The sequence below is a fragment of the Molothrus ater genome, chromosome Z (assembly GCF_012460135.2).
Source record: "Molothrus ater isolate BHLD 08-10-18 breed brown headed cowbird chromosome Z, BPBGC_Mater_1.1, whole genome shotgun sequence".
Taxonomy (NCBI): Eukaryota; Metazoa; Chordata; class Aves; order Passeriformes; family Icteridae; genus Molothrus; species Molothrus ater.
This window is the reverse complement of record NC_050511.2, coordinates 17,556,133-17,628,221: the sequence shown is the minus strand read 5'-3', so window position 1 is coordinate 17,628,221 and position 72,089 is coordinate 17,556,133. Positions and strand designations below refer to the sequence as shown.

Genomic DNA, 72,089 nt, shown 5'->3' with positions numbered 1-72,089 from the left:
ATGGAACTAGCTCACGGCAGTCAGAATTTGCAACTCTCAGTACTAGTTGCACAGACCAGAAATGTTGTCTGTCCAGCATTGAGGAGACTGAGGGGAGACTTCATTGCAGTTACAACTTCCTCTCGAGGGGAAGCAGAGGGGCAGGCACTGATCTCTTCTCTGAGTGCCCAGTGACAGGACCTGAAGGAATGCCCTCAAGTTGTCAGAGGAGGTTTAGGTTGGATATTTGGAAAATGTTCTCCACCCAAAGGGCCCCAGTTGAGCCCTGGAACAGGCTCCCCAGGGCAGTGGTCACAGCACCAAGCCTGACAGAGCTCAAGAAGTATTTAGACAATGCTCTCAGGCACAGTGTATGACGCTTGGAGTTGCTGCCATACCCTGTGCAGGAGGGAGTTGGTGCTCCTGTGCAGGGCCAGGAGCTGGACTCAGTGATTGCTGTAGGTCCCTTCCAACTCAGCTTATTCTGTAATTCTGTGAAAAAGAACCAACTAATAATAGTGCATTCTCTACACCTTAAAGCTCTATTCTGTGGCTAAACCTGCCCAGACAGAGGAAAAGTAATACATTGAGGTTATTTTTCTGAATTAAATCAATATTTATCGAGACAATAAAGAAGTAAAGTGTTGTTGTTGTTGTTGTTGTTGTTGTTGTTGTTATCATTACTACTACAACTACTACTACTACTACTACTACCACTACTGCTACTGTCATTACTGTTATTGTTATTTTAGGGCCAGCACAATGCTTGTACTCACAAAGCCTCCAGAAGAAAAAGAGCATAGAATAAGCCAACATCCACAGCACTGTCCTGCAGCATTAGGCAGCATGATCAGCACTGTATGAATCTGGCCTTCTCCACCCAACATTCCCCAGTCCTTAGCTTAGCTTCACAGCTACACCTCAGTTTCATACCAGTGATGCTGCTGGTACTTTGCAAAACAGTGATCTATTTATTTCAGATGCTGAGAAATTAAAGTGAAAAAACCACACAATAATAGTCCTGTAGGCAAGAACTGCAGGGGCACAGAGGACACCGGGGAGAAAATGGTGCAGCACAAACATGACTAGCTGGGGACCTGGTTTAGAGCACCTCCGAGCTCTGGCTTATTCACAAGCACAGACACAGACTGACAGAGGACACACGAAACAGGCCAGATAGGTCACTGACACCAACTCCAGGCAAGTGTTGGGGAAGTTATTCATGGATGACAAAGGATATCAGGCACAAACTGGGAAGGCTTACAATGATGGTCTCAATGACAAAGATGATACAATGTGACAGTGACAGAAAAAAAATTATAGGCCAGTATCTCCAGTATTTTCTTTACATTTAATCTATTGTTGTTAACAAAAAGTGAAAATGAGACAAGTGACTGATTGGGAACTATAATTTTTTAATTTATTTGTCTGTTTACTATGCTGCTTTCCAGCTATGTCAAATGGAGAGTATAGACCCATCAGTGCAAAAGTCACAGACTTTTTGTTTTTCTTATCCCTGACATGCTGTGTCTTTATCAGAAGAACTATTTAGATAGTGAACCCATATAAAATGGAACCTTAGCTAAAATATGTCCTCTGTCTTATGTCAAAGTTGGCTGATTTAATGTTTTTGATCTCTCAGCTAGGACATCAAGGCCAGCATTTTTAATAACTCTCACTAGGCATTTGTTTCTAAACAAACAGGGAGTTATACCAGCTCTTTAATCTGAGGACAATAGATCCTGAGATGGAATGAAGCACCTAAGTGCCAGCCAAGTTCAGTGAAAAGTGAATAGACTGTATGTCATAATTTATTGTGATGTTATTTTGTGATCTACAAGAAGGCATTCATTGTGTTGGAAGTTCTTGAGAGAGACAGCTATTTGTGATCAATTGGTGTATTTGCTATATGCTCTTCCCTTTTGAAAGACTGACTCTTTTTTCGCTGTCCATAAGGGTTTTTTGATCTATTCAGTTATTTCGTTATCCTTCCAGAAACTTCAGCAAATGGGCAAATCACTAGAGTACTTTAGGTTACTAACTGGAGCACACATACCATCAGCCTGTATTTATGAATGCAAATGTGCAAGCTGTAATGCCTTAATCAGTGAATTCAGAATTTACCGTGGTTGAGAAGAATATCTTAAGATGAAGACTGAAAAGTGCAGTTTTACAGACTTGGGGAGCATTTCAGGATTTGCCCAACCATGATTAGATAAACTAAATATTCTCTTTCATGGTGATATTCATGGAATTCTTTGAAGACAGTAAATGAGCAACAACTCATGATAATCAAAAGAGGATTAGAGAAAGGTATGTCAGCAAAATACAGTAACATATTGTTTAAAAGTTGAGGAATTACATATATGTAATTCCAATGCTTTGTTACCAACATTACAGTAAGATGAAAAAATATTGCAACAGAACCACTCATAAAGAAATTGCAATAGAACCACTCATAAAGAAATTTTTAAAAACCAAACCAGCAAGAAGTCTTATACCAAAGGAGAATGAAAATGTTTGGTGTTTTGGTACTGTGTTAGACCAAAGGCATGTTCACACCAGGTGGTGTGTCATTCACCAAGGCCAATGGTGAAATAAAGCATGACATCTAGATCAGAGTGCTTTTCGACATTCTGCAAAGCAGCATGCTTCATATCTCAGTTGCAAAAACAAGACACAGTAGACTCTTTAAAACAAAATAAAAGCAGATTTCAAAGGACATAATCATGAGACATTCCAATTTATTAAAGCCTTGGCAAAAAAAAAAAAAAAAAAGCACACAAAGAACTGAAGAACTGATGTCACCTTCAGACCCAGAATATCTAATGAACTAAGGGCATCATTTCAACTTAGTCTTATTGACCCTCCAGAGCTGATGACTGCAGCTTCATTTTTGCAAGTTTCTACATCTTTACTTTCTGAAAAGCAAAACCACAGATGAAATTGGTTTAGATCAAGCTGGTATGCTTTATTTTGTAAGTGCTCCAAACATACTGAAAGACAGTTAATTTATCAATCCAGTGAGTACTGAAAATTTATTGGGTGAACTTATAGATATTGCTTGTTCCATCACCCCTCCCCCTAAAATCAGGGAATGACAGAAATCACAAATAATGATGTACAGATCTTGGAGGGAAAACAGCAATACAAACATTATTATATGGATACACTGAAGTTGTCAGTGGTATCTAGCAAAATCCAGCCGAATAAAAGTTTTAATTAAATAGGCTGCTAGCATAACACACAGAAGAATTAAGTATTTTCTGCATGATAAGGGTACATCATATTTTCTATGATAAGGGTACATTACAATGAGCTTACCAACAGACCTATCAGTAATGCAGAAGTAAGCAAATTTGTTTTGGCATGTCCTCAGCTGGAAAAAAAGTGTATTAAAGGAGAATTGAAATATCTGAAGTCATTGTTGGGTGAAAAACATAATACTGTAATTTAAAACACAATACTTGTTATAAATGCTAAAACATGTGATAAATGCCAAAAATGTGATAAAATTAAACAACTGAACAAACTTAAAAAGAACTTCCCATATATCTACTGGCATAGGCCAAGTTTAGCTTCTGCATGACAACATTGTGGACATTGTCTTCAGATACTGAGATACTTGAACTTAGTGAAATCATGACAAAAGAAAAAGGTGAAGTATATATAGTATTGTGAAAAGAAATACCTCCTGAGAGATAGGGTTATCTTGGCTTGGATTGCAAGCTAAATGTAAGGTAAATTTTATCAAGCTGTTCAGAAATTTAAAAAGATTTTCGAGGAAGTGCTTGCATTTCACATGTGACTTCAGTGATTATAGAGAGCATGTCATCAAGTGTTGCTCTCTCCATTAATGTTAATCTTGCTCAACTGATTCAACCTGATTGAAAGGCAAACCTGTATTTTCCACCAGAGTGGATTTTTTTTTCGCAGAAACTGGAATAGCACATGAGTGAAACATGTCTAAGATAAAGTCTGCATAAATGGAGGATATTATTTTGTTTTAGTGGCTCTGGGTAATGTTCCTATAAATTGACAGCAGCTTTGAAAACATTAAAAAATCTAACATTACACCAATGTCATTTCTTAACAATGGGAATTTCCATGGAAGTTCGTAGGAACCATATCATAGTGCAAGAGTTTGTGAAGACACCAGTTCCATGACCCAGGGGTCCTGGAGGACCATTGAGTACTTTTTTAGTGTTCTGTTGACTATTCAGAACAGCCTGATTTCATTTCAATTTGAAATCCTGCAAAAGAAGCACATGAAGCATTTCTCCAAGTGTAATTCTATTTCTTGTATTTCTCATGTGTCCTACATATTAAGAATACCATTCATCTGACATGCTTTTCACATTTGCTCCAGGATGAGATTAGTTATGTGCTAGCAGCATCTGTTTTTCTCTTGGCACTAAGGGACTCCAGAGTGACTAGCTCAGAACCTGGTATCTTCAATGCAAAGAAATATCCACAGCATAGTTTAGTGAGATAGATGGCATCTATGTCATTCTAAGTACAATATGCTTTATTTACTAGTACACACTTATTCTGAAAGAAAAGGATTACCAACTATGTAATGCAATCTCTTCCTTCTAGGATCTCAGTCCAAAACCAATTCCCATTTACAGGAGGGAAACTCTACCTTCAGAATTTACCCTGGTCAGCAAAGATAACAAAAAACTACCAAACTTGTCCAGCTATCTTTTACAGGAAAGTAAACAACTTCTATTGCAGCAGTAGCTAGATGCTTTCTTGCATCACAATAAATTTTAGGAGTGTTATTTTCCCTGACAAAAATTTCAGAGACACAGTAAATTAGCTGAGCTCTATATTTGTTTGTCTGCACAGTGTTAAGCACCATCAGCACTCACCAAGCAGTAACCTTTAGTAAATCCAACATCTCTGACTTAAAACAGCATGTTACAGTCATTTTTTAGGTATATATGATAGGAAATTCGAAAAAATGCAACCTGACAATCTTTTCATTACTTTTCTGTACATATTCAGATATACTGGATATCGCTTAACAGTCTGGTCTGTTTAGAATATTTTATCTAGAGCTATAATGTATGGAGGGAAAATATTTTTCCCCAGAATGGATTTGTAAAAATGATCAAAAATAACAAGCTCCTTGGACTAAAGAGGCTTACATTCAGCAGACCTTGAAAGTTGTTATTTTAATGTTTCTTGATACTAAAGTTTTACCCTGGCTATGTAAAATATGCTACCATTTCACACACCATCTCATATACTGGGAATCTTCAAACTAGACAATGAATGTTTTTTGATAAAACTGAGGTTTTCATGCCAAATTTCTTCTAAACACACATCTTAATTTATTGATTAAAACTTGTTTGAGCTGTCCCCAGAAAGCAGATACTTGGATCAGGTAGCAAGGAATCAGACAACGTATATTAAAAATTTAGCAGATGCCTTCCAAGCATGTCACACTCTCCTGACTCGTCACCCACTATTTTTTTTTTCTCATTCTACTTATTAACGTGGATTTGTTTCCAGCATTGCTCCCCTTTTGCTGGTAGGCACAGGAAACAATCAGAACTGCCTGCAGAGAGCATGCTCCTTTTCAGACTGCTTTAGGTCCTGAGATTAAGGATATATTTCACTCACAAACTCCTGTGTGCCAAACATAGGGTGCCTAGGGCTAGCCCAACTTTTCTTTTTGGGTAAAATGGTGTCAGTGATGCTAGGCCGGCTTTCAGCATCTGAGGACCTGCCCTGCTCTGCTGCTGCTGTTTGATCAGGAGGACTGATAAATGTATATCCTCTTGAAATAAAATCAATCTGGTGATTAACCAGGTCTGTCAGGAGAACCAGAGTGACATTTTGCCATTTAGTAGTTCCAGACATAGATCTATATTTGCCCTATGGGAGCTACTGTTGTGAGAGCATGATTCAATGGAACACTTTAATTACAACCCAAGTCCAGTCCACTAAGCTGATCTTCCATTCTGTGACTGCATCAGAGAGAAGCTGATCTATTACTCCAGTCTCCCTCTGTGAGACACAGTAGTATTAGGCATGCCCTCAGCATCTATTGGAAAATACTCACTCATCCAGGAAGAGCCTTCAAGTAGGTTTCATATGTTTTAAGAGAGGGCTTTACAGATAAGGTATTTTTATTAACATAAATAAGGGGTTGTTTCATAATACAGTTTTGGCAGTCTTTCAGGAATGGTGGTTTGCAATGTCTTCAATATCTGAAGTCATGGAGGGAGAAGGGAAAACTTCCTTGAAAAGTCTTTCCATTTGGAAGAGCCACAGTAGCCAGACAAAGTATATTGCTGAGATGTGAGTGCTCAGCTCTCCTAGAGGAGCACACAAGAGAGAGGACCCAGGGGACAGAGCTACTATTGCCTATGGCTCACTGTGCTGAAATTGATGTGTGAGTGAAGCACCAAGCAAATACCACCTCCTTGCATCACCTTGTACTGGACAGTCTTCCTCCCTCCTCCCTTCTCTCCCTCCCTCATTCCTTCGCTTGCCTCTCCATGTTCCACTGAGAGAACTGCAAAAAGGTATATATAAAAGCTGTGGCAGAGATAACAAGAAGTGAAGGAGTCATAGCAGGTGTTGAGCATTAGAGTACCATCTGGGGCTGTCTAATACCAGCTAAAACAGTCTCCTCCACAACCACTTAGAAGGGTGGAATGCCACAGTTACTCGAGGTCAAGCAGGCAGAAAGAAAGGGAAGCAGAAACTCTGGCTCAAGCTTGAAGATGTTTACAGGAGCCAGCAAGATTGACCTATGCTATTAATTACTAGGCAGTATTCACACAAATGCCAGCTCACATTCTTTCTCTAATTACTTTCACCGATGTATCTTGAAAGTATTGGACATCTTGAAATCGCCCTTGACTGTGAGCCAGATTCCAGAAATGTAGTCCAAACCACATTAGCAAATACAGGAAAAGTATAGACCCTCCCTATCAAGATTAAATTAAACTGAAATATTTCTCATCCTCCTCAGACAAAAGCAGAACAGATCTGAGGCCACCAGCACATACTGAAACTCAAGAACCTCTCAAAGCCTGGAACGTGAGCCTCAGCAGGTTATTATCAACATTTGAAAGGTGAACCAATGTAACGCAGTCCAGGCTTCACATCTGCTGTTTTGTTTGTCAAATGTCCCCCAAGTCTGGCATTCTGTATTCTCTATCAGCTCTATCAGTCTGTATTCTCTATCAGCTACAGCTCCTGGGGGAACTTAGTGATTCTCTGCTCCAAAACATGGTCACTGCTAAATGTTTCTGCAGTAATGATCAGCTGAAATGCACACATTTTGGGTCTGGATATACTGCAACAATCAACTAGGAAAACACTTGTAAATTCCTTTAATATAAGAATGCATTTGACTCTGGATCTACTTTTTTATTGGGAAATTAACATGGAATTTTTAATTATAATTCATAACATTTAAGGTATCTCACATGGTCAAACTAAAATATGGTGAAGATCTACAAAATCAGACTTTAGATAACTGGAAGATGACGAAGCTCTCTCTTTTCTGCTCTAGTTTTTTTAGGTTTTTTTTTAGTAACTTATTTGTATAGTTCTTGTTAGATAAGATTTCATTAGATGCTCTAGAGAAATGCTAGCGAGCTACACTGCACTTGTAGTTCACGAAGTTTAAAAAAAAAAAGTGTTATGATTCCAAATGAACTATCCAGATGACGAATGGCTAGTCTGATTCAGAAAGCAACCTGTGATTTTATGCCATTGCATTGTACAGCCGAGGATCTATCCAGAAGTGATGGTGCGTGCCATGACCCACTGGAGATGCCATGCCTGGCAACAATGCTGGTCATTCATACTGTCTCCTCAAAGGTCCAGACCTCATATTTCAGAGTTAGAAAAAAAAAAACAAAACACAAAAAACCCAAAACCAAAACAAAACAAGCAAACCAAAAAAACCCCAGAGGGCCATAAATGAGATTTTAGAAAGCATATTCTATAACTGCCTTTTAAATATATGTACAGCTCATAATGCTATCAGCAGGAGAAGAGAGATCTTGAAATTCAATTGGCCAGAATTGCATTTAAGTTTCCCAGATTTCTATTTCATATCAGGTAGATGATTCTGAAGAGCTGAAGCCAACAAACTGATTCATGGAATGATTAAAGTTGAAAATGTCCCCTGAGATTTCAGAGTCCAGCTGTTAATCCAGCACCACCATGTGTCCAGGTGTCACAGCCACACACCTTTTGAACACTTCCAGGACTGGTGAGTCCACCACTTCCCTTGGCAGCCTGCTGCAGTACAAGAGGCATTGGCAAGGACTTGGGTGGACTTTGAGCTTACTCAGCTGGCTGAACACAGGCTAAATACTTTGTAAGTTCCACCTTATCACTGTGTCATCTTGTTCTACTGAATATACATGGACTTCATGATCTCTTTTACCTGCTGAGGTTATGTTTAATCATCATTTCTTCTTTGTCATTCTTCAAATGACAGAATCAATTAGTTAGGTAAGACACATATTCTTCAATTATATTCTCCTCATACATGCTGATTTTTATTTTAAAAAAGGATCAATGTGAAGGAAATTGATGCAGTTACATGCAATATGTATATATTACATATACCTTTTGTGTTTGTTATTGCCACATTTGTAATGCTGAGAGGAAAACAATGCTGTAATATTATGAGCACAAAAGCTATAAGGCTCTTACATATTTTCATATATGTTTCATATTCAAGGCCAGCAGCTACCAGTATGATCACAACAATCTCACAGGAGTTAGAAGCCATATCTTTCACTGTAAGCTCTTGGTTGATTTTTATGACGCTAGGAAAAAAGTGAATGTGCTGTCTTGTAATGTGGAAAGGATAAAACCCAAGAGCTATAATTTTTTTTTTCCTATATATTTCAAAACCACACCATGCTTTGTAAAATCTGCATGTAGTTTTGTTCAGAGGTTTTGGATTCAGTTACTGGTATCACAAAGCCAATATGCTGTTATTTCTAACCATTAGGATTTTTCTTACTGTAGTGCATGGGAGTCAACTGCAGATGGAGCCCTGGAAGGAAATCTTCTGTGCAGATCTGCCCTCCTAGGCAGCCCCTGCTTTTTTAAGCAATCTGTTGATGCAACACAGTAACATCTCAGTTTGTTTTGCATTATGTCTTAGAGTCTTGAAAAGGTTGGTCTTGACATATACTTCTTTAAACTAAATCCAAATGTCAGTGCTAAGCTTATAACTGCTGGCCTCTCTTCAGAAAAGAATGCTTTATCACAGATTATAGGCATATAAATGATGGAAAAGACCTCTGGTATCATCTTGTCTCTCCCCCTGAGCATGGGGTTGTTCTCCACAATATATGTCAGGCAGCTTTGATCTTTCTAGTTTAAATGAATCTCAGGCTTTCATGAGACTCTTTTACAGTCTAATTTATCTTACTATCATGACATCTATCCAGATGTTCAGCCTACATTTTACTATACTGTGTTTCATCCAACACTTTTGAATTGTTGTCCTTCATTCTAAGCAAAGAATTGGGATTTGTGTTCTGTTTTCTTTGTAAGTGCAAAGAATCTGGACTTAAGTAGAAAATGTAAGGGGGTCTCAAGTGCATACAACTGAAACTCTCTCAAACAGTAAAGGTGGTCACCATAATACAAACATCTCCACCTCAGAACTATTCAGAGCAAGAAATAAGTTAGCTCTTTTCTAATAGTTTTTTCCAAAATTAACTTTCTCATTGCAATTTTCTGGTTTGGTTTGGTTTGGTTTGGTTTGGTTTGGTTTGAACTGCAGTCTGCACACATCTTCTATTCAAATACAATAGGTACATTTGAATAGTAGTTGAATAGACATAGTTACTTCTACAAAAGTGTGTCTAATGTGGAGTTTTCCTAATAATGTCTTTTTAATTGGCTGTTTTAAAAGCACATCTGTGCTAACACTCATGTTTGCACTGTCATATCCTCTGCAGCATCCTAACACTGATCTTGGTTTCACAGTCACTTGTTCGCCAAAGCATTCTGCTTCATACATCCACATGCCCTTCAAAAAAATCTAGTAGGCACCCACCCTAATTAACAAGAAATGTTATCTAACTAATCTCCTTAGAGAGCATAATCCTGATTAAAATGTCCAGGTGACCAGTATTTAATGGGATGAGTAAAAACATGGATCTGAAGAAAATCCATGGTTTTAATTGGTTTCTATAAAATACTGGGTTCTTCTGAAGGCTGTTTACAAATAGCATTAACTAAAGAGTTCACAATAGTTTTCAGTTAACTGCACGTTCAGTACCTTTTCAAATAAGTACATTATGTATCACAACCGACGTATATATTAGGCAGGTCACTATATATGTGTGTGTAAATGTGTATGGGAATGCTGTTTACAGATATTTGTACACACAGATGTGTTGACTGGCTGTTGTGTTGTTGTGTTTATGGGATTCTTAGCACCCAAAAGAGGGATGTGCAGCAGGAACACCAAATTAGTTGCATCTTTTGTACAAAGAGAAACAACCAACACTTAAGGAGTGCTGTGCCTCATGAAACAACAGCTATACTTATCCCTACCTATACGTATTGCTCCTCTTGTCACTCTGCCTTTACTTGGTTTGGCATTGTGCATACTTTCTACTACAAAGTGTGTGGCCCGGTCACTCCTGGAGTGGTATGTGCTCCAGCTCTGATGACAGCTCTTTGAAATACAGTCCTCCCTGCTCAAAGTAAAATGTTGCAGCAGATTGCAATAGAAATGGCCTTATTCTAAGCTAGAGTTTGCTAGTATTTGCTAAGCAATTTAAAGCATGCTAAGCTTTCTAGCCTCTTTACAGTCTAAGTAAGAACTTTATTGTCTCTCCTCTCTTGAGCACCCTCCTACCAGAAGAAAAGCAAACCTAAGACACTTCATAGCCTTTCTGGCATCATGAAAAATACTACTGGCAGGTATTTTGTACCATAACCTCTGCCTGCTGTATTTAATTTGCTTTAGTAATTATAGGTCTAAATTCATCACTGCCAAAAATCCACGGATTCAGCAGAAGACCCCCTAGAGCAACCTCTCCCCTAGTTTTAAGTGTCTGCTGTACATACTCAGGCTCAGCTCTATATTGATAATGAGGTCCTTAGAAAATGCTCATTGAAATAGCTCCATCCCATTAGCTCTGCTACGTAAATACTTATTTCAGGAAAGTTTTTCATTATTTCATTCAGTTGATTTCACAGTACTTAGTTGCAAAGATCTGACAGAGAAAATGCATTCATTTCTACTGGAAGAAATCACCACTCTTCTTTCTTCACTGTGGCAGATATTCACCAAACTCAAAACATCTGCACTAGCTACTGGTTTCAGTAACATCTACATAGAAGGAGCCAGAGACAGAATGTCAGAGGAATGTAGGTCCCTGAGCACCACTGACAGAGTTCCTACATTTGAAAGCACCTGCTGCTCATAGTTGCTGGAGAAGACGCTATGGTAGATTCCTATTTGTCCCATAAATATTGGAAATTCTGTAGTATTTTTGAAGATAAATGTCCCCAGTGCCTCTGTCATCATGTAGCCCTGTTGTAGAATTTTGATGAAGTGATTTCATGTGGCCCCACGTGGGCTGAGTTATAAATTTGCCATGAATTATGCAGAGATCAGTACAGCCATGAAGTGGATTGAGGAGGCTGCACAGCTGCTCTCCTTGCATGTGACATGAAGCATGTGCCACTCAGGAGAAAGAGGGACAGTCTCCTGCCCCCCTCCCCACCATCCACCAGCAAATCCTCTCCTGGATTAAGCAAGTTCACTTAAAGGTTGTCTGTTATCTGGCTTTATTTCATACAGATTTCCCCTTTTTTTTCTGCGTCTGAGCCCTCTGCAATGTCTTTTTGCTGAACTTTTATAATCTGTCTTGGCTTCCCATTAAAGATTGGTAAAGGCCCTACAGTGAGTTTGTGTGAAAATACAATGTGTTTGTCTGTGTCTGCATGTGTGTCAGTTTGCAAATCCCAGTAGGCAAATGACTGTAAACTATTTATTGTTCGTCTTGTTTGAATGATCATCTACAGGCATTATGTGTAATAAAATTGACATACTAAAATGCTTTCTAGACATTGTAAAGCTCCAGCCTTGTTTGCATAAACTTAAATCCCTACACAGTCAGAATTGCCAGAAAAGATTTATGCACATTTATCTCTTCTGGGTGGAAAAGAAACCAGAAAAAAAATCTCAAAAAGGAGATAAAAATGGATATAATTTTATAACAACAGAATAATAAAGACCAGCTAAAATTTCTCACTCATCCATAGAGACTCGTGACATTTTCATGGTTTGCAGACACAACAATTTCATAATCATGCAGCTGCCAAGACTGTTGTGGATTATAACCAACCCCACAACTCATAGTAAACCAGCTGTGAAACAGAAAAAATAATTTGCGAAGGATTTCTTTCGTGTTAAGCCAACTTGAATGTTAGCACAAACAAATCAAGCATGCTTTTTCACATACTTAAAAATATCTTGGTTGATTCCATAACTCACTTTTTCTAAAAATGAAAGTGCTTGTTATACTTACTTCTATGCAGGCCTATCCACCCCTGGTAACGTTGCAATGAATAGCTTAGGACTTAGAGACTGCCAAAGTCACTCCAGTTACTTTAGCAAAGAAAGAAGCTATATAACAGACGAAAGTGCTATAACTTAAAATAATTCAAGAACAGAAACATGCTCAAGGAACTTCCAAATGCTCTGTCTTCAATCTGCCACACAGAAAATCACAAAACCACTTTTAGAATTTTGAGTGTTTTTCTCAAGGCTGTTCAGGTTGCTTAGTTAAGTGCCCAGAAGGGCTGAAGGGATGGGTCTGCAGGTTGTTAATTTTAAAGACTGAGGTTAGTGAAAAGTCAGCCATCACCACCTCTGAGCGCTTCCCACTACATTTGCCTTCCTGCTGCAGGGAGGCTGGCAGGGTGAGACCTGGCTGCACCTGGCAGCTGCTCCCAGCAGTGAGGGCAGAGCACGGTGCAGAGACCCTGGACAGGATGGGGACATCCTCTCATCCCTGTATCCCAACCACCAGCCAGCAGGAAGCACTGCCAGCAGTCACAGGAGTGAGAGAGAGCCCAAATCAAAAGGCACACAGTCTGATAGGAAGAACAGAGTTAATAATGGCATGGGCAGTACTTGTTTTCCTGTATATTCTCTCTTGCTGCCCTGAGCTTGCTGTAGTCATCTTGTCTAGGTAAAGAGCTTGGGCAGGCATACAAACACAGGTGATTCCATAGCTCCTTCATACAAAAATAACATTTCAGCACAACCCCAGGCTGACACTCAGGATGAGGGTAGGCCCAGAGGCATGGAAATTTGCAGGGAGTTGGTGGGAGCTTGCTGGGAGCCCTGGTCAGCTGAGGAGCCATGCTGGCCTCAAGGTGCTGCACAGAAATGCAGCTGCTGCAGGCACAGACCCCCCTGACACCAGACAGCTGCTGTGGCCACCATGTACCCCAGCCAGGCTGGACATGCAATGTCCTTGCCACTGCTGACAGCTTCTGCCATGAAAGCTGTCTTGTCAACCAGCTGAGACAAAGCAACATAATTTTCCCACAAGGTATGTCTCCAAAGAAGCTGTGCATGTTTCCTTAGCCTGCATAACCAGACTGAAAAACATCTCCCTCTTTCTGAAAAACAACTGAAGTGGAGCAATTTTGCCAGGAAAGCCTGTACTTGTCCAACCACTTGTGCCACAGAAAGCCTGGCATGCATCACAGCATTGTGCTGCCCCCAGGCCATGCGGGACAGCGTCCTGCATGGGGGCTGCATCCCTTTCAGCGGCAGCACCTCCTCTTGTCCACTCTCATGCTCCTGTTCCTGCATCACATCTATGTGTGCCATCCATTCATTACTTCTAACCAATGTATATCGAGGTTTTTGTTACATTTGTAGCAAAAAAAGTTCCTCTTTGCAATTATTTTTTCCATGCATATATGTTGTATATATGGACAGACACACCAAGCTGAGAAATGTGAGATTGAATCAAGCCTAGATTACAATGCTAGGCTTGAGCTAAAAAATCTGTCTTATCTTTGTGTCAGAGCACAAATCAAGGGAATTTGTGCCTGTCCATCATATGTAGAATAAACACACACAAAGTATTCAAGTAGTCCCAAAGAGCTTTCAGTTTCTTTTGCCAGGCCATGCTTTGACCCACTTAGATGGTTGTGCAATCTCTGCAAAGGTCCCCTATAGTTCAAAATTATTTTCTATAAAAGCCACTTGTCAGCACCAAAATATATTTTCTAAATTTCTGTTACACACTCATTCTAGATAGCACAGTGAGAAATGAGCACACTTTACAACAGCCCTCCTTCAAACACCCACTGAAGTATTTAAAAGTACATCAGTTCTGTATACAAACCTTTTTCTATTAATAACCAATGAAAATTATTACAGTATTATTATTTCCAGTAAACTGGAACAGCAAAGCCTGTGCAAGCAGACTGCAGCAAAAGAGAGCAGTCTCCCAATTTAGTATTTAACAGTTTTAGTAAGGCCACTTTGCTCCCACAGCCAGGATATCAAGTGACTGAGCATTGACCCATCATGGCTATTTGGAAGCCCTTTGCTAGTCCCAGAACTGCTAGCCAGGTGTGTGACCCTGCTATGGTCTTCCAAGTGACCTCTATATTGTAGTTGACCTTGGCCACTTTTCCTAACCTTTGTATGTTCTTCTCTAGATAGACTGGAAAATCTTGGGAGCTCAAGAGTTTCAGGCTGGGTTTCAGTCCTGTATGACACCATGGGAGCACAAGGCCTGCTTGGCCTTCTCAGTGCCACCATAATTTCACCATAACTCCAGAAGTAATTGTGCAGGTGAAGGGGGTGTTCATAAAGAGGTCTTGTAAGTCTGAGAACTATCACAGCTGCATCAAAGCAATAATTAATTCTGCTGCAATCTAGAGTCGGGATGAGTTGCAAATCTGATGCCCCTTGGGATGTGGTCATAGTGTGAGTCTTCTAAAGGATCAGGTTGTTTAGCCCAGTGTTTTTGGACTTCTCCTGAACCTGCCTTTGCCTGCTGAGCTGCTTAACTTCAACTTCTGAAGGTGAGTGCACTACATATAGTGAGATACCACTTAAATGTTTGCATTTTTGTTTGAGTTTCATTGGGACATGTTTAAATTGCCACTTCTGGGGAAGTACAACAATGCCAAACCACAGACTTGCATGTTCCATTACTGCTAATGCACTTGTCACCTTACAAACCTGAAGTAAAGCTCATAATCCTGGGTAAGATATTGACAGGAGTCCCAGGTATGCCGGGAATGCAGGACTAAATCCTTTGTGTCATAATTTACAGTTTGCATGTTGCAGACACCTTTTTTTCTGTTTGTTTCTCATATCTGGGGCTATGGCATGCTTTGGCAGTGAAATGTAAAATATAGCAAATCAAATGGACATGTACCTTTAACTATCCCAAACACAAGGAAGTAAAAACACGTTAAGCTTTTCTAGTATTTTACTAGTGCAAATCTACTATCACAAATGTTTTCAGCAAGGCTCTCAAAGCTTACCATTCATAGATGATTAGTCAAGCTCTATACTGTTCTTTGATATCTGGAATGGGACTTCATTAATTTGCAGGCATTCTTAATGCACTGCATAAGGTCAGAGATTACTGGTTTCCCACAAATGAACTTTTCTTCCTCCATTTAGAAGGATTTAATGGAAAGTAATATAAATGTTTCTACTTAAGAACTGCTCCTGCTTGTTCACGGAGCCAAGCGCTGATCCCAGACCACCACCTTCTGGAACGCTGCAGAATCACAGGACCGTCTTGGAGACTCCTCTCTGCAGGAGTCTGAAAAGGACTGGAGACCAGGGGAGTGGTGAGAGGAAACGTCATTCACTGCACACTTGTCCTGCAGATTGCCAGACAGCTGCTAGTGAGTGCCATTCAAACACTCGTTACCTGGCTAGGAGAACCTTTGATCTAACCTGGAACAGACACTTTTTTTCCCCCCTTTATGTTATCTTGTAGAATAAACAATAACAGAATTTCTTAAAGATAAATATAAAAGTGAAGATTTTGCACAGAAATTTCTCTTTACCAGTGTAACACCATGAAAGTGTCATGCCCCATCTCCAGCTCCCTGGTGCCACAGACAGGACAGACAGAGACCCGTGTACCCAGGACAGACACACCAGACACACCGTGACTTCCCTGACTCAGCAGGTCTCCACACCCACGCCCTCTGCTCCTCCATAGGCATATCAGGCTCAAGCACTCTGCCAGGCTCATCAAACCAGCCTTACACCATGCCAGAGGCCCTGAATGCAGCTTTACACCTGGAATATCATGAGGAAGTTTTTGGAGGGTAACAAGAGAAAGCTAGAAGATGGTTAGGGTAATAAGCTCAGTGAGACACTCCCCACTCATTCTGAAATGGGCACAACAATCAGTCTTAGAAAAAAGATTTAATTTGGTTTACTTAATTGTAATCAGATTATCCTTTGGTTAAACAATACCTATAAACCAGTAACTGTTTAAGAGTCCATAGAGAGGACTTTCAGGAGTATTGGCTCGTTAATGAATTTGTTTCACAGGGTGCTGCTGATATCCCAATAAGTCACACCATAAGAGATCCCCTGATCCCATCAAAGTCAAGGGCAAAAAGTCACATTGACTGAGCAGAGGACGTACTTGGCCTCCAAAAACAGGGAGCAAAGTAGAGTAGGTCCTCACTCTGTGAGCACCTCTAAGATACAGGTGTGACTTTATTCTCCTTTCTCTAGTTATTATCTGCTAATATTTCAAGGGAGGTTTTGTTCACTTAGAGCATCCTAGATCAGTTCCCACCAGCGAGCACAGCTCACTCCCTCTGCCTGTTGAGTGGTCTGACTTCTCCACACATCTGAGCTTGGTGCTAATCTTCCAGACAGAAGCAGATGGGGCTCAAAATCGTATGAGGAGTTAGTATTGTACTTTAAATAGTACACAGCGTTGTATTTTAAAAGCTTAACAACCAAATTATTACTAGTGGATTTCAAATAGAAACTGGAAATGAAGATTGATGGTATCCCTCTGTCAATTTTGGCTTCCATTCCCTGGATTCCATGTTTACCAAGCAATACTGAGGGTGTGAACATTCAGGCTTGTGACACACCCATGAAGAAAGCAGGGAAGCACAATGTACTGCCGGAGCTGCTTCCTCTGCAGTGCTGGCTGCTGGCAGAGCGCCTTACAGACGGGGGCACTGCTGCTCCAGGCGCTTTGCAAGGCGAGAGGCTCATCCTTCCTCCAAAGCATTGGCTGTGTCATTTCGTCAAATGGATGCAAAACCCTTGCTCACTTGCCAGTGTCCTCCGCAGGGGCAAGAGAAGAGAAGATCTCCAAGCTGAGTCTCTCTCATGAAGGCAATGTGGCACAGAGCAGGAGCTGGCAGCTGTAAGCACCCATTAGCTCTCAGCCTCTGCACTGTCAGTTTTCAGCCCTGCTCTGCACCCCAGTAAATAACATTTACACAGCACTTTAATATATGTTTTGACCACTGTGGTTTCACCACAGCTTTTGCATTCAGCTAATGAACAACAATTAGAAGGAGGAGAATCTGTTAATTCTACCCTACATACAGCAAAGTGCTAATGCAAATGTGGGCAAACAAACATGCAAAAAGAATGCCTGTGTTTCTGATACTCCCTCTTCATCAGTTTTCTGGACCACTAAAAACTTTCCAAAAAACCAAACTACTTCTGACAGAATAAAAAGTCAGAAATACTTTGCTTAAATTAAAGAATAGTGTAAATTAACAATATCAAAAGTACAATCTTTATCTGCTGCCTATGCTAGCCTCTAAGTCCTTTGTGACTTTGTTATCCCTAGCCAGAGCTGCTTTCATAGGCACTGCACGCAGGAGGCCATAAGGAATTTTGACACTTATTTCTTCTAAAGAAGAAATACGGAAAGTCAGTGACTCAAGCCTCCCAAACCTCAGCTTTTTTGGCAGCATCTAAGCTGTGATATATCTACCATAGTTGAGGAACAGAACTGTGTTCACCTGGTGGTCAGATCTACATGGGGAAAGGTGTTTTGCTATAGCACTGGCCTCACTTCCCTTCTGATGGATGTAGAGGGGAGAAGATGCCAGCTCTCAAACACACAAGACACCATGGTTTTCAGTGCATGACACCATGGCAGCTGTGGACACCAGTCTCAGAGGAGACGCCAGGCTTTCATGTAGCTGTGAAGGCAAGCTAAGCCCCAGGCAAATGTGCACAGTGCTATAGGGAATATTGTGCCACACATGGGACACAGAAGGAATTAGCTGAAAGTGTCTCTCCCCCAGATTCCCTGGCTGCATACCTGAGTGTGCCTCATTCCCAGGCTAATGTACCGCAAGAGTGAGACTGAACCAGTAATCCCCAAAGCTACAGCCTTCATCTCAGGAGCAGAATGAAGGGGCAGGGACTCAGTAACAGCAAATGGGCAGGTAAAACTATGAATGTGTCATTGACTGAACTGGGTAGAGGAGGGCGGGGGATCCAGCAGCAGTGCCCAGGGTCAGAAATCCTGTGTACACAGAGGCCAAAGGGCCTCTTCTCACGTGCAGAAAGCAAAGGTCACTTTTGTGGTCTTTCAATATCACTAGGGGTGACAATTTGCAGGTCAAAATTCCTGACCAGAGAAATGTCTCTGTGCCTCCTCAATGAAGTCAGCAGCTGTGGCAGCTGATTGAACAGAGTCAATGTATTAGACTAGCCTAGACTGGACTTCACCTGCTGGTGCCACCCCTGGAGCCACCTTCCCACCAAGGAGATGCCAGTTAGGAGCTGACCATTTGCCCATGCAAATGGCAATATCCTGCTCCCAGATTGCATAGACAGCACTTGCCATACAGTGGGTCCCTCCTCAGTATAACAAGGTTGGCCTGAGACAAGGCAAACCACAGAACAATCAGCAGTAGAGAAAATAGAAACAGCCTGTCTCTGGATTCTCTGTCTTACCACATGCCTCTTCACATTTATCAGATCAGCAGATCACACTGCCACATTCTGGAGAGTTTCAACTCTGGTGTTTAATTTCAAGCTGTTGAGTTTGTGTTGCTTCCTGGAACATGCAATCCTTTCCCAAACACATAGTTTGAATTTATGTTCAGAAGGAGGTGCTCAGGATGAGCTCCAGACACAACTCATGTTGTATCCACATGTAGGATATGTCTCTAGGATATGCTGTAATAATAGGAATTGGTCAAAACCCTAATCAATGCTTGTAATCTAGTGTTCAAGGTAAATTTATTGCTCCTTCTTTCACAGAAATAATGTAGCACAAAGCAAAGCTCATGAGGGTCCCCTCCCCTTAAAGTACAAGGTCTGAGTTCTCAACTTAGGAAGACAGAGGCTTGATCAAAAACAAAGTGCGAAGACAGTTTGGCAGATACTGGGTTTGAAGTCATGGACCCTGGGTCTGACATCCCCTGTTACCACAGTTTAATCTAAGCCAGCCCCATGCAGCCCACAGTGGGATGCAGGAGAGAATTGAAGGAGTAAAAGTGAATTGACTCATGGGTTGAGTTAGAGACAGTTTAATAAAGAAAGCAAAAGCTACATTCACAAGCAAAGCAAATCAAGGGATTTATTCATCCCTTTCCATTGGCAAACAGGTGTGTTCAGCCATCCCCAGAACAAGAGGGCTCTAACAGACACAACTGTGACTTGGGAAAACAAATGCCATCATTCTGAATGTCCCCTCCTTTCTCCTTCCTCCTTTCTCCTGCACCTTTATACACTGAGCATGCCACCATATGGAATGGGATAGTCATTTGTGTCACTGGTGGGCAGCTGCCCTGGCTGTGTCCCCTCCCGACTCCCTGTGACCCCTCCCAGGTTCCTCGCTGGTGGAACATAGTGAGGAGCAGAAAAGGCCTTGACGCTGGGTGAGCACTGCTGAAGGAAAGGTAAAACATCGCTGTGTTACCAACACCGTTCCCAGCAAATCCGCACCTCAGCCCCATACCACTGCTCTGAAGAAAGTGAATTCTACCCCAACCCAAACCAGCACAGCTGTGCGCCGTGGATCTGCTGCACTGTGCTAACACACAGCGTCGTAGCTAACGCCCTCTGCTTCAGCCACAGCAGTTTGCCGTCAGTTGTTGTCCCTTCACTGTCCCTTAACTGACTGTAACTCAGTGGTACCAAACTGAGGGAGGACGGCCCTGCGAGCTGTGCTCTCCGCGCGGGTGCTCACTCAGGGGGTGCCTGAAGGCACCATGGGCCTGCCCGCGCTCAGGCACAGGAGGGGCGGGCAGCGCGCCTCAGGGCCCCGGTGAGCCCCGGCGGGCCCCGGTGAGCCCCGGCGGGCCCCGGTGAGCCCCGGCGGGCCCCGGTGAGCCCCGGCGGGCCCCGGTGAGTCCCGGGGAGCCGCGACCCCCGCCGGGGACGGGCGAGCGGCGGGCCCGGGCTAGGTCTGCACATGCTCCGTGTGCCAGCCCGGGCCGCTCGCACTGCCCTCGCTGGGCTGCGAGAGCTGCGGCACCGCCGAGCTGCTCGCCGGCTCTTGCACTCGCTGAAGACATGGCATTTTTCAGGATCTCAGATGGGCTTCCAGGAGCATCTTTTTAAGACAGTCCATAACAGAATATAATGTTTCCATCAGGCTCTTGTCTTGGCAACAACCTGCAGCCGTAAAGCGTGTTTAATTCTCTGAGAGGAAGACTGGTGACAGCTATCGTTTCACTGTGTACTGTGAGATTCTATGAGATTCTACCCTGAGAGCCCTGGAGGTTGCATTTGTCTGGTCTGGTTGTAAATAATGAGATAGATCACAATGGATTTCAGTTCCTCATCCGTGTTTGACCAGCACAAAGGTAAGTCACGTGCTACTAATTTCAAAATCCTCTGGTCCTCCAATGCGTCCCATGCAAATGTACTAATATTACTTGACAGAATAAATAACATTAATTTTTGGGAAATATTAGGTTTATTTTGGTTTCACGTAAAGGAATTTCTTCCATCAGTTTTAGACTGGATTGATATTTCAGTCTATTGCTACCGTGATTTCAAAAAATTTTCAGCAGAATAGCAACAGCGTCTGGCTACTCTTATGGTTAGCACTGAGAGATGTATATATGTTTATCTTTATATTGTATTGGTCTTTTATGGTTATAGATATTAAAAACAGTTGCAGTACTAGCAAACAGAGCAGTTTTAAATGGAGTAAAAAATTTAAGAACAGCTTCTTTTTGTAAGTCTACACTAAAAGGACTAGAAGCTGACAAGTGAAACACTTTGCATTAGGAAATTTGTCTGTATAGGTGAGTATTGCCATAACTGCAAATTTAAGATATCACTAAAACTCCCAATGTAAAGATTTTCTACATTGTAGGGTTGCTATGGAAATACAAATGTCTCTTTCTTGTCTACTTTGAAGTTAAAATGTTACATTTCATGTCTTTATTTGTCAATACAAGCTTTTATGTCCTACGGCTTAATCCACTACAAGTGTAGCAACATTCCTTTTATGTTCCCAAAGCCAGACACTGTCATTGCTTGATTATGCGTGTTGCAACAAATTTCTCTTCTAAGTTGGGTTACCAAACAATATGTGTGCAGTGGCCACAGTTTAAAGTGCAGACCTGCAAAATATCCGAGCTGAGGTGGCCACACAGTCCCCACAACAAAGGGGCTGACAGTGAAACAAAAATGAAAGCAGGAGGAAGACAAGGCACTGACTTTTGGGAAGCTGAGTGCTACAGGTTGTACTTCTGTGCTTGCCTATACTTCTTCAGTGAACCCAAAGTGAATACAGCCCATAAAGTGGTGGGTTTATGGCTGCCCTTCAGCCACAGTAGCACTCAAAGCCTGAGCAGTCTTGGGAGGACTGGTCTACATCAGCCCAGCTGGGGACCCTGTATAATGGGGGATGAGTGGGAAGTAAAACTGAGTGACAAGAGAGAAAAATCTATTACCAAAAAGTATAAAGGAGAAAGGGAAGTGCAGTGGTAAAAGGGTGATCTGTACTACAGGAAAAGAGACAGGTATTCCTAATCATGTGTGGATGACCTAAAGAGCATTTTTCCCAACAGGACAGAGGTGTGGGGCTGACTGAGCTTCTGCAGCTCCAAACAGCCATTCCAGCCTCTGCTTCTGGAGCACTATGAGTGTCCTCTGTGCCACATGCCAGTCCAGCAGGGCTCAGAGTGGGGAGGCAGAGGTAAAATCCTGCATGCTCAGTGCCATCGGGATGGCTGCCAGGGAGCCAGTGGAAATGGTACCAGGAATGAGGCTGGGATATCACCAAGGCTGGAGAAGGCAAAGCCAAATCTCCAGATGGTTTAGGGGGCAGAAGGCAGTGCAGGAGACCTCGGACCCAAACTAGTTTATTCAGGTAGAAGGGATAGTGTTGGGAGACAACATCTACCTATACCTCCCCTTGCTCCTAATCTGCCCCCCCTTCTGCTGCCAGGCCACTCTGCACACTGATCCCATCCTAATTTCTGTCCAGCATCACCTGCAGCCTGTGTCATTCTCCACCTCCATCAGCTCCCCTGCCAGAAGGTCCCTTCACTATCCATTCATTACCTCTGCTGTGCCGTGCTGCAGGAATGCTTGCTCATTAGGTGCTTAGTGATTTACTGCGTGCCTTCCCGGGTAGCTGTGTGGGAGGTGGATGGGAAGCAGGAGCACAAAACATGCAGTAATGGGATACTGAGCTCATTGGTTACTATGCAAAGTATACTCTGTTTAAAACTTACTGTGTAGAGTGGATTGTGTCTAAATACCATCTTATTGTGTTGGTACATTATTGATTTAAGCAGGTATCATTTTTTTTAGCAAAGAGAAGGGAAATGTCTTTCATTGCAGCAATTTATAACAATGGAAGAATACAATCTATCTTTCAAACACACTAAATTTCTCTCTCTTGGTCCAAAAAAAAAATCAACTCTCCACACAAACCCTTTTTTCTCCATCCCACACATCAGAAGATTCTCCCAACTATAAATAAAAATAAATCCCCAGCATTCCAAGTCAGAAAATGATACTGTCTCTTTGCAATTCTTTTGCTCAATAATATCTCATAACACTTACAATAGTAACAGGAATGTGGGACTTACAGAAGGCAAACAGCACCAGAAACCCCTTCCCTCCTAATATTGCTTGGTGCCATTTAAATAAATGTCTGCTGTTCCTGATTTCAAATATTTACCAAATAAACAGAGAAGCCAGACAAAGGCCAGTACTGGTGCATGCACTGCCAGGCACCCACAGGGATTATTACTTTGTTGAGTGTTCAATAAAAATGCAGTAGTAGAGAGTAAGTTACACTTTTCAAAAACTGCCCCTCCCAATGCCCCTGGATGCTGATGTGCTGAAAACCAATAAACTACACAGTATTGTGTCCTGACAGCCAGGTGTAGGAAGTCATATATGGCCTTTGGCTAGTGGTGGAGACAAAAGGGATTCTGAGAGAGAGGGTAATAAATTACACGCGTAAAGGGTTCTTTTTCACAATGAACGTGAATTATCCTATTATTCTGTCTTCAGTTTTTAATATCTTGTGTTTAGCAAGTCCAAAATCAATCATTGTCATGTACGTGTACATGAGCATGTACACCAAGCTCCAGCAAATTTATATAAAACTTAAAAATCCAATGTGCTAGAAAGCATGCACTTACGCACCTCTAATGTGCACTTTGTAGAACAACAAATCAGCCAACCTCACAAATCATGTAAAACATGCACTCTTCATGGTACATCAGAGGAGAATTAAGAAGGAGAATTAAGGTAATGAAAAGCACAATTTCACTGCTCTGAATCCTGTAATAATTCTCTTTTTATATACTCTCTTTTTTGATCAAAAGAAAACTACTTTGCCTTGAAGAAATTATACAGTCTTAAAACACTGCAGGTTATTTCGGATAGATTGGTGTTTAACTTTGATTGTTTCTGAGGATTTTAGCACCACCCTCTGTCGTTTAATCTTTTCTTCCAGACCTTTCTACACCACTACTGTCAGCCTGCAGTTTCTCCCCTGCCTTTCTCTATACACAAGCACTGAAATGGATCTTCTGCCTTTCTGAACGTGACTGACAGCTTCCTTTCACCAGTATCACAGCAATTCTCTAAAATGTAAAATGTACTTGAAATCGGACCGTACTTAGTGGCATTTCTTGAACTGCAGAATAGGAATGGAGTAACTGTAACACATTAGAAGGTGAAGACTCAGGCATTTGGTTGTTCACAATCCCTTTCTGCCACATGGTGCTTGTGACCCAGCCACAGCAAAGCCCGCTGCAGGGTAAGCTCACAGAGGGTGGGACACAAGCACTCAGTACTTCACTGTTGCCTTCTGCAAAATGCCCATTCTCTGAACCATTCCTCTTCTGCCCAGGAAAATGTCTTCAAAAGTAAATGTCCCACTGGCTTTAAGCTGGAGGAAGATGAAATGGTCATGTTGTTCACCTGGAGCCAAGTGTGTCCAGCACAAATGGCATCCAAGCTCTCCCAGCATTTTCTGCTCTCTGTCATGTGAAGCATCAGAGGACCATTTATCTGTCTTCCTTCTCACTCCCCCTCCACAATCACACAGGTCAAGACATGCCACTTGAAATTGTGTCACCCTACAGAAATGGAATTCATGTCAGTCATCTTTATTCAGATCCCAACAGGAACACTCATCCATTCCTCCTGGCCCAGGCTCCCAGGCAGGGTGACAGCCTGCTCCACCTGTCTCTCCTTGCTCTGGCAGATCGGACTTGTGGGTGGGGAAGTGTAAATCTTTATGGTTTCATGCCACCATCCTTTAACAGGAATGGAGCCTGTGTTCTGCAAGAAGAGGCAGGGGCAAAACTTCATTCCATTCATTTTTCCATCCATCCATCCATCCATCCATCCATCCATCCATCCATCCATCCATCCATCCATCCATCCATCCATCCGTCCACAGTTTTACTTCCCCTCCTTATGCAAAAGGATAATAAGCTCTGGGGAAAGCAGACTGAGCCCAGCAGAAGCAAAGGGGAAGTGTCTTGGTTTTACCTGGAGGAGAAAGGGCAGAGATGTTCAGAGATGCACATGAAGGAGTGCACCTTTGTCCTCATCTTCCTGCCACAGCACCCTCCAGGTAAGCAACTGCTCTGCTCAGGAGATGGAGATTTCCCTTTGGTGGCTAGATTTCTCTGCTCCTGACTCTCAACAGGAATACTTAACAGTACCTACAAGGCAAAAAAAATAGTACAAAATTTACATGTGCCATGTAAATTTACATTACAGGAGGTGAGGCCCCCTTTGATTCACTACCTGCCTCACTACATCTCACAGTTTCTTTCCCAGTTCCTGCAGCATCTTCTCTGTACCACACCCACACAGCACCTGCACAGCTGTACATGACAGCAGCCGTGAGAGGAGCCATGCTCAGGGCTGGCACCACCCTCTCTGGGTGTACCTCCAGAGACTGGAGGACAAGAGGAGCAACACAAGCTACCAACCACTCAGACCTGAGCTTGTCATTAACATGTTTTTGCTGAGTGTACCGATTGTGGGAGGCATCTTCAGGTCTGACATAATAAGGAAATATTACTAACTGAACCAGTGGTGAAGTCACTTCTTCACGTACTGATGGTGACTCTCCAGCAGCAATGACTCCTCATCTCTCTGGATTTCCCAGGCCCACAGGACAAACCTCCTGAGCCAAACGAACAGTTGCCTCAGCAGCAGACCCCTCAACAGAATAAAAATCAAGTTAACATTTTTATTCACAAACTTTAAGAAGTATGTAATTTAAAATACCAGTTAAGAAAGAAAATAAATTAGATTCTCTTTAACTGAGGAGAAATAGAGAGAGAATCTGTGGCAAAGGCAGATTAACATCAGCTTTTTAATTTTCCCAGAGTTCCAGTTTTGACAGACTAACCCATTCCAGGGTGAGAGCAGATTGTGTTTCCATAGCAGCCAAATTTTGAAGTCCAGAGTACTGATTGCGCCCAGTGAGAGAAGATCACGAGCAGAATTAGGCTAGGCTGTGTAGTCCAGCATAGAGCTCATGTAAGTTCATCTGATACAACATCTGATCACAACATGAGTAGTGTGTCTAATACTTTACAACATTATTTATACATCTTTTATCACTTAAAAAATATAAGTAGTCATACTATCTGCAGAAGTTTGACAAGACAGATAAATCACCAGTCACTTAATCTGTCATCAGATTATCTTTGATCAACTCTCTAGTGTGACTTAGGCATTTTCTCCAGCTATCAAGCTAGTGGAGTGGCTCAACAAGTGTTAGGTTTTATAGCTCTGACCCTGTCCTGGTTTAGCCTGGAATACAGTTGGTTTTCTTCTTAGCAGCCAATACAGTGCTGTATTTTGCATTTAGTATGAGGCTAATGTTGAAAACACAGTGCTGTTTTAGTTGTTCGTAGTTAGTGCTCACACTAAATCCAGGACATTTCAGTGTCCTGTGCTCTGCATTGCTCAGGTGCCCCACAGGCTGGGGGAGCATGGCCAGGAGACCTGACTCGACCTGGCCAAAGGAATGTGCCATACACAGACCAGCATGGCCAGGATGTGAGCTGGGGGAGCTGCAGCATGACAGGCTGGGCACCAGTGAGCAGCTGGCGAGCAACTGTGTTGCGCATCACTTGCCTTTCTTGGGTTTTATTCATCTGTTTCTCTCCTTTTATTACAATTATTAATGATGTTGTTGTGGAGGTCGTGGTGATGATAATGATGATGATGTGTTATTTCAATTATTGAACTGTTCTTACTTTAACCCAATAACTTTACCATTTTCTGATTCTCCTTCCCACCCGACAGGGGTCAGGGCAGTGACTGAACATTGGGGGCATCTGAGGTTAAACCCCAACAGACCCTCAGCCATTGTGAACAGTACAGCTTGCTGCAGCTGTACTTATTTTTGAGTTAATAGGGATAAGAAACATGAGACTGTTTCTGACCAACAATAAATATCTAGGCATTTTACCATTACATCAGATTTGACCCTGCACCCAAAAATCTACTCTTTTGACTCCTTGAGTTAAGAGGTTAATAATCCACTTGAAGCCAAAGGAGGTGCATGCATGTAGAGCATGACATGACAAGTCTGAAAGGAAGTGAAAAGGAAAGAAGCAAAGAGAATCTTATTTCTTTAGAAAGAAAAGTCTGAGGAATGTTCCAGAACAGGTCCTGCAAGGCATCTGCTTTAAATAATAACTCACACTGTAGCTGCCAAACAAAATAAACCTCTCCTGGGTTCCAAGAAATAGTCCACTTTTCCTTTTTGCAGGAATTATCAACACAAACCATTGCTGCCAGAAGTTTACTCTCCTGAGAAGAGAATTCCCTTGGATATTACAGGGAAGTGAAAAGCCTTAGTCTTCTGACTGGTACAAGGATAACACTGAAATTGAAAACACCTGAGTCCTGATTTCATCCTATCTCATAAAAGTTCAGCCAGAAATATTACGAGCTAGTTCAGTTATTACATTTTTTTTCAAGTCATGTTACGTTAGTATGATTTCTTACAAGAAGTGGAAACTTTCCAGAGTTTTTCTTAAGTACTTTCAGTGTCTATGTTTGAAAGTTTTTGGAAGAAGTTATGATGAAAACCAATTTTCAGATGACTAACGAAAACCACAGTGCTGTTTAGATACACTTTGTTCCACCCCAAGTTACACCATCATTTAAACTCAGTGAGACAAGTGTCATTATTTTTCCTGTTTATCATTTGTGCTTGCTCTCTGTTTGCTCATGGATGTGCTCCTTGTCTGCAGGTGATGCAGCAGAAGAGATGGACCTGGCTGTGGTTTACCAAGCGGCAGCTAACGGCGATGTGAACACCCTGACTGCAGTGATCCGAGAGGATCCTTCCATCCTGGAGTCTTGTGACAGAGAGGGTAAATGAAGGCCCAGCTTGTTCTCAGGAGATCTGTGGCTTCAGCTTGCAAATTAAACTTTCCATTTTTTTATTCTGATTTTTTAGTTCAGAAAATTATATTTAGTAGCAGAATATGGGAAATTTGAGTTATTCCTTGGAACATCCACTGGGAATACACAGTTTGGATAATTCCTTCCCCCTGTAATTGTAAGATATTTTTATATGATTACAAATAAGCTGTTTTGCTATGATTAGACAGTCCTTTACCATTTATTTAATTTATCTTATTTAGGGGTATGCTGAGAAACTGCTGACATTTCAGGGGAAGAATATTCTTACCAATGCCAAGTGACATATATTCTGGACATCTCTAAAGCAGAGGTTATAGTATGTGTACAATTTGAATGGTTTGGTCAAGTAATTTTTTTGCCAAAGGATACAATGTGCAATTATCTAAATTATCTGTTTTATCTGTCAGGCTGTGCTCAGTGTGTTATTTCAATTATTGAACTGTTCTTACTTTAACCCAATAACTTTACCATTTTCTGATTCTCCTTCCCACCCCACAGGGGTCAGGGCAGTGACTGAACACTGTGTTCCAGTTACTATTTAATGTTACTACAAATTATTGTACATTGGCTGGGTTTTATATGCATCTATTCCCAAAGTGAGTAAGAACCACAGATCTCTGGAAGCTGTTCTCAAGAACAACTTTTTTTGTCAGAAGTATTTTTTTAATTGCAGTTTCTTATAAGGGGTCCATATGAACACTGTCTTTTCTAATCTTTAACAGCTTTCACCAAGCTACCAATTTTTCATATACTTTAAACCAGGCATTCTAACTGATATCTTTAAAACCTCTACTGGTTAGTCGAGAAAATTTACTCAAGACAAAATGGTCCCTGTCCACTCGTTAATGGGAGGAAGACTAGGTGTGAATGGTGGGTGGAGTAGGAGGAGATGGACTGGCCAGGAGTACTTCAGCTCTGGAACTAACTTGTCTCCTAGGTTGTCCATGCAAATGTAACTAAAGAACAGTATTCCAGCACAAAACATACAGCTCATATCCTGCACGTTTTTTAGGCTCTGCATGACCTCAGGTTGAGTAGCACATTTCCTCAGCAATTTCATTGAGTTCAGTAAGAATAATTATTCTTCAACTATAGATGAAGTTTCTAGTAGTCTTATAGTTTCTAATACTCATGTGTATTCCCAGCCTAGTAATTTTAAAATGCTTTGTCAGATTCTGCAGGAAAGTCTCCTGCTGTTTTTCAACAGTTAACAGAATGGAAGGAAGAGGGAGCAATTAAATTGTACAATACTTCATGAAGAAATTAGAATATTAGGTTTAAAAGGAGATTTCAGGAGTTTTTCAAAATGGAAAATTTTTGCAGAATATTTAAAAGTTCTTATAAAAACAGGAAATAAAATATCCTAGAGCAAATCCAGACTTCAAATTAAGTTGTTCTCTGCACAAAGGGCCAACTTTTATACCTATGCAAGGGAAACAGCTTGATTTTGTAAGTCTTTTGAATATACAGACATAATGAAGCTGGGGTTTGAGAAAATTAGACAAGCACCATCTGGTTACTAGTCATTCTGAAGGATATCAGCCTCCAAAATGGTGTAAAAAGCCAAAAGTTAATTTTGGGAACTTATCAACAGAAAAGCACTTTTCCCTCCAGAAGCAGAGTTAATGAGGCAAAGCTTTTGCTAATATAGTCATGCTCTTTTTAAAACCAGCAGTCAGCGACTGTCATAGAAATTGCTTCCTGACTAAAAAAGGCTGAGTACAACTATTGGACAGTTGTCAGAGAAAGGATTTGTTAGCTTGCCAGTGTTAAGATTAGAAAATAAGAGACTATATCTTATAGACATGACACAACAAATGGTAAAATAAATTTGGCTTTCTTCCCCAGGTTGCACACCTTTGATGCATGCTGTGTCAGGACGCCAGGTTGACACAGTGAAGCTTCTGTTGAAGATGGGAGCTAATATTAATACTCAAGATGCTTGTGGACGTACCAGTTTATCTCTGGCAACTTATTTGGTACCAAGACTTGGGGAACAAGGATGGAGTGAAGGGAGTAAATGTGCAGACCAAATAAGATTTCTGCTTATACTACAGGAAGAAAAAAAAAGCACAAAACATTTGGTTCTAGACAACAGTGGAATTGGTTTTGAAACTTAACTACAATGCAAAGCTGAGCAGTGATTATTACAAGAGGATCAGGACTCCTGTCAGACACTCCTGTCAGAGTGTCCTTTCTCTTTTGGCTTATAAAATTGGTGCATGATATGAGGATCTCACAAGAAAATTGCTTTTTTTTTTTGTACACTAAAAGTCCCCTCTTGTTGTTATTAGGCAGATTGACTTCTCCCTCTTGCATAGCCAGCATTAGATATTTATGCTCTAGTGAGGGCTTTCCTGTCTCAAACTCTGGTGATCAGCAGGCAAGTGTTACTGCACACTGTATGAACCAGGCCATTGCTTCTTTTCACTGTGGTGCTGGACTTGTGATGGCCAGGTTGAGGACTGAAGTTCTAGATGTTGCTGGTGCACTTGCTCAAATCATAAACAATCCAGCCCCTGATGTTCAGTCTACCTGCAAATTGCAGGAGGGGGCAGACATCCCACTGAGACATTTGGGAAAGAATTGTACTTAAGAATCTGTCTGAACTGAAGAAACAATAGTTTTTTTCTCCTTAGTCTTCTACTCCTTGCAGGAGGTAATTCAGGTTTCGGAGAGAAAGTGGGGACCAAGTTAGCCGAGCAGACTGGGTTTCCATTATTAATTGGACAGAAAGGAGGAAGGAGTGTGCAGCCATGGCTGCACAGTATGAGTTAAGCTGGATGACTGCCAGCTCATTTAAACAGACACTGTGGCAGCCTAATTAAATGACAACCCTTGCCCATAGTTTCTTCCTGAAAATTTAGGACAAAAACAATGTTCCTGCTTAGCTATGCAATATTCAGCCAGAAAATAAGTGTCGAAAATAACAAAACAGTCAGTCTCATCCAGTGCAAGGAGCATGCCCCACTTACTTGACAACAAACATTTCCTCTGCAAGATATTTTAAAAAAATCCCATAATAAGTGTCACGCTTCTTTTTTCCTTCCTCTTTTCCCGGAGGGGAAAAAATATTCTTTGGAAAAAAAGAAATTACTGGAAAAGATTTAAACCACCCAGGCTTCTAAGTTTCCATTTCTGTTTCTGTGAGGGATATAACGAGAGGTCCAGAGAGACTTCTGCTGTGATGTCTGTCCAGACAAATGGATTCAGGAGCATTGCACAGTCAAGACTGTGTGTGGCATTTGGAGGTCTTGTACTTCCACCAAGAGCTCCAACAGGGGTGTTCTGATCCTACCATTCCACACATTTTCCCCAGAAATGCTCGTAATGCCAATCCAAAACAGCTCATACAAGAGGGAATGGTCTTTGTCAATTGTCTGCTGAAGTTTTAACAAAGCACTTAAACTCATGCTTGGTTTTCTTCAGACTTAAGTATATGCTGAAAGATTTATGCAGTCACAACCAGAGTGTTTACTTGCTTTTATGTTGAGGTGATCAATAGAAGGTTTTAGTCCAAGAACTGATTCATCCCATCTGTTTTGGTGCTATTTTCAGTCTAACACTGCCACTAGTACAAACTTCTGCAACAACATTTTATAAGGCCACACTCTAAGGCTTTTTACCATTGATTTGCCATCTTTGCCAAAATCTCACAAACAAAATCTCACTGAGATTGAGTGCTCATGTTCTTGGTTTAATCCAGCATGATTGAATTCACATACAAGAATATGTGCAGCATCTGCTAGTGATAGAGGAATTAGCAGGTTTTTAATCACTGTTAGTGCTTGCCACAGATGCAGGGGGAAAAGAAACAAATCAAAAAACAAAGAAACAAAAAATACAGTGTAAAGGAAACACCTCATCAGAGAAATGAATAACTGAGGTAGTTTGAGACCCAGACTCCAAAGGAGAACTACTCTCAGTTCTGAGAAACCTCTACTGAGGAAAAAAATTCCAGTTTCTCTGTTAACAGAAATGGCTACAGTCACATGTGAACCCCAGCACCAACAAGAAAAGATCTGGCCTTATACTTTTCACTTTCCTCTTTGATATGCTCCAATTTCTTTTTTAGGGCTGGCTGGAAGGCTGTGTCAGCCTGCTCAGGAATGGTGCTAAGCAGAACATACCTGACAAGAACGGGAGGTTGCCACTACATGCTGCCACTGCAGAGCCTGATGTGAGGTATGTGCCTGGCTCCCCAAGAAGAGCCCACAGCAGGAATAATAGTTGTGACAGCTACACTTGTGACCTGTGTCTTTGTTTAGTGGTTACCGTGAAGGGGGTAGAGAGGAGGAAAAACATTGTGCAATACTTGTGTACCAGAGATTGATGGCCAGGTAAAGAGAGAAGCATGTTTTAATATCGCAATAGCTGGAGGAGGGAAAATAATTAGAAGAGAGATTGAAACCCTACGTTTCCCCTGCCCAACTACCTTTCTGTCCTACCACATGAAATAGTACAAGACTCCTTCTCTGGACTTCTCTTCTGAGTAGCATGGCAAATCTGAGAAAAGTTTTCCACAAGACAACCTCTCTGAAAATCCCCAACCCTAAAGGGGAAGTTAAGGACTGGTGGTCTGGCTCATTTTTAACTACTTTTACTGAAGGCAGAGTAACAGCTACAGAGTGGGTTCACAGAACTATTAAGAAAGATTCTCTTTTTCTGATTCCAGACTGTGACAATAGGACAGTTTAATAAATTTTGATTTGTATATCTGAATAAATTCACTCAAAAAAGTCCCCTAAGTAAGTCATGCCTGAAGGTGTAGACAGACATTAGAAACAGGTAAAACATTCAGTACATGCAATATGTTCATGTGACTTCATCACTGAGTCCATAATTTTGTTGCTGTAGCCATATCAGACCGGGCCAGACATCTGGCCACTTCTGCTGGTCTTGTTCTCCAGCCTTTTTTAACAGCTTTATTCATTTTCCACGTTGTCTTTGCTTTTCATGCATCACTTGGAGAAAATAATTTGAGGTTTCTGCAGAAGAAAGGTCCCTATCATTAAACAAAACCCACACAAGAAAGAAGACAATGTCTGTATAACACCACACATGTTGCTACTTGAAAGGGAACACTAATCTCCTCTACCAGGAGCACACTAGGTCCCCTGAATGTTTTTCACATTCTCCAAGGATACAGACAGACCCTTCTTTGCTCTGCACAGTTTTCTTTTTCCTCTGTCTTCCCACTGGGTTTGCTCCATGCCCAGACACAGGCCTGGAACACTGAGCAGAGGTTTTTCCATCATGGTCATTTTCAGTGCCTTGTCATCCTATGTCATTGCCAAAAGAGAATATGCAATGGCCAGTTATGAAATGCTTTTGCAGCTAAATCTGAAAGCTAGCAGTCTGCTGCTACAACCTCACATGCTGAAGGCAGCATGGAATGACAAGAGACAGTTAATATATTGATTTGATAATTGATTTTTGTGCTCGAGTGCATTCCACAGAGCCTAACAGGCAAGGTGGAAAGAGAATTCATTCCTGATCTATGCCTTTAAGAGTAGATAGCAGAGAAACCTCAGCTGCTTGGTTGGATATCTACGTATTTAAATGTAGCACTTATGTTGCCATAGTGCTCTAATGGTGTAACTGAGTCTAAGTTTGTTCATGATAAACACTCTAGTCAAATAATTAGATTTCTTTCACATACAGTGGTGTCATTGATCATATCAGGAGTTGAACCACAGAGTCCTGTATCAGATTATGAAACTGTGTGATAAATGGTTTTACAAGCATACTATGGTTATCTCACTTTGGTTTTCCTCTCTAGCTGGTATTTACCAAGACATGTTTTCAGACACGGAATTTCTGAGATTCTGAGTCATTTTGCTAAATGACAACATAATCTTTCTTAACTTTTACAAACTCCTACCCAACCACTCACAACAATCATAGTGTCGTCCTTTTCAGATTTCCTGCAATATGACTCCATTTAGAAACGGAGATGTGACACCTCTTTTCTACAAGAATTTGTATCCATATGCAAATGGATTTGAAGTCAAAGCAAAATCCCTATGCTGGGATCTGCCCAATCATCACCCTTTAGGGACTCTACTTTAAAAAAATCCTAAATTTCAACTTTCAACACCTGAGGATGATATTACCTATAGATAAGATTTCCACTTGCAGAATTGTCAAAATCATCCCTAAGCAACTGTAAATATCTTCTTTTGAATATTTCATGTAGCTAGTTCTTTATTACCAGCAGAGAAGAACAAAGTTGACATGAAACGTTAATCTGATGCACACACATGAGCACAGTTCAATCCAGAAGATACACTAGAAGTGGTTGAAGATAAAAAGTAGCAAAATATTTTTATTCAGTCTCCTCTGCATAGAAATAAATTCAGGGTTTTATACATTTTTTCCTGTGTTATCTTTACATTTATCAAATTTCCTGCCTTTATACTTCATTATTTTTTACTTTTCTTGCTAAACAGTATGTCTTCTTCATGTCCATGTTCTGAAGGTTTCTACCAAATTCACACTTTCAGATGAGCCACAACTTTGCACACTGATCCACTGAGGATATATCCTTCATTTTGCTATAATCCTAAGAACTGCACATTCATATTAGGATTGGCTTTGCTGCAGCATGTGAATGGAAGGAGTTTTTAATTTTCATGGTCCAGCCACGTACATGATCCAAACAATTAGCGTCCTGCTATAGAACACAGCCAGCTTTGCCAAACCTGTAGTTATTTCAGAACATCTTCACAAGATAGCAAAAGGAAAAGAAGGTGTTAAAATATTATGGTACTTGAATAATATTTCCAATAACTACTTTAGTTTTCCCTCCACCAGACAGGATTGCTTGTAGTCCAATATTCTATAAAATGTGAACCTATGCATTGCTATATTTTATGCCATAATAATGGCCCTTTTCCAGCAGACATTCTGTATGGCCTTGTAAAATATTAGGGTTTGTGTGTGTAAACATTCAGCAAGCATGCATCTACTCACATATGCACACAAATGTGTACACTGCATCACATTATTCCGAGAGTCAAATAGAGTGAAAAATCCTTACAGAAGCTGGCATCTCTGTTACTTAGGACATTATAAAATATGCTGGCCGCAAATTTCTAAGCTACCAAAACCTGCACACATGTACAGTATTTTACATTCTGGTTCTAGCCCAGCAGTCAGCATAAGAGTTACTCTGAGTGGATCTTCTTTTAATTCCAAGCTCTAAACTTTTTTTGTTACCATAAGCCATAAAGTCCAATTTGTTTTGCTCATATGACAAAGCTCAAAGCTAAGATTCTCACCTGTGCCAATCGCTAATACTGATTTTTCATGAAATTGCACGTTTTGTTTTTAAAAAACTGTCAGTTTTTCAAGTTTAGTCAGGAGTACAGCACACTGATTATATCATTGCTTCCACAGGCTTCTGAGCTTGCTCCTGCAGCAGTCAAATCTTAGTGAAATTAATCACCAGGACAATGAGGTGAGTGAGCTTGTGCTACAAATCGCAGTCCTTGGTACTGGAAGCATAGAACCGTTAAATTTTACAATAAGGCTAAGTCAAAAATTTCTATAATGCTTTTGCTAAACTCTGCAAAGTATTATCTCATTCTTCTTTCTATGTACTATGCACCTGTAGGCTAATAAAGTTTCTCTCTATTGAGGCAGCTATGAGGTACCTTGAATCCATCTCTTAAATTATTTGTCAAGACAAGAATTTCCCTTTATTCTTCTGAAGTTAGACACTGGACCAAGTCTTCACCTTTACCAATCCTAAGTGTTCAAGGCCAGGCTGGATGGAGCTCTGAGCAACCTAGTCTAGTGGAAGATGTCTCTGCCCATGGCAGCCAGGTTGGAACCAGATAATATTTAAGATCCCTTCCAACCCAAACTATTCTATTATTCAATGATTCCTTGATCCCACCATTCAACTCCTGTTCTCAAGAAAAGTATCAGAGAGCTGGCATTACACAGAATGCACAAAAATTTGTGCTGTTTTCTTCCATGTGGAGTTGTGTCCTGCATGTATATACATTGTACATAGGAAAGAGTTAACTTCCCACATGTTTTTCTCCAAATAGAGAAGTCAAGACACAAGAGAAATTCTGAGTGTCATTTCATATGTTTCTGTTCATTTTGACAGTTGCTCAAGGATGTGTCTCTTTTCCACAGAGTCAGAATGGCCAGAGGGCTGTATATTTTTCCTCTTTTTTTTACCCACTGAAAGGTTTGCAGACCCTGCTCACAACACTCTAAACCAGACACATGCATTGTCTTGATGTAGAACTATGTTACTAATGATTTGCATGGAATGGTGGATCATCATTTCAAACCAGAATATTTTGCTGTAATGCACTGCTACATGCAATTTGGAACTTTTAGTCCATCTCATTGTCATTTGGCACTGACAATATATTTGTTCAAGTGTCAGTATTAAGCCCTGAATACTCATGTTTTCTGAAAAATGTGGATCCTAATAAAGGATTGCAGCTAACAGAACTGTTCTCTTGGCATAAGTAAAACACTTCAGTTTTCCCATTTGACGCTTGAGAAAATCACCCTGATGAATGCATGAACACATAAACAATAAGAAATACATCTGGAGGTTTCATAGCTTCCACAACCCTGTCTTTCTGTGGGTTTATTAGTGAAGCCTGTGAGATGACAATGTGAAGAAACATTCCCTGTAAAAGCCTTGAATCTGAGCAAAACAATTGTCACACTATATTTCTCACAACCATTTATCGGGGTTTGTCCTTTTATGTCCTGTATTGCTCCTTATTTTTTATGAATGTGCAGTTGTTTGTCCATCTCACCTCTAAGACTGTTTTCTGCTGGACCTTCACTTTGGCAGTTCTGATACCACTCTCATGTTTCCACTTAAGAGCAGCAGTTTGTTTACCTACAGATGCCACTCCAGGGTGGTATCACCCAGCACAGATGGGGTGGGCTGGGCTGCAGAAAGCCTGCAGGAGCGAGCTGCTGCGACAAACAGGTCAATGCTCTTTGCTCACCTGGGCGCTCTGAAAGGACACGTGGAATGCACAAAGTATTAGAAAGGAAACGGAGAAGAAAACAGGAAGCTCTGTTTGAATCCTTTGTACAGCCACAATGGCTACAAGAGTAAACTGAAAAAAGATATACAAGGAAAGGAACAGAAAAAGGACTACAAAGATGATAATAGTTACAGAGCAGCTTTCTCACATGGGCAGGCTAACTAGAGCATACTAACTGTAACAGGACTTTCAGCTTGGCAACTACATCAGAGAGATGATATAAGCCTATGACATCATAAATGGTGTGGAAATGAAAAGAGAATTATTATTAATTGGTCTGGGGGTTTTGCATATAAAAATATGGAGACTTCTACAAAAATTATCAGGCAATAGTTTCAAAGAAAATTAAAATAAATATTTTTTCAGAAAATGCATCATTACCTTTTAGAGGGTGCGATGTCATATGAAGTCTTTAATCTGATTACCAAAATATTAGGTGGCAGTATATTGTCAAGCCTTGTTCCTTATATTTTTGCACTAAGCATCTGCTGCTGACCTCTCTGAGTTTTGTCATTGTACCATAGCGATTTTTGAAAACTATCCACAGTTTTACACTCTTATCTTACAGCTGATTCTGCTGGCGACCACAGTAGAAATAGAGACAAAGTTGATTTTTCAAGGATTTTTTTTCTTGGCCATATCAACACAATGAGAGAGGATAACAGAAAGATGGCCTGGTACACTGTAGTTTCTCCTTCTTCAGTGATTTGCACGCTCTCCAGGACCTGTACTCATTTCCCAGCTGGAAATCACTTTGCTGATGCCTCACAGATAATGTGTGTCCATCAACAGTACTAGGTCCCTCATGTCTACTGACATAAATGGCAGAGCTCCCATTAATTTCAGTTGGTGCAGGAGTTTACCCTCAGTTTTGGTTTTACAAAACCGAAACCCCCATGATTAAGCTTTGCAAACCCTAAGTAAAACCAAAACTGCTCTCATTCAACTGCTCTGTTTTGTTATCACCCATACTTAGGCCACATGGGAACTTAAAAGTCTTATAAGATGTGTGATGAGTGAGAGAAATGAATGCCACGGCATTCAGGCTTTTAGTCAGAAAATCACTGCAAACAGCTTCCACTTTAATGCACTGATAAGCTGTCTGCATCAATATAGCTCATACTTTACCTGGGTTGTTACCAACTGGCTTTATTGGAGTTCTAGTTAAAGTTTTAATTGCTTTTCCACTCAACTTTTTTTTTTCTTTTTTCTTTTTTTTTTTTTTAATGCTTTTTATCCTTTTGGAAATCAGGCAAGACCCTTGAAATGCATTTTTTCTCATAAGAGAGGAAACAGCACCTACCGAAAGGAAAACGTTGCCACACCTGAAAACACTAGAAATTTGTTAGAAACATAATAAATTAGTCAATTTATACAGAAAATCTTAATTATTATGGATATAGAGTAAAATACAGGTGAGTGTAAGAATGCTGAAGGTGCAAATATAGGCCATGAATTCTCTGATCTATTAAGACTGATTGGATATAGCTAAGATGGAATAAAAATGCAGCTGAATAACCTACCATTTGCTTTGTTTTCTCCCTGAAGAGTAAATATATAAATGTTTATATTGTGACTTTCTTGTGGGCATCACTCTGCCAGTTCTTTAGCTTGCTGACTAGTGCCAGCTGCAGTAATAGCTTATAATATTTTTTTTGGATCAAAGATAAGACCAAGCACAAACATCATGCTGTGTAATGCCAAAGCACCAGCCTAAACCAGGCTTTTCTTGCAGGATTCAAGAAAAGTTCCTCCCTGAGCAGGGAGGAACTGTCCCCCCAGCCATCATGGCCTTGACCACATGTTACGTATAACAGGCTATAGGCACATATGGAGGAAGCATTTGTGTTTGTATCCATTTTCTGTAATAATTCCAAAAAGCTAATTGCTTGGTTCCCCCTGTGACTCCACTAATTCAGAAGCTGCTACTAAATATTTCAAATCAGGGTGAAGAGGGAAAAATGTGTCCACCCTGGATGGTTTCAGGGCTGCCTAGCTTATCTACATAGACTTAAAGGGTGCTCCTATGAGTGACAATAATTTGCCCTCGGTTTGTGTCTTGCAGGGAATGACTTCACTCCACTGGGCTGCATTCCACAATAGACCCCAGCACACCCAGACTCTGCTGCACAAGGGAGCAGACCCAACTCTGGTGGACAAGGACTTCAAAACAGCTCTGCACTGGGCAGTACAGGTGAGCCACAACACAGTCCCAGTGGGATGTTTATTGAACTGAGTTGGCTATTGTGGTGTCCTAAACACTTCTAAGGAAGTGGTTTGGGCTGTGGAACAAGGAGATTGGATGCTAAAAATGCCCACTAAGCCCCAGCGTTTTGCCAGTGGGTAGAGATCAAGGGTCTAGCATCTTCTTTGGAGACCAAGGCATACCTAATAGAAGCTTAGCCCTGTTGACCCAAAGTTTTCATTTATCTCAAGTGGGACTACGTGTATGCTTCATGTTGAACTTATGCCTATTTTTTTTTCACTAAATAAGGGTTGCAGAAACTAGCAGCTTACTTGGCAAAGGCCTTTGGGAATAAAACAGCATAAACACAAGTGAAAACATATTTAAAGAGCTACAGCTATGAAAGAATTATCTGAAGGGTTGAGACCCTACTTCTCTGGAGACTGGAGAAGACATGGAGCTAAACACATTTCCTGTTGAACTGTGTGTTTCTATCTCATGTGCAAAAGAGCACTGTCAAATACTGAGGCCATCATTAGAGAAACAAACCATACAGATTTAATAAGGCATTAAAAACTGTATTATGTAATTGTGTTAGTAAGTGATGTCAAATACAGCATAATTTACTGGTTTTCCTAGTTTAGTACAGAAAACTGCCTGGATGAAATTGTATGTTTTCATGTGCTGTCTAAGCATAGCAAATTCCAGTACCAATGTTCAAAACACATGCACAACAGGTAAACCAAAATAGAACTCACACAAAAAATCCAGCAACGTTTTCATACAATTACCAAATGTTTGCATTCTCATCTTCTGGTCTAAGTTTTCTCTTCTTAAAAGAAGTGTCAGCAAGGAAATTTGAAATTCTGAACTGCCATATACGATATTTATTACGGGGCAAGGACATCTGAACAAATAATCTTCAACCATAGCCTCACAAAAATGATTAACATATAATAGGCCTAACTTTTTTTTTCTGAAGTATATTTTGAAGAGGTATATTTTGACCTCTGAAACTGGTAATATTTCAAAAGTTTTGTTCTTCTTTAATCAGTCTTAAATTGGACTTGTTATTTGCCTTAGAAGATTAAAGGTATCTACTCTACTACCTGTTGTGCATTTTCACCAGGCATATTCCAGTTCTGCCTGCTTCCAGTGGGAAACATCTGAATCCCATGCCAACTTCTGTGTGATAGCCAGTGGTCTATATCATAGGTCTGGGGACAACCTGTCTGACAAACAGAAAGACAAAAGTGAATCTACTTTATAACCCTCAGAGTTCCCCTCCTTTCCTGAGGGGAAAGCTTTCCCTGATTGTGTATTTTGTATGTTTCATTATTTAATTCCATTGTTAACTCTCACCTCCACCCTTCTCTCACAATTGTGCAGAAAAAGTCTTGAGAAATGGGGAAAAGGAAACTGCACAAAACCCACTTGGCCTCAGGTGGAAGGAACTCACAAATGCCCTCTTTTCCTTTAAGCTGCTCCCGGAAATCAAGAGGAAGCCTGCAGAATGACACACATGCACCCCTTTTTTCCTTATTGTGAGATTTCTGCCGTGAAACCCTTTAAGTTACTTCTTCCTTCCACATGCTTCTCCACAGTCTAAGTCCAGAAGTGGCATTTGAAATACCAGAGCATGAAATAGATTTGTTCACATTTCTACATTTCTCTTACTCAAATAAGAAAACTCTTGGCCAAGAAAACAACTTGCAGCCAGTGCTCTCTGCTGCCCATTTAGGACCAGGAGATTTGGATACTGTGGACGGGCACAACTTTCTCTGCTGTGACACAGAACAGAACAACAGCTCTGCTCGATGGGATCATCGTTATGTCTAATTGCCTCCTCTGTGACTGCTGGAAAGGAGATATTTTTCCTTTAAGAATTGTATAAATATCTTCAGAGAACAAGAGACTCACAGAGCTCAGGCAGTACAGCTGCAGGGGTTATTTTTGGCTGAATAGGGCCCTGTGTTTAATTTCTTTTTTTTTTAAATGCAGTGAGGGGAAGACCAGACACTGCACAGAAACTTGTTTCAGAAGTTGCAGGAAAGAGGCACTTTGTTCACACTCTGCTGAAACACACAGTAGGACCATACGAAAATCATTGCCCACCATTGAAACCCAAATTCATGAGCATGAGGCATATTTCATATGAAATCATTGTTCTGTGCTGACTCTTTCCAAAACTGCATGTGTGTGATTTTGTCTTCCATCAGGCATCATGGGATGATCAGTCCCATCCATGTAGATGTAGCCAGACAGACCTTGCCCACACCAAGGCCTGGTCTTTTGAGAAACTCAAGTCTCCTGCCATTCAAGTTCACATCTTAAGTGCAAATGTATCAGTGTCAAAAACACTGATCATTACTGTTTGCTGTGAGAGTATCTCATGCCACATTTTTTACATATGCAGTATTTCTATGTGCTGGTGCAGACAGGCCTTTTTAAAAGTGTCTTGGGAGGTATTTCTCTCCTTTCACTTCAGCCAGCATTAATTACTGTAGTGAAAAGGAAACACACCTTTGAAATACAAAACTGTAACTGATACAGGAACAAAGGGTAAAGGCATTCTACAATTCTACATAATGGTATTATTGAAATCCTGGTAAAATATAATATAAAATATACCATACAGCATGGATTATGATGCTACACAGTTCTATACTGTAACAGTATAAGTAGTACCTCGGAAACAGCTGGGAAGATTTGGAATCTTGCTACATTGCCTTGCCAGTTGTCATCATTTTTACCAGAATTTTCTTTGTCTTGTTCTCAGTCTCTGGCTCCCAAAGTCAAATGATTACATGAAAATATCAGCTTTCTACTAAAGGATACACAAAAAAAACCCAGATTTCTTTTTTAAGTGAAGAAATACAAACCTGTAGGAATAAAAAGAATGCAACTAGAAAGAAACTATTAACAATAACAATCTGCCATGGGGTGACATGCTTATGATTTTTAAATAGGCTGATTTGGAGTGCAAAGTTTTAAAAAAATTAGAAGCACTAGTATTTGTTCCATAGCAACAATGCAGTTATTTCATTCCTCTGTTTCCAGAGAAGAGAGTGAAATACCTGTATATATAAAACACACTGTAAAAGAAATGCATAAGTAAGTATTAATTTGTGTTTGGTTGGCCAAGCACCGCAGTTTCTCTGTAATTGGCTGGAAGGTGAAATCACACTTAAATGCCAGGATTTCTAGGAAAGAATGTCTCTGTTGCTGCAGGACATCTTGAGGACACAGCTGGCTATCCAGCCAGAGCAGAGGAAGGGGCCAGAGAAATGAGTCATGGCTCAGAATCTCTCCCAAGGGATCACTTCTCTCCTTGTCTCTGCCCATCACCCATTTTTTCATGTGGGCTATATACAGTGGAAGAATTCAGAGAGACTTCCAAAGCCACCTTAAAACCCAGTGAGTGTTTCTCTACTGCAGATATGTCTGTTGTTGGACTGACCAGAAAAGGTGCATTTGCTGGGCATGGTTCACTGTCTAGTTGGTTTCAGGCAGATTTCTTTCCCTGCAAAGTTGTACTTTATTTCTCCTTGTTTCATGCAGTTTTCTAAAGATGGCTTGAAAGGAGGAATAGCGATTTCCTTTTTTTATGTCACTAAGCTTTAAAGACATTTTTGACTGTTAACAAGTCAAAAAGATATTCAAGTTTCATTTTTTAAATATACACTTTTAAAATCACCTTCTTTTGTAAATATTGTCATTCTAGCAATGGTACAACTCTTGCTTGTGGAGCCTGGAACATTACATAGAAGCAGGGATCTACAGAGTGAGCTGTCAAGTTGCAAAACAAGATAGAAGAATTTGCAAATAGTTTTGAGTAAGAAATAAACTTGCTTTAATACCAGCAGAAGTTTTTTCCATTAAGTGCCCTAAATATTTGTGACACTGTCTACAAAAGTGAATTAAATGTGCTTGAGTCTTGGCTCTGGCACTGAGACAAACTATCATGGGACAACCTGTGTCCCTACTGCTATACTCTCTTACTCAAGCAGGATGGTCATACACAGACCACTTACTGGCAATGATCTGGTACTCATTTTACCTCCAGGAACTGGTAGGGAAAGTATTCATTGACCCAGGCCTAAACAATGCCAGAGAGGATTTTGAGAATTATTTGGTACAGACAGCTAAATTCCAGTGCTGAAGGATATTCCTAAGTGCTGCTTCATTTTTTATGTAGCTGCAAACTATTTCTTCATTTTAAGTTGTCACAGAATAAGCTGAGTTGGAAGAGACTCACAAGGATTGAGTCTAACTCCTGGCCCTGCACAGGTCACCCCAAGAGTCACACTGTGCCTGAGAGCACTATCCAAACTCTTCTTGAACTCTGGCAGGATGGTGCTGTGACTACTTCCCTGGGAAGCCTGTTCCAGTGCCCAAACTCCCACTGGTAAAGAAACTTTTCCTGATATCCAACCTAAACCTCCCAACACAGCTTCAGGCCATTCCTTTGGATCATGTCACTGGTCACCACAGAGAAAGAGGCCTGTCTGCCCCTCCTCTTCCCCTCATAAGGAAGTTGTAACTGCAGTGAGGTCTTCCCTCATCTCCTCCAGGCTGAACAGAACAGGTGACCTCAGCTGCTCCTTATACAGCTTTCTTGAAGTCCATTCACCATCTTCATTGCCCTCCTTTGGATGCTCTCTAATAGTTTATTAACTTGGTTATACTGTGATACCCAGAAGTGCCCCCAGCACTTCATTCAAGGTGAGGCTGCCCCAGTGCAGAGCAGAGCAGGACAATCCCCTCCCTTGCCTGGCTGGTGATGCTGTCCCTGATGCCCCCAGGACACGCTTGGCCCTCCTGGCTGCCAGGGCACTGCTGGCTCATGTTCAACTTGCCATGGACCAGAGCCCCAGGGCCCTTTCCATGGCACTGCTGTGCAGCCTCTCATCCCCCTGTACATCCTGTCTGTACATCCAGGGCTGCCCCATCCCAGGGGCATAATTCAGCACTTTCCTGTGTTGAACTCTGCATGGCTGATGGTTGCCTATCTCTCTAATTTATCAAGGTCTTTCTGCGGGGCCTCCCTGCCCTCGAGGTTGTCAACAGCTCCTCCCAGTTTTGTATCATCTGCAGACTTGCAGTATTGATATAAAAACTCATCAGTACAGCCAGATCATCAGAAAAACTCTTACTGAAATAATAAACTGTTAAAAAGTAAGCCCTTCAAGTGTGAACATGCCATAGACAACGTAATTGTTCACGCCAATCAAATGTCTGAGGTAATCAATTGCAGAATTCCCACTGAGCTTAGCAGGAATTTGTCTTGGGCAGATCCTGTAGGTAGGTACAGAATAATTGCCAGACCTCTTCCCAGCACACAGTCTATGTGTAACTGCACAGTGGATGCCAGAATATGAGTGATGTATATGCAACATACTTCTTGCATATCTATACAAGTCCTGATCTCCTGTGCCTGACAAAAGGCACTTGAAGACAAATGCTTCCATTTCTCTGATAGAATAAATCCTTATTCTTCTGCAGATTTAAAAAATTACGTCTTTTCCACAGCATGTAAACAGCTCATTTGGAGAAATCAGTCCTTACAACAATGCAATAGCAGGGGAAAGTTGCCAAGTGATTTTAGTCATAGTCATAGTCATTTACACAATAAATCATATGCACTTAGACTCCAAGGGAGAATAAATTCTCAGAGAGACTTAGCCAGTGTTTCATGCAGTGTTTTGTTTGAGCAAAGAGACGGTTAGAGAGGCAGGGACATGTGATAGCCAGAATCATGCCTCCATGACTGCCTTTGTCATTTGGTACTTTTTCCCAACACACATTAAGGCTGCTAAAAGGAAAAATATTTTTAAAATATTTTAAATGCTCTAGCTGTACCAGAGGCAGCAATGCTCTGAGGACCACAGGACTTTCTTGTACAGCAACACATTCTCTTTCCCACAGTGCCACAAAGTCAAGCCAAGCTGTGTCGCTCTGACTCTGCAGAGATACTGTCTCAGTGGCTGTGTAAAGCTGCAGCACTTGGGTTAGGAGAAGACGAATGAGCTTCTCTCTGAGCTGACTAAGTCTCACCAATATATCTACAGTGGTGTCAGAGGAGTTGTTAATTTGTATTGGTTTGCCATCAGAAATACACTCTGTGAAGTGCCTGGGCTGCATTCAGGGATTCTCTGGCACAGTTTCCCTGGCAGGAGGAAAGATGAAGATGGTATTATGACTTGCTTCTTTCCTCATCACAGAGACCAGTTTTCCATGTCCTCTCATGGTAGAGAAACCACAGGGTGCTCTGAATTTTTGCTCACTTCTCCACTGCCAAGTTCAGCCATCTAGCAGCCAGGAAATTAGGTAGAGTGAAGGTGTTTCCATTTCTTAGCTTTGTCTAGTCTTGGGTGCAGAAGTGGGAGGTGCTGGAAGTCCTCGATACATGGCAGGAAGCACCAATGTGTGCAAAACTCTTCAGTAAGCCAAACTGCCAATATAAGGACATTTCCCACAGCACTGTTTGCTGTAGACTAGAAGCAATGTTATGTCTCTGTTTTTGAGTCTGGCATTCTCCATCCTTAAAACAGCAGACACCGCACCTACCACAAGACAGATTTCTGAGAACTGCCTTAATATCTGATTCCAACCTGACTTATCCTCACAGCTGATGCAACATTTATCTTGCTCTGATTCTAGGATGAAGTTCTAAATCATATTACAATAAAAGTAATGATGTGATGCACTGCTCCAGTGTTCTGCCTGTGAATATGAGGAAAATGGCACATCAGTGAAATTAATCACATAAGGGAAAAGAATGTATTGGAAGAATAGTTGAGTTTTTCCAGTATAGCTGTAACTAAACACAGTTTCTGCCAGAATAGTCTTGAGTTAAAGACCAAGGCTTTTCAAGATCCAGTCAAGAGAACCATGTGGAAAATAATGTGGAATGGCTTCTGCTTTTGGTAAATACTGAATTTTAGAATAAAGAAAAAGGTTAAAAAGTTATTTGAAGGGAAAGATGTTTACCAACATAATAGTTTCATCTAGGGTTATAAAGGAAAAAGTCCACAGACAAGTTATTTGTTCAAATTTTGCTGTAGGTTGCTCAAAAATACTTTAAATGGCTCATGTTTCCTTATTTCAGCAAAGAGAAAAAGATTTTTATTTCATTTGCCTGTTTTATTTTCTAATGGTCCTGCTGGTGTTACAGTTGATTTCAGATTCAAGTATTCTATGTGTGTCTGTTTGTGAAGGATAAGAGGAAAGACAAAAGGGATTCTCTAACATAAAACTCAAACAGCACCCAGGGATGGTTTCCAGGAAGGAGCTGGAAGTACTTATGTAAATGTAATTAATTTTGCTTTTTTTGTAAAAGTGAGTTACCTCCCAGAGTAGTGCAATGGTGATAGTATTTGTTCGTTGCTGCAGAAAGGAGGGAAATAATGCTCAAAATCTCAAGCTACTCGGGGGTGGCTTTGGGTTCATAATTGAAAAATCAGAAAATGACAGAATGAAAAAGAGGAAAACACAGGCAGACCTGAAGTTCAATGCTAATGATAAGAAGCAACATCAAGAGGTTCTAGTGGGGACTTTCCTGACAAAGATGGCTATAGATATAGGAAAGCTTTAAACTGCATGCTAATACAAACAGACAGGAAATATAGGAGAACTAATGCGACCTAACCATATAATCTCCAGAGGCATTTACTTGGAAGAAAAGTATTTTATCTGGGTTTCAGGCAACCAGTTAAGTGGTCCATAGCTTGTTCCTCTACCCATACCACCTCATCATTACTGGTAGAAGGCTTAGCAGACTTCTTTCATATGACTCCTCTTTGACAACCCATTATCTAGTTTACTAGAATATTCTGAAGAGGGGAAAAAATAGCCATCTATACAGTGCAGTATAAACAAAAAACAAACTTCTCAATGTTTATGACTGAAAACATGTCAGAATAAAATGTAATGTTATGGTAAAATATTATGTAAGTGACAAGAAAGTTTTTAAGTAAAATTATTGTTCTGCTTATTAGTTGGACATAGAAAGGGCTGAAATGTAAGAACCGTGATTGTAGTAACAATGAGGATAAATTGAGTAGACATAGCTGAAAGAAGTGTCAAAACTAGAAAAATGTCCCAGAGGTTTGGGATTCTCCTCATGGTACTTGATTAGATAGATACTTCCTGAATAATTATTTTCTTATTTGGAAAGCACTCAGAGACACAAGTCTCAGAAGTCTGACTTTCATTAGCCAACTTATAGAAACCAGAGTTGTAATCAAGTGTCAGAGCTAAATATCTGTTAGTGATTTGGCTGTTTGCCATTGTCTGGAGATGATACAAATCTCAGACAAAAATTTGCATAAAGCACAGAGTTTTTCTTACAGGGGCTCAGGGATACAGGCTTTAGGACATTTCTTCTTCATAAATATCCTGGTTTGAGACAAGTCACCCTGGACCAATAAAGTATGTTTAATTGAGATAAGGAATCTAAGGAAGAAAATTTCATTGAGGAGAATCAATAACGGGTGGAAGCAGATAAAAGTGTAAGATGGGACAAAAGTCCTGGGGGAGGAGCAGCGGAGGGGTGGGGAAAAGTCCTGCAAAACTATTTAGAAACAAAAAAGCAAAAACAAATAGCAAAAATGACTGATAACCTCTGAGAACATTTTAATCTCTGCTGTAAAGAATTTGAATACAAAAAGGGAACATGAAATTTAGTGATGCGTACAGTAAGGTTACAAAAACACATGATTTTCCTATGGTAAATTTACCAGACAACATTCTGGTCTAAAAATAGTGCTGCAGTAAATTTACCACAGGAACACTACATTTTTGGTAACCACAGCTCAAAGCTATCAATCACAGAATAAGGGCACTGTAAGCATTTTTGGAGAATTTTGAATGCAATTTCAAAGAGCCAAGAGGAATTTAAAGATAAGGAGGCATTCCTAAGAAGAGAGAACTGGAAAGCCACTGAGCAGTCGCCCAGAAATCTCATGCAGTAGAAAGTTCAAATATTAAGAAATATTCTTGATCACTTAGAAAATGGAAGTAACAATTTGATTGAATTGTTGAAACAAGGCAGAATTTTTATAGCCATCTTCAAAGCAATTACTACTTCGTCAGATAAGAGGCTTCTATATCTAATAAGGTATAGTATGTTTGAATGTCAATTAATCATTTTAATCCCATGTAATAAAACACAAAAATTCTGGAAAAGTGACAAGATAAAACTCATCACATGGCACAGAAGCCTTGCTAAGCATGTGGCAAATACAGTGGTCATTAAAAGTCTAATTCTTTGTTCCTTTCTCATTTGAGCAGTTTAATGCAAGTTTAATCACATGCAAGTTTAATCACATTGAATAACATCAATAACACAATTTTTATACGTACAACTTGCTATAATAGACACAGAACTCTGTCCAAGATGTCCCATAGAGGAATAAGAAGGAGTGATGCCATCAAAATCCACCAGAGACTTGTATCACACATCATATATTCTCTATCAGCCACATTCAAGACAGTTCAAATAATCTTTGGAGGTGAATATCTCATAGACTGTCCAACCAGGGGTGTATCATAAGAATGTTTTTATTTGTTCCATAATGAGGTGTCGAAATACAGAGCACACATATAACCCACAGTGAAAATCAAATTACAGGGACATCAAGTACTTCATGGCTAGGGATGAAATTCAAAATTATTTTGAGAAACTGTAGGAATTAACTGAAGTTAATAAAATAACACTGTATACAGAATTGTGAAAAAATTAAAGGTTTTTGCACAAAATTAAGAGTAATAGACTAGCAGATTACAAAAGTGAGAAGAGTTTAGGTTATGGTGTTGATATAAATCAAACAAACATTATTCTGGGACATATTAACAAAAGTATGGTACTTGTGGGTTGCAGGAAGTCATTTTCAATGTCAGGAGAGAAGCCTCTGCTGGATAATTGTGTTGTTTGGAGTGCCATGGTTGAAAAAAACTGTAGACAAACTGGAAACAGGCCAAAAGCAAGCACCAAGTATGATAAGTGCATTGGAAAACATGACCTGCACAGGGAGGTTGAAATTGTTTGTTTAGTCTAGAAAACAGAAGATTGGTGGGAGACAGAACAGTCTGTAAAAGTATAAAATGCCGGTCAGAGAAGTGGGAAATTTATTATGTGAATGCTAAGAGTTGTGCAAGAACATGGAGGGACTGAAACTGCAGCTGCAGGGTGTGAAATTTGGACTTAGCAAGACAGTGTAAAACCGGAGGAATAGTACAGTCACTAGAGCATAAATACAGAAGTAGTAAGGTACTAATGTAAATAATTTTTTGTATCAAAACTGACTTAGAGAAGGATGATAACAGATAGATATTTATTGTGGTAGTCCTAGAAGTATGCAATAGACCTCTAGATTTAGTTAGCCTTGAATGTGACTAGAGATTTCACTGATGCTAATGATGAAAATATGTAACTGGGAATTATTACCAGTATGGAGGATATTGGTATCTGGCATAAGGACTGGACAATAAAAACAACAGTTATTCATAGGACCTCAGTATTCCTGAACATGAGGATCAACACTCCTCTTTTCACTAGATGTTCAGACAACTATAACTTAATTTGAGCATGGTTAATCAGGATGTTACAAAATGCTGGCCATAGAAAATAAGCTTGGATTACATGATCAAGATTAGACTCTAAATTAAGCAAAGTACATGTAAAACAAAATTCCTGATTTCAGGGGGATATGTTTTGATAAATAAAGGAAATTCTCAGCTGGACTGAATAGTTGTGAGATGAGAATGTTCCAGGGACCTGGAATGTATCCTCTCAATGGTGCAAAATATGACAGGAAGCTGAATCCCAATAGCAGAGAGGAAAAGTGTATGGTAGAGTCTTGAGATAATGGATGTCTACCCATTTTTAAAAGATATATTTAGAATAAGTAGCTATCTTACAAAATAAGATACAAAAGTACAGAGAAGCAAAAGAAATTGTATCTTAAAATCCAGAAAACAAGAATATGATTAAATATTGAATAGAGGCTGGAAGGAAATTACTTTCAGGGATAAGACTTGATATTACTCTTGTTTAATATTTTCATAATATCTTGACACATAATACAGGAGCTTTCTGTTAAAATCTGCCAATAATAAAAAACTGAAAGACAATAACAGGAAGGAATGGGGATATCATACAGGGTTATGGATCACCTTTAAATCTTGAGCAATATAAATGGGACAAAATTGGATAGGATAAAATGTATAAATCAGGCACTTTGGTGTTAGTAACAGAAGGTCCTCCCCAAAACTAGAAACTCTATTCTTGGAAGAAAACTTAAGGAAGTACTGAGGTGTAAAGGGTCATTCCAAAATGACTAGGAGCTTCTAATGGGACGCAGCTGTGAATGAGGAAAATGCTGTTCTATGACATACCAAAAGAGGTATTTCTAACACAATTAAGGAAGAGCAGTGTTGCTGTACAAGATCTGGCAAAAACATCTTTGTATGACTAGTACAATTTTAATCATCTCTCTTCAAGGAAACACAACTAAAACACAATAGGAAATGGGTTACCAGGTTAATGAGAGAAACAGAAAGCATATTTAAAAAAAAAGCTTTAGAAGACCATGATTGCTTAGAGCAGCAAGAGAACAATTCAAAAGAGATGTGATGATTGCCTATAAATACATCTGAAGAACAAGTACCAGTAAGAGGAAAGGAGTATTTAATCCAAATAATAATGCTGGAACAGAAACAAAGGATATAATCAGCCCTGAGTGTGAATAGAATTTAGAGATACAAATTATAAAAACAAAGAAGTTCTTGAACTGTGTTCCTTTGAGAGTAATGGGGGCAAAAGGAACCTAATTGCCTTTAATGGATAAAATTTATAAGAGGAATGATGTAACATAGCTTCAAGTGATTGCAGGGATTGAATTTGATGGTACAGAAAGACCTTTGCAACCTTGTGTTTCTGTTGTTATAAAAAAGTAATGAATTCTTTTGCTCTGTTTCCACTAAGGTAGGATATAAAATGTTCCATTTCATTTGCAGGTTAGAGAACAACGTCGACTTTCTATTAAGACACCAGACACCAGAGCAAACTAGCTAAGAAAGTTTTCAAGAAGCACTTGAACAAATATTTGACATGACTTTTCTAAGTGTACTGAGACAGACTTACAGATATGGGTTGGTTTTCTGAGGTTCCTTTCAGCCCTAAATTTCTATTGAAAAATATAAGCTTGTGTTTCTGGACTCTGGCTTAGCAAAACAGCAAAAATCACAAGTAATTTCTATTAAGCAATTTACACTCTACAACTTCTGGAGATATCTGCAGTGGTTCATTATTTGTTATTTTTCCAGTGTTCAGAGTGTTTTAGAAAATTCAGAAAGTAAGCATAATTCCCAACTGGAGATTGGAAGATTTTGGCTTTCATATCTGGAGATTCTGGTGTGCACACAGAGGAATACCATTACTGTATTTAGCATTCTCTGGCAGAGAAGATGCAGCCTGTTGTGTGCTCCATTGTAAAACACTTTCCTTCTCTGAACTTCCTTCCAGAGTGGCAACAGGATTCTGTGTTCCATCATTCTGGACCACTGGCAGGGACCATCAATAATAAATTGTGATGATGAGAATGGCAAAACATGCATGCACATTGCTGCTGCTGCAGGCTACAGTGATATCATCAGTGAACTGGCTAAAGTCCCAAAGTGCAACCTGCAGGCCCTTGATGTGGATGACAGGTAACCATGGAAACTCTGAAATTGCTGCTCCCTTTCTAATAATCTGAGACCAGCTCTGTCTTGTAATCATGTTTCCTGTTTCACAGGCCATGGCCTAGTAATGCCCTGCACTCCACAGAGAGCTGTGCTTTCTCAGAAACACTGCAAACCAGTCCAGCTCACATGTATTCTACTTAGTACCATAACTGACTAGAAAGAATTATATTTAGCTTTCTATTTGTTCTAGAAAAAGAGCTTATTTCTGTAAGGACTTTGCCACGACTCACCTAAGTTTCTTTCAATTAAAAGTGAACATTCTTTTTAAAACAATACAATAGGATCCTGCAACTTGAAGCCAGGATGCTGCTATTATTTGTATTTAAGAAATGGCAGTGTTCTCTTGTTGTATTTAAGATGAAAATATCATACTCCTACAGGACTAGAGGACCCTCACCTTCCATTCTGAAAATACGTGTGATTTCTTCTGAGATTAAATCTCTATTTCATAAGTTCAGAAGAGTCATCTTTCCTCTTTTTCACCCCACACCTACCTTCCTTGGAATTTTGCTCATAAATATATTTAATGCAAAGAGAACCAGCTGGCTATTCACATTGATTATTCTGCTCAGTGAAGCAAAAGCCAAGGTTTTCTTGGCTTAAGTCTTTAGGTTCTTAAAATAATATCATTCTTCATGGAAAAGTGCAATAAAATGGAACAGAAATAAAATGAACAGGGTTCTGGAGCAGTTTCTAAACATTATTAAAATGTAGTTGAGCAGGCTGTGTTTCTATGGAAAGAAGAGCAAAGGGAGGAGATTGCCTACACTTCAAAGTTCATTAAGACATGAGCACCTATTCCACATGCTCAGATATTTCCACAGAATATATTATACTTGGAGAGGGAAAAGGTAAGCTTTTCTTACAAACACATCTATAAGATTTTCATTCTTTTGTGTTTCTGATTGCACCCAATCTGAAATCACTGGGACTGAAAAGGAATAGAAAGGAAAATTTATATTTTATTTCTTTATTCTTAAACACTTCTTTTGTGATGTTGTCTGTGCTTTCAGGTTTTTCACAAGAGCAATTTGGAAACTGGACAAAAGTTTCTAAATACAAAATGCAGATTTTATGCCAACAACAAAATCAGTTTGATTCTTCTGCAGAGATTCAAAGCAATTATATGTGCTCTGTTCTGTGCCTGTCATAGAACTCAGAAACTGGCAAAGTGGCAGTCTGGTAGATGTGTTCAGTCCTTGTCATTCATCTGGGAGAGGATTCTCTAATTACCCTCATGGAGAGTCCTCTGCCAACCATGGCCAATTGTGCTTGCTTTAAAGATGAGAAGAGTTTGCCCCTATGCAGTGGACTCTGTGAAGGTTTTTTTCAAATTCTAGTCTGAAAACTTTCCTAGTTTCCTAGTCTACAATTCCAGCTGTGGAAGAGATGCTATTGGATAAGGTATAGGCATTCTGCAGCCCCATATCTACTTTATCTGCAACTAAATAAATGCATCTACAGCAGTTGGCTGGAGAATTTCTTAAAACGTATATTATTAATCTGCACAAGTATATCCTGTGCACCCCTTGCTATGTCATTAATAGCTTCGATTGTAAATCTATTCATCTATTTTAATTATACTCTCCCTTTCCTGTAGGACTCCTTTGCACTGGGCTGCAGCAGCAGGGAAAGCTGACTGTGTGCAGACACTGCTGGAACTGGGGATAGACAGCAGCCCTCGAGACATCAATGAAAACACTCCTCTGACATATGCAATATACTGTGGGCACACGGCATGCATCAAGCTGCTGACTCAGGACAGCAGGTAAAAGTAAAGTTCACGTCTTGCTCACATGTTGCCGCTGACTAGAAAACAAATTTGTTGGGTTTTGAATACTCCTGAAGGGTTTGGGCCTTCAGTGGTGTTTCCTTGACCCATAGGCAATACTTGTTTCATTTTCCACCAATGCTGAAACATTACAATCAGTTCTCTTCACAAAGACTCTTCACTGAGGTTGAATACTGCTCTAGCAAGCAGCAGAGGGCTATGAAGAGCAAGTGTGTATAGCTCTTGCTCAGTCACCTTCATGTAGAAAATTTGTATAACAGAATAATTTCAACCCTCAGATAAATGTAACTTCCACTTCTTTGAAATCTCTGCACACTATCTGTGTGCTCATATAATCAGATGGACAGATAGACTGAACACAAAAGCAGATTTTACAGAAAATAAAATAAATCTCAAGTTTTCTTCCTCAGAGTAAGGGTTTGGTAGTATTATTCTAGCCTTCTTTAGTTCTTTACCTTGATGTGTTTTCTTATTCTGAGTTCTTGTCTGTTAAAAAGTATAACAAAAGACTTATTGGTTACAATCTTCCTTTCTTTGTATTCTTCCTTTTTCAGCAGCTAATTGGTTAGCTGTTGTCTAGTTAGTTTCCGTTCTTCTGCTTCAAGTATGCACTTACATTTATCTCACCATTTCTTTGCACTTTCCCCTCCTTCCCTGTCAGAAGTTAGTATTATGCGAGACACAGATAATATTACCTCTCCCTTTTTCCTGCACTCTGTCTATTAGAGAAGGTCAGAAATTAACCAAAATTTCATCTCAAAACCACTAACAGCAATACTGACACCATTTTTGTTTTTGCTTTTTTCTCTTTTATATGTTCTCTGCATTCTTCATATTTTTATTTGTAGCTCTGTAGCCTAGTACAGAGTGGCTAGTTTTCCCAGTAATTTTCCATGGCCTTTCCCTAGGCAGAAAGACAAAATAAATTCCAGAGCTCCAAGTCCCATGGGGAACAAGGCCCCATGCTGTCTTGGTTCTTCCTGGCTACCAAGATTGAGAACAACGCTGTGAGATACATTCTCATGGACAGAGTACAGCTAGTACCAAGAGAGGGGCTCCAGAGAAGGGGCTTGATCTGGGGCGGGGGGGGGAATTCCATCAGCACCCGTCCTCCTAATTGGTGCTTTTTATCAATTATGCTAATTTCCTAAAACTTATAAAAATGCCACCCTTGTGGCAGTGGGCTTTTGTGGACTTCTTTCCATAACTGCTCCTGAAGACCCTCAATAAAGGTCCACTTTTATATTACCTCCCATATTAAAATTATCTTGAGTTTCATTTCTAGTTTGGAAAAGGCAACAACACTAGTGTAGGTAATTATCTTGACCAATCTGAAACTGTGTTGGACCTCTTTAGCACAAGCAAGGCAAGGGAAAGGACAAACGGGAAAGAGGAAAAAGGAAAGGGGAGAGGGACAGTAGGAATGGAGAACTAGTGCCTTTTTTTACAGTGTTTGCAATGACCAGAAAAACCTTTTTCCAAGTATGACATAATACAAATACCTGATTTAAAAGATCACAGCATGTTCTTCTCATTATCATTAGATCTTCACATCTGGTAGATACTGAAGCCACAAAAATGTGTTTGTTTTTTTCCCAGATAGCTGTGCTAAGTTACAATCATTAGGATGATTGTGAGACAATTCACCTATAAGAGTGAATTAACACAGTAGCATTTTCAGTCTTTTAATTACAAATTTGGGATCCTAATTTTCTTGAACCACCCATGCAAATGTATCCGGACAGAATATTCCTTCTTTAATGGAGTAACACACATGGTATTTTCTCATTGTTTGGTAGTATTGACATCACATTTTGTTTTGTATTTCCAGTAGATCTGAGTCTGTTCATCAGTTGCACTCCCAGAACAACAGACTTATAAAGAAAGAAGGACGATTCAGTATTCTGAACCAGATCTTCTCTTGCAAAAAGAAGAAAGATGATCAGAAAACCAGTCACAAGGAGAGAAGCAGGGATCAATATCCTGGAAAAGAGGCCTCAGAAGTAGATGATATCATCACCCGTTTTGATTGCATTATGAATAAAAATTGCAAAGACATTCCAGATGCGTGTAAGACCACCCCTGACTTTGAAAGAAAGAGCACAGACACTAAGTACTTCATAGCAGAAAAGAAGAAATCAGTATGTCAGGGACTCCCACCCATCACCACCCAGAGCTTCCCCCCAATCACTGCAGGCAATTCCTTCCTAACTGCTTCCCAGAGCAAAATGTCAAGCTTCTCCTCCAGCTCCAGTACCCATCATTTTCCATTCAAATCTCAAATGAGTAGGAGTGAGCACAACTTGCTGGACAACAAAGACAGCTGCCAGGCTTTGCTGGATGATCCCTGGAACACAGATTCTAACCAAAGGCTCTCTTACAAAGTCTGTACTAGGACTTCTTCAGACAAACTGATGAATGGCTTAGACTCTGATAGGTCTCACCATGTGCTTTTGTGCCCTCCCTGCCTTCCCTCACTTCCCAGTTCTCCATCAGGTAATTTTTTTCCTTCTCTATATCCTAAATCCTATAATATCTATTCATGTGGCAAATTGAGTCAGAAAAAAAATAGGGATTAATAACATTTCTGTTTTTAAATTTTTTTTCCGTGTCTCCTTTATGTGGCCATCACAGATAGCATGTGGGTGGGACATCAGTTGGAAGCTGAAGAGAATTAGGAGAAATAGGTGATTAAATAGGTCTGATGAGCAAGCAAAAATGCAGGTATCTAGGAAGTATATAAGGCACCTGAGCAATAAGTGCCTCCACGTAATATGTATGTGCTTTGTGAATTGCACATTAACACCCACTACCACACCTGCTGCCTTGTGTCCACATCTAGTCCTGGATGTAGATGTGCAAGGGAATAGTCTTGCCCTCAAATCTCTGGCTGTGCTGAGAGCTGCTTCTGGATCCAGCCAGGTCCAGTGCCATGCTGGACAGCTTTATGCCATGCCCCCTTACCCATATAGTTATATTCTGACTCCAGGCTGCAGTGGCACCCCTTCCCGCCCTGAATACACCCTGAGTGCCAGCTCTTTGGTCTGATGTGCTGTTCTTATGGTTTCTCCAAAGCTGAATTTAGGTTGATAAATTTACAGAGATGGGACAAATGCTTTTATGCTGTGGCCTGGAAGTTGTAATGCAGCAGTAATGAAGCAGAGCATTAGAATTCTAAGGTGAACTTGATACCAGAGTTTGGCTGGATTTGGGATCTAGTATTTTGTTTGACTCACATCCATGTTTAAATGAATCTGCCTGGCTGGCCTGCATTCTGGAGTTTACTTTAACATATCAGTGTCTCCAAATTAATCTCCTTTGGGGCTAGTCCCATGCCAAAATTAAACACATCTAGCATACCTTCCAACCACTGCAATATCTAACTGAAAATGAAGCAAGCAAAAGCAAACCCCAAACTTTCCAGTATACCATTAAAAGGAGTAAAAATTTTACAGTAAGTTAATCTACACTTATCCCAAGAGACATGAGCCCTTACCCTTCAGTGGAAAGAGAAGTGAACAGAAACCCTAAGAAGAGCCCCCACTTAGCTGCATGATAGTGCAAACTGTTCTGAAATCTAAGTGAAGTGAACTACAAAAAAGCAAATCTTTGCACACAGGTCTGACAACTAGAGCAGAGACAGCAATTTCAGAATGACAGGCCATTATACATACATTGTGCAAATAAAGGCTGGAAATAGCTTTTTGGTATAAAAAGAAACTACTTTAAAAGTGCCATTTCCTGGATGCCAGGCCACATTCCTGAAAGCTTAATAGAACTGCTCCAAAGGTGTCACTACTTTTTTACCATGCACTCTTCAGCTGCTCACTCAACCATACGAGCCCCAGCCTCCACATGCCCAGCAATGATTGCTCCTGCACGAATCCTTCTACACTAAATTCTGCAAGGTTCAGCTCACATGTGGAACACACAAATACCTGCAGGGCCACTTTACAGCCTCACTGTAATAGGGTACAGGGAGGCTAAGATATTTGAGATCATTGAACTTGACAGCAGTAGCAGGAATGAGTTCAAGCTGGATAAACCAAACTGCAGGACAGCTATTTCTGGGAAAATTTCCTGTTGGAATTTGATAGACTTGGAATTTATACATTTGATATGGAAGTAACTACCACGTTATTTAAAACGTGATTATAGATTTCTCTTAATATTGTAGTATACTACAGTGCTAAGAAAATGGCTAAATCCTTGTCTACTCTGGACAGAAGGATAGGTGGTTTTCCTAGAAAAAATGTTTTTGTGGAAAACCTATAACAAAAATCTAATTGTTATAATGGGAGCCATCTTTGAATGCCCAAAGGGAAGGTAAGTTATCTTATTACTGACAGTTTGTTATCTCTCTCAGAAAACAAAAAGCCTGAATCTTCTTTAAGTCCAGTTTTCTTTGTACCAACTCCATTTTAAAATTTAATACCATTTTCCAATAATGAAATTATGCCTGTAGCTGGCAAAAAGGACCTTCCCCTGAAACATGAATTAAAATCCTCTAAGGAGGAAGAGAGTGTCTGACAGGAATGCATTGCACAACACAGATATTGTCTCACATTTCTTCGTGATAAAAAGATCTGCTTATCTCTCTTCATGCCTAGTGTGTGGTTTAAATCTGTCTGCCCCTGTAATTAAAGCCACCTGACTTTCTGTGAATTAGAACTGCATTTACTGTATGAGCTCCAGGGCTTCCAGGTCTCCAGTGTGCTGTGCCTGCAGGACTTACAGGGATCAGCAGCAAAGTCTGGTTCCAGCCCAGCCCAGCCCAGCCCAGCCAGCAAGGCTGTGCAGGCAGCCCTCTCTCTGAGGAAAAATATCTTTTGTTGGGTTTTGTTGGTTTATTGTTGGTTTTGGGGTTTTTTTTGGGTTTGGGTGTAGTTTAGTTTAGTTTTGTTTTGTTGTTTTGTTTTGTTTTGTTTGGCTTGGGGGTTTTTTGGGGGGTTTTTTGGTTGGTTTGTTTTTTTGATTTTTTGTGGGTTTTTTGTTGTTTGGTTGGTTTTTTTTAATTGATTTTTCTTTCTTTCTGCAGGAGACTTAGCTGAGGGGGGAAAAAACAACATCCGGTTTTGGAAGATACTGAAATGTTAATACTTCATTTCTCAATTCATGACTGGGGGGACTACATGTAATTTCCTAATCACTGAATATCTAGGCCAGGATTATGGGTATCAATAATCTAAGAAAATGCAATTTTAAAATTATTTTCTCTGTTGACACGGAATGTTGATTGTCTTGCATGACCATGTCTATTGTCAAAGTCAAAGCTAATTTTTGTGCTCACTTGCTACAAAGGCAGCTGGCACATACATGTGTCAAAGCCTTTGGAGGTTTTTTGTTCTATTATCTGTACTCCTGGGAATGAAAGATGAGTCAATCTACTAGCTGAGCATTAACACTCACACAAAGAGGAGAGGTTGCTGTGTGTAGCAATGAGAATTACCTTACTACTGTGCCATTGGTTTCTCTCAGAATTACTGCCCTCCACTGAGAAGAGCAAAGCCAATCTATACTAAAAACTGTCAAAATCCATGAAAGTTTGCCACCCACAGTACTGAGCTAGCATCAAAAATCTGAAGCATTTACTTATGAGCTTTGCAATCATCTCTTTTTGCAAAATGTACTCCCATCTACATTCTACAGGGAAAAATAGTGGAAGTAGAGAATTCCAAGTGATATGGGTAACAGGAAGCCTGTCACAAGTATAAGACAGCTCTGAGACCCCTATCACCCACTTGTCTTTTGGGTTACTAAATTTCCAGATGTAAGATGATACTTTATTACAGATTTTATTACAGTACCTTCTGTTTGCTTGAAAAGGTTATGTAAAAAATGGGCTATTATTAAGTTTATGATGGTATAAGCAGTATGGTACTGTTCAACAAGAAGCATTTTTTGTCTAGGAAAGCAGAGCAAAGCTTATCAGTGTGGCTGTCACTTTCTCAAATTTAAGAACCAACTTACTCTGAGACATTCATCATAACATTAACAACTTACACACAAAATACATTACTATGTGGTTCACCTTCCTAAATGCAAGGAAAAATTAAAGAAAAAAAATACAGTCTCTAAAAAGACCCAAATGTAGTCCTAACTTTTATAAGAACGAAATTGGGTTTCTTCCATTTATTCAAAAATAATTGCAATCATAAATGTGTTCTTGGGGACAGCAAAGATGATGTCTCAGAGAGAAAAAAACTATTTTCCCAGATGTTATGTGAAATGGATAGAAAGGAAAAGTAAAAGAAAACTTCCACTTGATGCCAAAACTTTTAACAAGGATTCTTTTCCAAGCATTCATATAATCCTTGCAAACATGATTATGTTTTATACCATTATTTTGCTGACAGATATCCCATTTATGAAATGAACATATCTCTTGATAGCAACAACAACCTCCCATCATCAAAGCCATAATGGTACATACACAATAAGCTATTAGTTCTCAGCATAAGCATCACAGAAACCAATATAACTTGAATTGCTCTAATGAGAGCACCAAACGATTCTCTGCTATATTGGAATTGATATATTTAGTCCTTTGTGCAAAGTGGATGCAAGGTCTATAGAAGAAATTTACCAACTAGACACTAGAGATATTAAAAAGTAAGACACAGGGAAACCAGACTGAAGCCTATTTCTGTTAAGCAGAGATTCTTCATGCAAGATTCTTCATGCTTTAGCTCAAACACATCAGCTTAACCACAGGATCCAGCAGACTGACCCAATGTCTATCAACTGTTGTGGCTTTTAGACCAGAGCCTTGCTCCGGGCTGGGCTTGCACTGTAACATGGTGGCTTGCCTGACCAACACCACAGTAACTCCTTTCACACAGAATCTGTGTGACAGCTACTTCTGTGCACATTTAGAAAATTTTTAGAAAACTGTTTTCCTACAGCTTTATCTTGGACAGCCCAACAACACATAGGTATTTTCAAGTACCAGCTGCAAAGCCAGAAAGGCAATTAATGTCATTCCTTCTCTTCCTCCTGCTTAGGATATCCTGCTTCATCCACCCCATGTCTCCCCTTGTCCCTGTGTGCTGACAGAGCATATGCCTGCTCTTCAATGAGCTGTGTTGCAAAGCCATGCTGGATGAGCAGCTGCTTGCCAAGACATCTTATTACATGGCTCATCACAGACTTGGTGATAACATGAAAAATAATTTGAGGGACTCAAGTATCACAGAATAAGATCAGCTCAGGAAAAAGGATCTGGTAAAAATGTTGACTTGGTGCTTGAGTTTCTATTTTTTTCAGTATTAGACGTGTCCTTTATGCAATGAAATGCATTACATCATCTAACTTACTGTCTTTTTTAATAGTATTAGACCTAAGCTAACTTTAATCTTAAATAATGACATGCCAGAATTAACCAACCATTCCTTTTTCAGTATATACTCTTCTTGATGGAAATGATACTGCCATGAACATGGTTTAATAAGGATCAGTATAGCCTTCTATCAGTTATGATATGCTTTCATCTGAAAAAAAACCCTCTCGAAGCTCATCTTTACTGCTAATAGCTTTCAATGTCATTTTCCAACCAGCAGTTGAACTCTGGTTTTGTTTTAATACTTATAAAGGCTGAGACCCTATCAGGACATTTTGAAAACTAAGGCTTCAATTTTGAAATCAAATCATCTATTTGAATAATTTTACAGATTTAGATTCCAAAGATTCTTACAGAGACCTAGCTAATAAACTGTGCCCATTTTAAGACCTAAAGCTATATTATATGAGAGGAAACTATAAGTGTATATGTGAAGGTTGTACTAAATCAATCAGTCCTTTTTGTGAGTGTAAAGTGAACTACGCAACAGCTTCTTTTTTTTCAGTCAGTGGTTTCTTGTTATTACATATTTCTGAGAAGTACTAAGTTTTCTTTTCTGGAAGCCAGAAATGCACAGTGCACCACACTAGTTACAATTATTTCCATAATAATTTTATTTTTCTTTCACAGGTAGAAGTTTTCGACAGATGTCCATAGACCAACACAAAATGAAAAATGTTATTCCTGTACAGAACAGCCTAGCTCCAATACCCAACCACAGTGCTCACAAAAGTAAGTACAGACAAGTGTCAGTTACTGTATCACTCTGCGTGCCTCCATCAGTAGTGTCTGAGTGCTTGAGAGGGGTTTCATGTTTGTTTTTCACTGTATCATGGAATGGCTGAGGTAGGAAGACACGTTTGGAGACTGTCTGTCCATCCTCATGTCCACAGAGAAGTCACCTACAGCACATTGCCTAGGATCACACCAGTTTTGTTTTAAATATCTCTGAGAATGGAGATTGAGACCGCACACTTTATCTGTGTCATCTCTCAGTGTTTGACTACCCTCAGAGAAAAAAGTTTCTTAGTACTTATTTGTGGCCATTGATTCTTTTCCTTCCATAGGCCTCCACTGAGAAGAGTCTGTCTCCTTCTCCATTACTCCACACAATCAAACATTTATACATATTGACAAGATCCTTTGAGCTGCCTTCTCTTCTTGAACAGCCCCAGCTCTGTCAGTCTCCCTTTTAAGGCTGACACTCCAACCCTTTAGTCATCTTCATTGCCCTCCATCGGATTTGTTTCAGGATGTCCCCCTCCCTCTGTACACTGGGAGCCTCAGAACTGGACTCAGAACTCCAGATGTGCCTCACCCAAGCTGAGTAGAGGGGAAGAATCACTTGTCACAACCTGCTGGCAGTGCTCTTCCTGAAATACAGCCATGGATGCTGTTGGCTGTATTTCTGCATGGGCACATTGTTGGCTCATGTTCAGCATGGAGAAGCAGTGGTCCCAAAGAGCAGGAGAGTTTCACCCCAGTTCCAGAGTCCCAGCAGAGTGTCAAGACTGGGATTGTTCCAGGCTGTAGTTTTCTTCATACACGGACATCAGCCCTACTCCCAGCAGTGTCCTAACCTCACATTCTTGTGCTCCACAAAGCACAAATCTCCATTCGATACTGGATGAGGATTTACAGTTTTCTGACTGTCATCCTGTGGATCATCCAGGTCCAAAAACATTCAGATCTAAATTTAAGATTCTCTGCCACTTATAATCTGAATGTCAGAAGCAATTCTGCAGTGATTACAATATTGCTAGAAAAGAGGCAGAGGCAGCCTTACAGGGACCATCAGATTGGGTGGGGATATACAGAATCCTGTGCTGCTGCTGTTTTCTACATGAGACAGGAAGAAGAAAAGGTGTTTGAATTACTGAGGTGGTATTCTCTGTCTGCTCAGAAGAAAGAAAATAATTTAATTGCTTTTGATTGCTTTTAAAGCCCTAGGTCCAAGCATTCTGGTTTTTAGGCTTTCTACTCCTGTTCTCTGTGTCTTCTAGTTAAATCATAGTTGTAAGCAAAATCCTTAAAAAATCTTTCCTAATAATTGTTGTTCTTGCACTAATTCATACAAGTGGTCAAGAATTTAGTTCTAGTCTCATGCCAAAAACTGTTTTACAAATAAGATACAATTGTCACAATTAAGAATCATGGCTTTTTTAACTAACACAGCACATTTATCCAGGTGCCATTACTGCTTGAACATTAGTTGAAGCCAGTAACAAAAAAGCAAAATTATTTGCAAAATAGACTTTATTTCTTGTTAACACAAATGACGTATTTGCTGATGAAGCTTTCTAAATTACTGTTTCAGAGTCTCATCTCAGTATGAGATTTCACACTCATCTTCCATCCAGCCCTAAAAGTATTATTCTTTTGGACATAGCCTTTATCCAGGTAAAGTGCTCCAGCAACAAAGTATGAATACAAATATTTGTGTTTTCTCTAGTATTTTTAATAACACAAGACGTGTGTTAAAAATACACTAAGGAAAAAAAGAAAAAAAAAAAAAAAAAAACGCTACCAAGAAGTTGGAACAATAAAATAAGCAAAAACTAGAATGAGAACCGAAACTACTCAGAAATAGAGAAAGAAGAAGTATCTCCCCCCAAAAAGGAAGGGCAATGAAAAAAGAAGGAAGAACTTATTAAATCTCTCAATAAAATGTTTTAAAATATACATTAGAAAGAGGAAAATAGGAATGAAACAGTAGCCTGGGAAGAGTACTTGAGTGGTTTTAAACAATAAATTCTCACCCTTCAGGTATTCCCAGGGCCAGAGATCCCTCACATGACTTATTGAGTAGCCTCAGTACAGACTGCATCTCCTATTCTGCAGGCTGCTGCTTCATCCCCCACACATCTTTCTATCTCATCATGCAACACTTCCAACAACCCCTGGAAAACAGACTGTCACACACTCCCCACAAAATGCCAGAATAAATCTTCAAACAAATATGGAACTTCTAGAGAACTCTCTGCTGCTCTCACTTCTTCATGTAGTTAAGAAGGTCAGATATTTCTGGAAGCATCAGAGGAGACAACATGTGTCTGATATACAAAAAGGTGACATTATTAATTGCTGGGAAAAAAACCACCACAACAACAAATTCAAAAAACAAACTTAAAATCTGTTTCTACAGGTCATTTAACAGTATTTTCTGGAGATCTGTGGGGTATTTTTTGCCATTATTCATTGTGATTTTATGTTTCTTCTTTCCCAAGTTAACAGCAAAACATTCCACAAAGCACCCACACCACTGCAGAAGGCCACGGTTGTCCACTGCGTGGAAGGGAGGGGAGTCTAAGACCCATTCTTCTGTTGGACTCCATATTCCTTGGGCAATGCCTTTCTGACAGCTGTGACAGTATTCACAGGGTTTCTTGGATGAGGGAAGAGATGAGAATGTTGACTCCATGTTTCAGAAGGCTTGATTTATTATTTTATGATATATATATTACATTATAACTATACTAGAAAAGAATAGAAGGAAAAGTTTCCTCTCAGAAGGCTAGCTAAGCCAAGAATAGAATAGAATGAATAACAAAGGTCTGTGGTTCGGACAGAGAGTCCAAGCTAACTGGGCTGTGGTTGGCCATTAATTGTAAACATCCAAGACGGGCCAATCACCTGTTGCATTCCACAGCAGCAGATAACCATTGTTTACATTTTGTTGCTGAAACGTCTCAGCTTCTCAGCAGGAAAAAATCCTAAGAAAAGGATTTTCATAAAAAGATGTCTGCAACAGACAGCCTTGGTTTTGCCTCTGCAGTTTGTAATAGCAGCCACTCCAGAGTCTCTGCTGAGTGGGAAAGGCTTCCTGAACCAGTAGCTCCTGCTGTTCAGGTCTTTGGTGACCAACTCTGCCCTCTGTGTGATCATTAATGGTGCTTTTCCTGAGTGTAGCTCCTGGGGCCTTAAGGGCTCTGCCTCCCACAGATGCCAGCTCTGGGTCCAGGCTCGTGTGTTTCAGTACATTTACTAATACTAGTCATTTTCTGCATTGTTTCAGAGCCATCCATGTACCAGCCCTGAAATCCTAAATTGAATATCCCAAACTGAGCACAGTATGTGGGACAGTGTGGAAGGCACTGGTGTTTGGATTCTTTGAATGAGCATGAGTTTGTGATGGCTGCTCTGTCATGGGGGTGAAGTTAAGCTACAGTGGTTTTGGCCTACTTAAGTCTATCATTTAAAGTTTTTCATGATGTACATAAAGCACATAAAGCTTTATAGATATTTTTCACACAGATGTGAACTTTGAATATATTAACATATGACTATGTTCCAAAGAGGGACACAAGTGAGCCTCTCAACATTTGCTGAATCCTCACCAAAATTTCAGTGAACTCAAAGTATTCTAACATGTGCCAGAAAACAAATGGGCTCATTTATTGTATATAGCCCTCCCAGACTCACACAAATTCAGTACCAACTAAAGCAAAATATTAATGGTTTGGGTGTTTTTCACGGAAAGGAGAAGTGATTTACTGAATTTCTGAACATGAATGAATCTTAAATATGACCAATGAATTACAGTACACTGCTGGAGGCCAGGCAGTTGTAGTAAACACTGTCTGCTCAGGTAATCACAACTTGAATAGTAATTGAAATTAGCTTAAAAAGAAAAGAATCTACCAAGTTTCTAAATCCTCTCTATAAAGATCCTGCTTTGCCCTAAATCCATACCTGGTAAGCTTTAGAAAAGTAGTGCTCCTGAAAAATAAATAATCAATTATTAAATTAGTATAAGGTGCATGCCACAGGGGATTATGACAAGAACTTTAGCCTCTTTTGTACCATGTGTATAGTTAAGATAGATAGATAGATAGATAGATAGATAGATAGATAGATAGATAGATAGATAGATAGATAGATAGATAGATAGATGGACAAATATATGCAGTGAGGACCCACTGCCGACATTAGAGAGGTAACATTTATTTTCAGTGGGGCAAATTAAATGAAGCACAAAATTTCCAGCTAGAGCACTGAAGAGGAAAGTGTTAATAGCCTTTCAGATAATTCATCACAAATACACAGATGGAAGGAAATCACAAATGCAATGAGAATGCAACCAAAAAAAAAATAATGTAAAAAATTGCAAGAGTCTGTTGCCAAAACAGAGATGATAGCTCCAGAATGAACTCTTTATATGGTTAAACTATAAAAAACAAAACTGTTTGTATGCAAAGAATTTGTGAATAATATTGAGATCAAATGAAAAGAAGCTAATGCAGTTCACAATAAATTGACAGCATAGAAAAGTAGGTCTACAATTATGGTTTTGAATTCTCCTTTTAAAAAATCAGGGAATTAGTGAGTTGTCTGAATGAAGGAGCCTGATGATTTCAATTTAAAGAAAATACAGAACTATATTAGCTTTGAAGCACAAACAATGTTGTGCTGATGACTGATGACTATGAGTTGGAAATTAGGGAATATCTAAAGCCACAGTTTCTTACAGGACAACAACAGAGATACATAATGGGTGTGCCTCTCAAGTGCTTTGGTGTGTCTTGGTGTGCTACAGGGTCACGGGCTACTTTTGTGGCCCTTGTATAGCAGAGCATGTGTGGATTTGTGTTTACGATCGACTGTGCCTAGAGGAACCCAGACACAACATCTCACATTCTTCCATTTCATCTTCTTTAGATTTTGATGAGCATTTACCTTCAGCAATAGAGCATTTTTGTTAGAAATAATATGTTCCCATGGAACACTTCTGTTACAGTCAGTCTGTGATTTCTAATGAAAAAATATATTGTGAAAATTTCTCAAACGGACCAAGTCTCCTCCAGACAAATGACGAGTTCTCTGCTTATCAAAAGTAAATTTTTGAACTTTTCAAGACTTACTGGTCACTAAATTGAAAGTAAATCACTTAACACTGGAGTTGTTTCCTTCAGATGAAGATAACCCTTGCCAGGCTTATCTTCATCTGAATACAAAAATACAATATTTTATTAGTATTTTGATCACATTTTTCAAGTACAGGCTTGAGTACACACAGTAAGAGACAACAGTTCAAAGGAAGTTGCAAAATCATTTGTAAAAATGCCGTGCTTTTCACTTTCTGTGCACTTTCTCTTTTTTCCTATTTCCTCTAGTTCAGCTGCCATCTCAGGATGCTAAGAAGTTTAAGTCCCTACGGACTGGTGCAGTTATTCTCCCACCAGCTCCAGTCTCCAGATCTCCAAAAACAGGACATTCTCAGAGTCAGATCCTCTATTCTCTCCTGCCTGGTCTATCAGGAGAGCATCTAAAACCAAGCTGTGTCCTACCTGCTATCCCAAACCAGAAGAAATCTAATCCTGAAGAGGAGCTTGAGAAATCAGTTGCCAAATCAGATGCTGAAAATTAATTCATTGCAGTGGCCTAAATTAGTTGAAATATGTCCAAGTGGCTGTTTAAAAGATAACTTTACAGTTACTGTTTAAAAAATAACTTTACAGTTAAATCTCATTAATTTGCACTAATGATACTGTTGTGATCTGGAGCATAACAAAAACCAAGATAAGGTAGCACATAACAAAAGCTGCACTGTGTGTGTGTGTGTGTATATATATCTATAGGCATTTGCATTATAGTTTTCATTTATGATGAAATTACTTAATCAACATCTAATGTGTAGTAAATTTATTTTGTGAATGGAACCCACCCTCATAACATGATTTTGTTGCAGCAATGTGCTGTTAAGCCTTTCATAGAAAAAAGGAACAAAGACTAAGGCTTTCTGCATGATTTGAAAGTTGAAACTAGGGAAACAAATGGACAGGGCTTCTCTGTAATTTGTAAATGCAAAGGTGCTGATTCTGATGCCGTGTGCCATAAAAAGAATCTCATCAAGATTGAGAAAATAAACTCAAAATAAAAGGCAGCTTTAACAATTGAAGTCTTTTGTCTCTTTGTTTTTCACACATTTTCTAAATTGTAATTTTGTGTGTTTTGTGAATTCAGCAAGTTAAAAAAGTACAATGAAACACTAATTACTGTGGAACAGACAGACCTTTTGCATGTACTGTTCAAAACTGTTCATTTCACAGACAGATTTAATTCTCCATACTCCTCAGTGACAAAAATGCAATTGTGTACTGTTATCTTTATAAAACAAGGGTTGCACAGTCCTGAGTTTTAGGCATTGTTTCACTTTGATCACTGAACTGGAGGAAATTTTAATTAGACTGCTGTTCAGTCAAGAACCTTTACGAGTGGTATAAGCCTTTAACTAAACATTGCACAAGACTGTCCTTTCCTAGAAGCTAACAAAGACGCCAGCGTTTGCTTGCTTCAGGGTTCTTATCTAAATCTTGCTGCAATTGCTTTAGAGGCTTCTCCGCTTCTGATTATAGAGGGGCTGTGGGCTGGGGGAGGTTGCCCCTTTTTGTCACACTTCTGTATCACCACTTCTAGTAAGCTGGTCCAAAATTAGCTCTACATCAGCAGCTCATTCAGCAAGGACATGGCACTTCTGCTTATCTCTAGATAAATGTCTTATTAGCTGTACAAACATTTATTTTGCTGTGTCACAGTAAAAGACAAACCTGACATGAAGAAGAAGATAATCATGTTCCAGCAGCTGCAGTTTCCAATTTCCTTGCGCTAACGACTGTAAACAGGATGGCTGGTGGCTGTCACAGACAGTCCCAGAAAGAAAAAAGCAGAGCACAACAACAGCTGCTCTGATGCAACACAGGGAAGAGAGAACTTTTGCACGCAAATAAAATGATCTTTTATTTTTAAACATCTTATCCAAATGTCAGGGTATAAAGCTCTAATTCAACAAGTGATATAAACATCTAGCTTCTTGATGCAAACCATAAGATTAAAAAGCTCATGTGCTTGGACCTTCCAGACAACCTACTCCCTGAGGCTAGATGCAAAAACACTGCATGACAGATGCATGCACTTTTAAAGGAAAAATCAATTCTGGCATGCTCTGTCTTTCTTTGCACCTGAGCCATCCTGTTCAGGCCAGCCTCACTGAAAGGTCCAGAATTTCTCCTGCAGTATAGCAGACTGGTATTTGCTCCACGAGATCAATGGCTTAGCTGCTCTCTCTGCTCTACAGAACCCCTGACCTTTTCTGCTTGAAATTCCACCTTTGCAAATCCCAAAATCTCTGTTCTGACTTATGCCACTTTGTACCTGTGTGGCCTCACACAATAGACAAAGGGTTCATAAGTTATTTCCTAGAAACATTAAAGCTTCGGTGCAGACTTTATGCCATACTTGCTAAAAAGAAAATGGTTTTGGTTTGCACAGATTGCACAGATTGCACAGGTTGTACAGATTGCACAGAAGAGAAAGGGAATCTAATTCCTACAGCTCTGGCCATAACAAGAATGAGGTTTGTCTTCACAGAATGAAAACCTAAAGTAACCATTCTGGCAAAGATTAATTATCTTTAGTTCAGCAAACTGATTGGGAATGGGTACAGCATGTGGAAGTGAGGAAAGACCAAATGGCACAACAAGGAAATCCCAGTGAGGTCAAACATTTGTAACTCTTTTGCCACATTAGCCCTTTTCAGTGGGTATGGAAACCATGCCTTTAGCTATCTACTGGGATGCCTCAAAAGAGGCTGGTCACATGTTGCAAATCCAGATTTTCCTGAACAGAAGGGAATCCTCATTGCTACTGCTGGATTTGAGACAGGAGGTGGATCTCTCTCATTTCTTGCACTACCCTGCATGTCCAGGGTCCATGAGTCCTGGGCTGCCTAGTGGCTACCATTTGCTGTGGTAAAAAGCTGTGGTGGCACTCATTTTTTTTTGCCAGCTGCTGTTCTGTGCTGGAGAGGAGGATAGTCTGTGTTGGCTTCCCATAGAAGCTTGAACAAATTTAAAATGTTTCCAGTATTACAGCAAAAAAGAAAGTTAGAGAAATTCCCCAGTGCCTTAGGCTAGACACTTCCATTCCCAGAAAAGAAGCAGTCAAATTTCTGGTTTTCCTGTTCGGCAGTGTTTTGTTAAGGCAGCATGGGTGAACAAAGCTGAATAATGAACAATTTCTGATCAAAAATAACACTGTCTTTAATTTTAAATTCCTTTTTAAAAAATGTAACATTTCAGGTACAGTCACTTGACACCATGCATGTTACCACTGTCTACACAATATACTTGTGTGACAGAAAGCAGGTGCTAAGTGAATTTTTCCTATAATTTACCCTTTTGTTCCTCATCTTCTTGTCAGAATTAATGGGTTTTTTGGGGGGTATGCCACCCAAGAAAGACTTTTTGAGGAAAGGAATGCAAATCCAATTGCCTGTTCAAAGGTAAGCATAGAATACAGCTCTTACCTGAACAGAGACAGTCTTCAGAGCTGGAAATCTGAGTTAAGATCCAGCCCACTTTTCTAATGTGTTTTTTCTGTAGACTGCCAATGAGGAAGGAGTTTGTGATTTACCAAATATAGATCTCTCAAAAATTAATTCTCATAGAAAGCATTAAAAGTTATTCTCAGAAACATTCCCACCAGAAAGTATTCTTATCTTTTGAATTTGGTTGCCAAATTCTACAGTAAAGGAACATGACAAATTAAGGTGAAGTATTTCACCTTCAATGGAGAGCAGACTGTTGACTGCAGCATACTGCATGAAAGATAACAAATGAACCAATACCTACTTAAGCTACTCTGACCTCTTTCTCAGACCTTTCCTGGAAGATAATGGCAGGGAAGACAATAAAAGGCTAACATTGTTGATTAGCAGTTGCCAAGAAATGTCTGGTCGGTAGGTCATGACAGATTTTTTTCCCCTCTGTCTAATGATTAAATAATCCTGGCACATTCTTCTCTGACACTAGCTGAGTGTTTATTCACAGAGGGTGAAGTATTCAGGTGTCTGCAGATGTTCAGCTTGGCACAGGGAGCTAAGAAAATATATATGCACAAAGGATAAATTTTCTGAACAAAACACAATGTATCTCCTCACTGGCATAGGCTCAACATTCCTTATACCATTCCTATAATTTCAAAATGCTTTTAAAAGCAGCCTTTATTCCAGTGGACCATTTTCTTATACATTCATACTGAATGGACTGGTCCACTCTACCATTAAACTGTGCAGGCGATAAACCTTAGTCCATTATTTAAAACAGAGAAAAACATTCACATGTATTACAAAGGATTGACCACTATTATGATGATCTTTCAAAGGCTGTTCTATTGCTGAGCAAAATATCTGATGAGCAGGCTAATTTTCTTGTATAAATACCTACAGAGGAAGCTATGTCCTCTAAAATTCAGTCCTAATAAAACATTTTAAATACCTCCACCACTGGCAAAGGTGGAGATCTCTGTTCCCTCACCACTTAACAGACTGCATTCTGCTACCATCACCAAAGGGTTGTCTGCACAATCCATATATTTTTCCACTGCAAAACACCAGAAGCATCATAGCTACCACTTTAGCTAGGGACATTAAAAGCATATGAGCTTTTCAAATAATTTTAAGAGGGCTTAAAGAGCTCATGTGGTCATACTGTCATCATGGCTCATCACGCCTCTTCCTCTGCATCAACATCTTCGTAATTACTTAGGAGAATACTGCAAGTATACATTATTTACCTTTGTATTTTAAAGGCGGAAATTTTTTTCTCATTATTTTCATAGGGTTTTCTGAGGATTCAGAGAATCATAGGAAATTCCTTAGATTCTGAGATTTTTCTTTGCTGGCCCTATTTGTGCAAAAGCTCACCATTATAAGGGAGGAAGTTGAGACCAGTTTGTCCAGTGTCCAGCCTCAGAGCCACCTCAGACCAAGGGCACAGATAAGTACTTGATGTAAAACAGTTAACACGGAGACAAAAATTAACCCCATGCCTGTCAGGGTCCTAAAGTCCAACTTTTCCTCACAGACAGCCAACAATGGCAAGGGCCTGCCTGATGCAGCTGCTACTGAGCTTGGCAAGGTGACACAATCACAGAATGGCTGAATGGTCAGGTTGGAAGGGACCACATTGTACAGCTTTCTGTAGTTAAGTTTCCATTCCCTGTTTGTGATGCTTTAGGGTACTTGCCATCATGGTGTGATTTTCTGTGGCTTTGCATATGTTCATACCTGTCTAAGAGTATTATTTGACTCCACATAC

General features: G+C 39.9%; 1 protein-coding gene across 3 annotated transcripts; it reads left to right on the top strand.

Moving 5' to 3' along the window:
- The first annotated feature begins 20,480 nt into the window (after nucleotides 1–20,480).
- Nucleotides 20,481–67,891, top strand: ANKRD55 (ankyrin repeat domain 55). 3 transcript variants are annotated; one of them, XM_054517992.1, is made up of 12 exons: nucleotides 20,481–20,811; nucleotides 27,718–27,840; nucleotides 29,741–29,871; nucleotides 31,968–32,077; nucleotides 35,294–35,354; nucleotides 38,993–39,121; nucleotides 51,642–51,826; nucleotides 53,463–53,630; nucleotides 55,486–56,150; nucleotides 58,693–58,746; nucleotides 61,624–61,725; nucleotides 67,107–67,891. In XM_054517992.1, the coding sequence occupies exons 1-12, from the start codon at nucleotides 20,772–20,774 to the stop codon at nucleotides 67,358–67,360; spliced, it is 2,022 nt and encodes a 673-aa protein (XP_054373967.1). In that variant the 5' UTR covers nucleotides 20,481–20,771; the 3' UTR covers nucleotides 67,361–67,891. The 3 variants fall into 3 exon arrangements, with proteins under 3 accessions (XP_054373967.1, XP_036259724.1, XP_036259725.1); XM_036403831.1 differs by lacking the exon at nucleotides 58,693–58,746; XM_036403832.1 differs by lacking the exon at nucleotides 67,107–67,891 and having other exon boundaries at nucleotides 58,693–58,788; nucleotides 61,624–61,702.
- Nucleotides 67,892–72,089: the final 4,198 nt, after the last annotated feature.

Coding starts and splice junctions, on each gene's coding strand:
- ANKRD55 (XM_054517992.1), top strand. CDS start 20,772: ATGGATTTCAGTTCCTCATCCGTGTTTGACCAGCACAAAG. Junction 35,355..38,992: donor TTAATCACCAGGACAATGAG/GTGAGTGAGCTT, acceptor TGTGTCTTGCAG/GGAATGACTTCACTCCACTG. Junction 53,631..55,485: donor CTGCTGACTCAGGACAGCAG/GTAAAAGTAAAG, acceptor TTGTATTTCCAG/TAGATCTGAGTCTGTTCATC.